At 34.1% G+C, this 72,089-nt stretch overlaps 3 protein-coding genes and 1 non-coding gene across 4 annotated transcripts in view; 2 read left to right on the forward strand and 2 right to left on the reverse strand.

Moving 5' to 3' along the window:
* The window catches only part of LOC145102666 (signal recognition particle-related / SRP-like protein), a 4,279-nt gene extending 834 nt beyond the window's left edge, over positions 1 to 3,445 (reverse strand). Inside the window, exons 1-12 of the mRNA XM_079040120.1 lie at positions 3,281 to 3,445; positions 3,074 to 3,140; positions 2,869 to 2,979; positions 2,232 to 2,427; positions 2,059 to 2,144; positions 1,756 to 1,951; positions 1,561 to 1,672; positions 1,342 to 1,469; positions 1,059 to 1,265; positions 867 to 976; positions 523 to 652; positions 277 to 432 (exon numbers count right to left, since the gene is read on the reverse strand). Of these exons, the coding sequence (XP_078896246.1) occupies positions 277 to 432; positions 523 to 652; positions 867 to 976; positions 1,059 to 1,265; positions 1,342 to 1,469; positions 1,561 to 1,672; positions 1,756 to 1,951; positions 2,059 to 2,144; positions 2,232 to 2,427; positions 2,869 to 2,979; positions 3,074 to 3,140; positions 3,281 to 3,359 (1,578 nt within the window). The 5' untranslated portion in view covers positions 3,360 to 3,445. The remainder of the gene's footprint in view (positions 1 to 276; positions 433 to 522; positions 653 to 866; positions 977 to 1,058; positions 1,266 to 1,341; positions 1,470 to 1,560; positions 1,673 to 1,755; positions 1,952 to 2,058; positions 2,145 to 2,231; positions 2,428 to 2,868; positions 2,980 to 3,073; positions 3,141 to 3,280) is intronic.
* Positions 3,446 to 14,272: 10,827 nt separating this feature from the next.
* On the reverse strand, positions 14,273 to 21,611 carry LOC145102667 (putative alpha-mannosidase At5g13980). The gene is made up of 30 exons (XM_079040121.1): positions 21,056 to 21,611; positions 20,834 to 20,917; positions 20,651 to 20,739; positions 20,332 to 20,506; positions 19,272 to 19,391; positions 19,104 to 19,187; positions 18,940 to 19,011; positions 18,726 to 18,839; positions 18,549 to 18,649; positions 18,375 to 18,468; positions 18,134 to 18,301; positions 17,941 to 18,024; positions 17,779 to 17,844; positions 17,629 to 17,685; positions 17,306 to 17,525; positions 17,073 to 17,212; positions 16,919 to 16,984; positions 16,760 to 16,819; positions 16,600 to 16,671; positions 16,428 to 16,475; positions 16,238 to 16,357; positions 16,072 to 16,137; positions 15,818 to 15,930; positions 15,630 to 15,714; positions 15,424 to 15,534; positions 15,242 to 15,337; positions 15,094 to 15,141; positions 14,907 to 14,975; positions 14,624 to 14,822; positions 14,273 to 14,451 (listed from the first exon to the last, which is right to left on the reverse strand). The coding sequence occupies exons 1-30, from the start codon at positions 21,257 to 21,259 to the stop codon at positions 14,402 to 14,404; spliced, it is 3,075 nt and encodes a 1,024-aa protein (XP_078896247.1). The 5' UTR covers positions 21,260 to 21,611; the 3' UTR covers positions 14,273 to 14,401.
* Positions 21,612 to 35,399: 13,788 nt separating this feature from the next.
* Positions 35,400 to 35,502, forward strand: LOC145103359 (U6 spliceosomal RNA). Its single transcript, XR_013706453.1, has one exon. It is a non-coding gene; the product is annotated as a U6 spliceosomal RNA (small nuclear RNA).
* Positions 35,503 to 36,660: 1,158 nt separating this feature from the next.
* CHLM (magnesium-protoporphyrin IX methyltransferase) lies at positions 36,661 to 38,004 on the forward strand. Its single transcript, XM_079040122.1, has 2 exons — positions 36,661 to 37,286; positions 37,369 to 38,004. Exons 1-2 carry the CDS (start codon positions 36,744 to 36,746, stop codon positions 37,759 to 37,761), a joined length of 936 nt encoding a protein of 311 aa, XP_078896248.1. The 5' UTR covers positions 36,661 to 36,743; the 3' UTR covers positions 37,762 to 38,004.
* The last annotated feature ends 34,085 nt before the right edge of the window (positions 38,005 to 72,089 follow it).

Below are 72,089 nucleotides of genomic sequence, written 5' to 3' on the forward strand. Positions count from 1 at the left end.
TTCTGATTTTAAGACCAAACTTTGCCAAAGTTACTAAAATGCCCCTAATCGGATTTTGTAAGTTTAGACTGAAAATTTGCCAAATTACTATAACGCCCCTAATAATAATTTGTGATTTCAGACTAAAACTTTGCCATATTACTAAAATGCCCCTAACTGCATTTTGCAAACTTAGACTGTATCTTCTTTTAAAACGACTAAAATGCCCCTAATCATATTTTGTAATTTTAGACCGAAACTCTGCCAAAAAAAAAACAAAGAAAAGGTGTTTCATACCTTCTTATCATTCCCATTTGCAGATATTGAAACAGCAGAAATCTTTTTTGAAAGATCATTAGGAGCCTTCTCATGTTCCATAATCCCCATTGCATGTTCAATACAGCTGTTGGATCTGCAATCTTTATATAATGTCTCCAATTCTTTCACCATTGCCTATTATTATTTTAAAAAAAAATAGATATATATCATTTTATTAATAAATTTTATTTTTATTTAGTTAGAAGCCTGAAAAAGGGTAAACACCTGATCATGTGTAGCCACACTTTGAACTTTCTTTAGGGCTTTTTCAGAGAGAGAACGCGCAAGAGAAAACAAAGAATATGCTTCTGTCCTCTTCCCAGCTGAACTATAAGATTTACCCAAGAAAAAACACCTGCAAAAAAAAAAAAATATATATATATATATATATATATATATATATATATATATATATATATATATATATATATAAAGAGGTGTTTGGTTTGCCCGGAATTGGAATTCATGATTCCATTCCATGGCGTGTTTGTGTTTGGTTGCAATTCCTTTGACAGATTCCATTCCTTCCAAAAACATTATAATATTACAAAATCAAATGTTATGCAAACCTTTCTGCTCGGAAGATCAAACTTTTGAGTTCACATTCTTCAGATAATGCAACTTCTTCCTCTTTTCTATCTCTTCCAGAACTCAACAAGTCAGAAAGATCTGCTGTATTCTGAAATTAACAACAAAATAAAACATATATCAGCAGCAGCAACAAAACAATTATCATTTAAAGACATTAAATGAATGATTACCTGTAAAAGAAGATCATACAACCTCACAAGTTCTTCAGGTTTTGTAACTTTTTCATTTTTTTCATCACGTGTCTTGCTTAGTTTACTCTTGGCAATACTAACCAACAGCTGATTGCGTTCAATGGTACGTTGCCCTAATACAGCACCTATAGCTTTATCAAGACCACTCAAATCATCCTTCATGTTTTCAGAATTACCAGCATTCGCCTAAAAAAATAATAAAAAAACCCCATCAGAAAACATATATATATTTATGGATATATAAAAAAATCTCATTAAATACCAAGTCACTACGAATGGAGCTTCGGGCTTCATGATATGCAGCAAAGATTTTGTCAAAAACAGCAAGTCTTTTCTCAGATGGAAGAGCACCTTCCTTTCGATCATTAAGCTCTTTCTCCAATTCCTGAGCTGAAAGGGTAAATCCGGAAACTGATTAAATATAGACATACCCCCAAAGCACTGAAGACAGATAAGTGATAACTGATAAATGATAACTAACCTTTCAAAATGGAAACGCGAGTTTTGGCATTTGATATTGGAAATCTATGCCCTAGCCAATGAAATTCTGTCATGGATGCAGCTTGTTGAGATCTTGCTTCATCCATAACAGCCTGGATTTATCAAAAAAAATGAAAACAATGGAAGAAATAAGATTTGTGGGAAGTTAAAAAGGTATTCAAATTAATAGCATTACCTCCAATTTAGCTTTAAAAAGGTCAAGTGCAGGTCCTTCAATTTCTCCAATGTGTACAAGTTCAGAAGCTTGTAAATTTGACTCTCCAATTTTGTGCAAACAGTATCGTATACTTGGTTCTAGTTCCTCAACACGCTCACGACACAAAACTTGGTTCTCTAAATCTCCATATTTTCCAAGTTCCTCATACACAACCCTATTTCATATCAGTTTTGTTTTAGTATCTTTAAAGATAACAAACTGTTACAGATGTATAATGATAAAAGAGAAAAAGTTAGGTATGTAAAAGATAAAATGACTTGCCTAGCACTCTTGAAACTCTTCAATGCAATATCCCAATTCTGGTCTTGTTCAAATAATAAATTCCCTTTCATATATGAGGCATAAGCCTGCAAATTGAAATCAACTTGCTTAGTGGAAAGGGTGAAAGATAGTGAATGAATTCCTGTTATATAAATATGTCAAAAACTTAATACCTCAGCTTCTAGTGATGTTCTAGAATCTCCCTTGATAGAACATAATTCTGCAAAAAGTGTGGCCCACTTTACTGCTTTACGCAACCGACCAATCAGGTAGCTTCTTTGACGTGCATTTGGTCCATCAGGGAGTTGTCTTTTCTCCATGGCGTGACTCCATGCTCTTTCTGCTGTGTAGAGAACTAGATGGAGAAACCTGTTGAAGGTCCAAAAAAGGTGTTAGTTTCAAATTAGACAACTTATTGAATAATGACCTTTATCTTCAATCCATGCATCAGTGTCTAAGTTACTTCTAAAATAATTTGGATGAAATAACTTAATTCTTAGAGGAACCTATGATTAATAGTTGCAGATGATGCTAGGTTCAGTAACAACATGCCCTACTGCTCAATCCTGAACCTCTAGAGATCCCAAACTTTCTGTTTCTTTGGATCAGTAAATGGGGAAATGGGATCCAAAACTGCAACCTTGAAGGCATTACCACATCCCATGCAATTTATACCATCCCTATTAAGTTCGACTACCAATAATCTCATTGAATCATTCCTCATTGCAGTTCATCATCATCACAAGAAAAAAGAAATCCAATCCAACAACCAAAACTCAGGCCATAAACACGAACCACACATTAACATACCTAACTTCAGTAACAGTAGATGCTGTGATGGACTTTTTGGTATATTTTCCACGCCCATGTGTGAACTTCAACGATTTGTACAGTCTCCTTAACCGAGCAGTGCAATATCTCCTGTAATTGCAAATCCAGATAAGATTCGTAAATGCCCATGCGTATCTCTTTAGAAAAAGCTAAAACCTAGAATCAATACATATATCGACATTACCGATAGCGAGTGTAGTCCCCAAAACGTAATCCATGCTGCATCTGCGATGATTTTAGAAGCTGCAGCACTGCAAAAGCACCGATTATCTCAATTCACATAAGATTTCTACTTCAATTAAATCATCGACACAAGTAGACAAGTTTTGTTCACAAGTAATTGCGTATGGTGCGTGTGAATACATGTGTTTGTGCGTAATTAGGGACAGACCGTTGATTGAGAACTTGGGATTGGTACTGATCTGATCATCGACTTCCATTGAAGACACATCGCTCTTCTCCTTCGCCATTAGAAATTCTTCTCAGATGGATTTAGAAGCGTCCGGCGGCGGGTTCCGAGTTTTGTGACGGTATGTTGTTGTCACTCTCTAAAATGCGCCTAGTACGCACATGGACATAGTTAATGAGAACGGGTCGGGTCAAATCAGCAAAACGCCGGATCACAGTCGAAACTCTTTTAACATTTTTTTTTTTTCATTTTTAACATTTTGACCAATATTGACTCGTTTCTATATGAATTCCATTGCAATTTTCCTATTCGAGTCCGACCACCTTATTCACATATTGAAGTAGCGGCCATGTAGTATGTACGTACGTTGCAAATTGTAATGAGTATCTCAATCTCATATTTTAAACATTATTTTTGAGGTTAAATTCATACAAACCCTACAAACTATTGATTATAATTTAAAAGGTTCAGATGTAACAATCCAAAAACAATCATAAAATTTTTCGTTTTAAAAACCAATAGTTTCATTCACCAGGTATCACAAAGTGAATCACAAAATAAATTGTCAACAAAACATCAAAGTACAAATGAAAACAAATGAGGAATCAAGAGGGTAATGTTGTCTCATCACATCGGATTCTTCCATTTCGTACCGGAAGTACCTGAAATCATAACATAAACTGTAAGCACAAAGCTTAGTGAGTTCCCCAAAGTACCTGTGACAACTCGAAATTTCTATCTTATAACAAACCTTGCATTCAATCAAAGTCAAACCTACTGTTGCTAATTTTTAGCAGTTTTGGAGTCAGTTTGGGTGTTTTGATCTTAAATACATCAGAGGTAATCATAGGAAGTATACTCTAGAGTTAATTGCACAACACTTAAGTCTCAAAACTCCAAGAGTTTGGAGTTTACGGCCATAACATGGAGTTTAAGGCCGTAAACTCTAAGGTATAAATATGACACTTAGTCATTTTTACCATTTTCAAGCCTGGAACTCATTCTCTCTCAAGTATCATCCGAATTTCTCACTAGATCTTCAACTTTGTAAATGATTCCTTCCTTGATTAGTTGATATTCTTCAATATCTAGTGTTTTTCATGATTTCATCCATGAAATCTCTTTCATTTGATAGATCTTCAAGTGTTCTTCATTTCACCAAGAACACATACTAGTGTTCTTGAGCCTTAAGCACCTTTACAAGCTTCTATATTGTAAGTACTATTGTCTTAGCTTGTTATATACTTGAATCATCTAGTTTACACCTAGAAAACATCAAAAGAATACTTCGTTACATTTGTGGTATGGTAGATCATGACTTAACACTCACCGGCTCCAACACTACATCGCTTATAGCCTACACCAGTTGGGCGAGTTGTCCCGACACTCGTTGTTCGATATCTGGGTACTACATCTTTATGGGAAACAATCTCTTTTCTAGGTCCTTTAAACGGTATACCACTATTTCCAGATCGAGTGTCGAAGCCAAGTACCAAGGGGTTGCAAACGTCGTCTCTGAATCTTGTTAGCTACAAAACCTTATATGTGTATTACATTACCCCCCTCGCAAAGCAACCATTGTCTACTGTGATAATGTGAGCGTTGTTTATTTGTCAACCAATCTGGTTCAACATCAACGCACTAAACACATAGAAATCGACATCTATTTCGTTCACGAAAAAGTAGCTAAGTGTGAAGATTGTGTCTTTCATGTGCCATCACGGTTTCAAATTGCCGACATCTTCACAAAGGGACTCCCATGTGCTCTATTCGACAACTTTAGATTCCCAACATCCGGCCACCTATCGTTTCGACTACGGGGGCGTATTAGCCATAATGATGAAATTATATTGTAAGTATGTTCTTAACTTAGATTAAGTCAAACATTTGTGTATTATAAAGACCACTGAGATTGGTGGAATATATACGGAATATTTTATCCACTTTCAAAAATAAAAATGTTTGACTATTCCGGAACGCTTGTTCGGAATCCTACTCTGGTATCCAAGAGTTCGCTCCGAAATGAACTATTCCGAACAAAATGATTATATATATATATATATATATATATATATATATATATATATGTTGGAATTTATATATAAAGGAATTGCAAGTTGGCAATTTCCTTTGTATCCCACATTGGTGGGGGGAAGAAACTTTTGAGGGTTTATAAGCCTATTCCCTTGGTAAGCCTTCAAAGGCTTTAGTGGATCAAAGGAATGGGCCAAGCCCACGCGCGCGTGCCTAGCCTAGCACTAGCCGACGCCGCGAGTGCGCGATTTAGGCGCACGACGCATCGGTTGCTGGGAGCTGAGGAGCTTTTGTTTTTTGGTGAGTTCGGGTCAAGCCGGTTTGACCGACCCGGTCAAATGGTTGACCGACATTGACTTCGTGAAGGATAAGTCATCGGGGCATTCTAGAAGGATCAGGAAATGGCTTGCTTAGAGAGCAAGTCGTCGCCCTAGGGTTTCTGGGGCCGGCCTATGGGGGCCCGTTTTATGCCTTCTAGGGTTTCGATACCTATAAATATAGCCCCCTAGGAGCCATTCAGAACACACACGAATTCTCAAAGCTCTCTCCCTCTCTCTGCGTTTTTTCTTCTAGTTTCCGAGTAGTCGCTTTGTGTTTGTTGATTTCCAGTGTTGTTGGAATATCAATCTAGCTGCATTAAATCCTGGGGTTTTACTCTGTTGCTTACAGCCTATACAAGCGAAGTAAAAAACTTTAAGGATAGGAATCTGATCCGTGCAGTTGCTTCAAGATCAAGTCAGCAATCAACAGGTCGGTTTTACTTTTCTGTCTTGTGTTTAATTCGTCCAATAACAGGACAGTCTTCTTCTACCTTTCTTATAATCAGATCTAAGCGAGAAGGATAGATCTGGTTTCTGGACGAAACTTGGTAAATTTAATAATAATAATTGAATTTATTATTCGCAACTAATCGACATATAATTCACAATATTATTTGTTGGTTTCCTTGTGTGTCTTTTAGTTTGATTAACAATACTCTTAAAGGTTTTTTACTGTGATAAAATCATCAGACTAATGGACACTACTGCTAGCCTCCACTTCATGAACCAAGAGTTTGCCAAACTTGACCAATTCGATGGTCAAAACTACACTCGTTGGGCCGAAAAGGTCAAGTTCATGCTTCATGTCTTGAAGCTCTCCTTTGTGTTGGACCCAAAACTGCCACCGATTCCAGATAATCCAATTCCCAAGGAAGGGGAATCTGTGGACCCAGCGGTCATTGCAGAACTAGAAAAGCAAAGGATTCTGCGTAGAGAATCCGAGGAATTGTGTGTGGGTCACATCAAGAATTCCCTATCTGATCGGCTCTATGATCTTTACTCGCCGGTCAAAGATCCAAAAGAGCTATGGAATGCGTTGGAACTTAAGTACAAGGCACATGAGGAAGGTACTAACAAGTACCTTGTGTCCAAGTACTTTGAGTTTCAAATGGTTGATGACAAATCGATTATGGAGCAAGTGCATGAACTCCAAGTCATGGTCAACAAGTTGAATGCACTCACCATCTCTCTTCCAGAACTCTTTTAGGTTGGTGCGATCATCGCAAAACTGCCACCCTCGTGGAAAGATTTCTCTAAGAGAATGATGCACAAGTCTGAGGACTACTCCTTGGATGATCTGATGAAACACCTCCGCATTGAGGAGGAAACTCGCATCAGGGACAAGAAAGGTAAAGTTAGACAAAGTGTGCATCAAGTGTCAGCTGGGAGTTCTAGCCACAAAGGCAAATCTGGGGGACAGAACAAGAAGAACTTTGGACCCAAGAAACAAAGCTTCAAGAAACCGGGTCATCAGAATCCTAACTCAAAGCCAAAAAGGGTCGGTCCTTTCCACGTCTGCGGAGAGATTGGGCACTATGCAAGAGAATGCAAAGATCGCAAATCAGTACCGGTTGCACACGCAGTCGAGAAGGTGACTGACATGGTGGCCAGTGTGAACCTTGGAGAAATTTTCATGATCTCCTCTCTTACTCGAGCAATCTGTGCTCGAGGTTGGTTCGTGGACACTGGAGCCACTGTGCATGTTTGTGGGCATCGAGAAAGCTTTAGCACCTACCACCCCATGCCACAAGGGACGGTTGTCGTCTGTGCTGACGGCCACAGAGCTGAAGTTCTAGGAAAGGGTGATGTTCGGTTGAAGTTCACACGTGGTGAATGGGTGACTCTTCGAGATGTTCTTCATGTTCCTACCATCTCGAAGGGTTTGGTTTCTGCGGACAAGTTTGACAAGGGTGGGTTCAAGATGGTGCTTGAGAGAGGCAAAATTGTGATCACTAAAGGTAGAAAACATGTTGGGAGGGCGAACAATACTTCGGGAATGTATCGCTTGTGTCTTATTGATGAGGGTAATGTGAGTGTTCCTAGTGTTGAGTGTGGTGTTTCTAGTGTTGCTAGTGTGCCGGGTGTTGGTAATGATGTAATTGATGGATTGGTTGCTAATGTGAATGAAGTGAACTTTTCTAGTTATATTGTTTGTTCAATTTCTTTATGGCACAAACGTTTAGCTCACACTAATGTTAAAAACATTGAAAAAATGCAATCTAAAGGTATGTTAAAATATGACACAAAAGATTTTGAAAAATGTGAAACATGTGTAAAATCAAAGTTCACTAAGAAACCATTTCCATCAGTTAAGAGAAACACATCTTTACTTGAGTTGATTCATTATGATATATGTGAGTTAAATGGAATCCTTACTCGAGGAGGAAAAAGGTATTTCATCACATTTTGTGATGACTTCAGTAGATATCTACATGTTTATTTGCTAAGATCAAAAGATGAAGCTTTTGATGCATTTAAACGATATAAGGCTGAGGTCAAAAATCAGCTTGAAAGACACATCAAAATTCTTCGCTCGGACAGAGGCGGAGAATATTTCAACCAAGAGTTTGACACATTCTGCAAAGAGAATGGAATCAAACATGAGAGAACATCACCATACACCCCTCAACAGAATGGTTTAGCTGAAAGAAAGAACCGAACTCTTTGTGAGATGGTCAACTGTATGTTGAACCAATCGGGTCAACCAAAGAATCTGTGGGGGGAAGCACTATTAACTACTTGTTATGTTCATAACAGGATCACTAGTCGTGTGATTCCTAAAAGCCCTTATGAGTTGTGGAAAGGTAGAAAGCCTAACCTATACTATTTGAAAGTGTGGGGGTGTGTTGCTTATTATCGGACTCCCGATCCTAAGCGAACCAAATTGGGAGCACGAGCTAATAAGAGTATATTTATTGGATATGCTCAAAATAGCAAGGCTTACCGATTACTAGATATTGATTCTGGTGTTTTTGTGGAATCCAGAGATGTGGAATTCTTTGAGGACAAGTTTTCTAAGGATGAAGAAAACTCTAGTCATACAACACCTCCAAGTACCTCTCGAGAAATACTCCCACCTCCTCCCATTGTGGAGGAACCAAGGAGAAGTACTAGGGCTAGAATTGAGAAAACCTTTGGAGGTGATTTCTATTCTTATTTGGTCTAAGGAACACAAAAGAAAGTGACGAGAGAGGTCATCTTTTCAATTAATTTGGATGATGATCCTAAGACCTTTACTGAAGCCATGACGTCTCGGGATGCTCCTCTGTGGAAGGAAGCAATCAATGACGAAATGGATTCAATTATGGGTAATGGAACTTGGGAGTTAGCTGATCTACCCAAGGGGAGAAGACCCATAGGATCCAAATGGATATTCAAGAAGAAATATCATCCTGATGGATCCATATCTGCTTATAAAGCAAGGTTGGTTGCAAAGGGCTATAGGCAGCGAGAAGGGATCGATTATTTTGATACATATGCCCTAGTTGCTAGAATTAGTTCAATTAGAACTCTCATAGCAATATCAGCTTTGAAAGGGATTGTACATTCATCAAATGGATGTGAAGACAGCCTTTCTGAATGGTTATCTCAAAGAGGAGATTTACCTAGAGCAACCTGAAGGTTTCGTAATACCTGGACAAGAAAACAAAGTATGTAGACTTGTTAAGTCTTTGTACGGGTTGAAACAAGCTCCTAAACAGTGGCATGAGAGATTTGACACCACTGTGACTGCCTTTGGTTTTCAGCACAATAGTGCTGACAGATGTATTTACTCTAAACATACATCTGATTACATAGTAGTTATATGTCTTTATGTTGATGATATGTTGATCATTGGCACTCACCTAGAAGGTATTCTTGAGACGAAGAAATACCTATCCTCGAACTTTAATATGAAAGATCTTGGAGAAGTAGATACTATTCTTGGTATCAAGGTGAAGAGGACAGGTGGTCAGATTTCTCTGAGTCAATCTCATTACATAGAGAAAATTCTGACAAAGTTTCAACATTTGAACATTAAGGAATTTAACACTCCTTTTGATTCAAGTGTGAAACTTAAGTTGAATTCTGGTCGAGCTGTGGCCCAACTAGAATATGCTAGTGCAGTTGGGAGCATGATGTATGCTACTCACTGCACGTGACCTGACATCGCATTCGCTGTATGCAAGTTGAGTCAGTATACAGTTAATCCAGGAACGGAGCACTGGAAAGCAGTGGGTAGAGTACTAGGATACCTGAAAAGGACAAGTACTTTTGAATTGACATATTCGTCATCTAATGGAATACTTGAAGGTTATTCTGATGCCAGCTGGATTGATCACACCAGTGATTCAAAATCCACAAGTGGTTGGATTTATACTTTAGCTGGTGGTGTTATTTCTTGGGCGAGCAAGAAACAGACATGCATAGCTCATTCAACGATGGAAGCTGAGCTAATTGCCTTAGCAGCAGCAGGCAAAGAGGCAGAGTGGATTCGAGATCTACTTATGGATATACTTTTGTGGGATATTCCGATGCCTTCAATACCCATGTACTGTGACAGTGAGGCCACACTGTCTAAAGTATATAATGCGGTATATAATGGGAAGTCAAGACATGTAGGTTTGCGTCACAATTTTGTGAGACAACTAATTGAAAGTGGTACCATCAAGGTTGTCTATGTCAAGACAAGTAGGAACTTGGCATATCCATTTACCAAACCTCTGACGAGAGATTTGGTTACATCTACCACGAGAGTCATGGGTCTAAAACCACAATAGAATCGTTTAGTGATGGAAACCCAACTTGACATTAGTGCTCCTAATTTTCAAGTTTAAAGGGTAACAACGAAATCACTAACGATAGAAGGTACTATCATTCATGATAGATCCATGTGAGGTAGGATAGTGCGTCGTTGCCGAGAATGAGGTTGAGTTACGACTCTTAACGTAGTTTTGGAGACATCTAAGCAACGAAGATGTTGTAAAACTATGCCTATATGATCTAGAGGTGGTGCCGCCTCAAGTGAAGATTAGTGGTTTATCTTCTAAAGGGTCATGAAAAGGATTTATAGCGCATGGCCATAATAGCGCTCAGGGAGAACACAAATATGACTTGTGGTGTGTGGGGGTAAACCGGAGAGGTCATTGAGGTTCATGGTTTAAACCTATAAGGATACCATTGAATCGGTCTCTTCTTGTTTGTTCTCATTAAACTAGGGTTTAATCTTTGTGACACCCAAGTGACATCATCTGTCTGAGTGAAAGGAAACTTACCAACTTGGTGGGGGATTGTTGGAATTTATATATAAAGGAATTGCAAGTTGGCAATTTCCTTTATATCTCACATTGGTGGGGGGAAGAAACTTTTGAGGGTTTATAAGCCTATTCCCTTGGTAAGCCTTCAAAGGCTTTAGTGGATCAAAGGAATGGGCCAAGCCCACGCGCGCGCCTAGCCTAGCCTAGCACTAGCCGACGCCGCGAGTGCGCGATTTAGGCGCACTTTGCACGACGCATCGGTCGCTGGGAGCTGAGGAGCTTTTGTTTTTTGGTGAGTTCGGGTCAAGCCGGTTTGACCGACCCAGTCAAATGGTTGACCGATGTTGACTTCGTGAAGGATAAGTCAACGGGGCATTCTAGAAGGATCAGGAAATGGCTTGCTTAGAGAGCAAGTCGTCGCCCTAGGGTTTCTGGGGCCGGCCTATGGGGGCCCGTTTTATGCCTTCTAGGGTTTCGATACCTATAAATATAGCCCCCTAGGAGCCATTCAGAACACACACGAATTCTCAAAGCTCTCTCCCTCTCTCTGCGTTTTTTCTTCTAGTTTCCGAGTAGTCGCTTTGTGTTTGTCGATTTCCAGTGTTGTTGGAATATTGATCTAGCTGCATTAAATCCTGGGGCTTTACTCTGTTGCTTACAGCCTATACAAGCGAAGTAAAAACCTTTAAGGACAGGAATCTGATCCGTGCAGTTGCTTCAAGATCAAGTCAGCAATCAACATGTCGGTTTTACTTTTCTGTCTTGTGTTTAATTCGTCCAATAACAGGACAGTCTTCTTCTACCTTTTTTATAATCAGATCTAAGCGAGAAGGATAGATCTGGTTTCTGGACGAAACTTGGTAAATTTAATAATAATAATTGAATTTATTATTCGCAACTAATCGACATATAATTCACAATATTATTTGTCGGTTTCCTTGCGTGTCTTTTAGTTTGATTAACAATATATATATATATATATATATATATATATATATATATATATATATATATATATATATATATAGTTATTTTTTCAAACTTCATTTCATTTGTATGAGTTAGATTATTCAATTTCCGTAAATATTATAAACACTTTTAATTTTGAACTAATATATGGAGTTTAGATATGTGTAAGAGCTACTCCAATGGGCCACTAAAATAGTGGAATGCTAGCATTTATTCCTCCAATCGATCGCTAAATGGGCCGGTATTTTTGTGTCTTCAAATTTTGGCCTGTAAATATAGAGGTCATTTCATATAACACAAAATTGTTTTTTCAATATATATCAATATTATATTCATTGGACTTGTTTCAGATTATCACATATATACATATATTATCAAATATATTGTATTATAAAAATGAACCATCTTAAACTATCAAAATAATTTATACAAACGGCTGATTTTTATAATTAAAGTATTGCATTATATTTTATAAGTATTAAGGTATTGTTTAATTAAAAAGTCTAAAGATAATTCAATCTTGTTGTAATAAATTTAAACACATATTAAAAATCGAAACTTCATAAATATAACATAGATAATTAACAAAAAAACATAAAATAAGATACAAATCTAGAAATTGTTCAAATCATTTTCCGCTCCGCCAAAATACTGAAAGTATTGACTATAATTTTGGGGTCGTTCTTGTTCTTGAACTTCTTCTTCTTGTTCTTGGGATCCTTGGTACTCACATGGTTCGTTTTGAGATTCTGGATGTTGAAGTGGTTGATATTAAGAGGCTCGATATTGAGATCATTGATAATGAGACCCTTGTCCCTGTCCCTCTGAGATTCTTCTGTTCTTTTTCTTATTATTCGTTTCTTTTCATTTTGAATTTACTCAAGAAACTCGGGATCGGAGATAGTGTTTAAATCGGTAAACAAAATTTTGTTTTCTTCTGTAATGTTAGCCAAACTATTTGTTTCATTTGCCACCCGATTCTTTTCATTTTGAGCTTCAAGTTTTTTTAAACCAATTTCATTGCCGATTTTTAAAGCTTCACACATTTGTTTATTGGTGTCTAATATACCGAGCATATTTTTTTTCATTTTGTAGGTTTTTTTTTTTTTTTTTTTTTTTTGCTTTTTTCACACCAATAGGTCTTTCAGTAAATTTAATGTCTGCCTCCTCGTTGATATCAAACGAGGGTTCAACGGATGTAGTCGACGATGTTTGAGAGTCTACCTTTTCGTTGAGATCTAGGCATTGGATTGGCATTCGTAAATTTCTCAACAACTTTAAGGATGTTCCCCACATGCCCAAATATAAACCCTTTCTTGTAGTTTGGATCTTGTGCTAATAAAATTTTTGCTTGATCAATCTACAAAATACATTACATGCTTACAAAATTTGGATAAATAAATAAAGAAATATTACATGATATAATGACTTCATTTATCATTATACACAACATATCATTGAAGACGAACGTGATGTTAATGCAACAATCGAAGAGCAAGGTGAAATGCCAAATGTAGAAGTTGAAATGGTGGTTAATGATGATATTCACTTTCAAGAATTGCTTGCTCGACATAAAAAGATCAAAGATAAAGACGCTCACTATGAACTTCGAAATGCGTTTATTGAACATTTATGGGATGAGTATACTAACTCGGAAAATTAGTTTAAATTTGGGTTATGTTCGAAGTTGAATTAAATGTAATGTTTTTTTAGTAATGTAATATTGTTGATTTAAATTTAAATTTATCTTTCATATAATGTTTTTTTCAGTTAGTTAATTATTTAACGTTCTTGTTGTCGTTGTTATTATTTAAATTTATTTTTCATATAATGTTTTTTCAATTAGTTAATTATTTAACGTTCTTGTTGTTGTTGTTACTATTATTATTATTATTAACGTTCTTCTTGTTGTTGTCGTTATTATTATTATTATTATTATTATTATTATTATTATTATTATTATTGATAATTTAGATATTATAAATAAGTTAAATTGAATTATATAATAATAATGAAATTGCTTTCTAATATAATATTATTAAAATAAGTTTTTTGTGTAAAGTTTTAATACGTGGGTGGAATGAAAACTCTATTTTTGTGCTAAAAAGTCACCATTTTAGTGTTGTTTTTTAGTGTTTCAGATGACCTAAATGACTAAATTAGAAAATTTGGAGTAGTTAGATTAACCATTAGCAACATTATCCGATATGTAAATGATAAATTTTTTAATATTTAAGTTGAGACGACAATAAATATGCGAAATTGGTGGTAAATATGACCATCAATTGTCGCCTACAAAAAAAATCATGATTGTTAGAACATAAAGAAACTAATTTATTCTCTTTCAAAAAAAAAAAAAAAAAAAAAAAAAAAAAAAAAAAAAAAAAAACCTAATTTATTGAAGGATAGACCAATGATAACATCTCTAAAAGATGAATTTATTTATTTAAATAGTCATAACCACTACTAGATCAAATGTAGATACACATTACAACCATCAAAATGCATGTATTGAATCTACTTAGGCCGATTCACAAAGCAGATTATTGTGGAATAAGATCCGAGCTCACCAATCTCCGGGGTATTGTCTTACCTACATACACATTCCAAAACCCCATTTATTGATTGACTCAAGCATTAATATACCAAAAATTGCAATTTTGTCCCACCCAAAAAGATAGGTTCTCTTGTGTGTGCAAAAGACGAGAATGCCCTCCTCATCTCATCACATCACCAAAAATAGCCCTAGAGAAGGGTAAGTTTACCTTGTAAAGTGACTATGAAGGTTCGAATTTCCATAGGGGCAAGCTCAACAACCAATTTTTGAGGATCAATAGGTGCACCCCTTTGGGTTGTAGGTGATTTATCCTCCTTTGACCCTTCTACTTTCCACACCAATCTTTTCTTTTCCATTTCTTCTCTTCCTTGGTTAGCCGATAAGCTCATTTCAGATACATTTGTTATCTTCATATCAAGCACCCAAAAAAAAAAAAGTTAAAAAGTTGTTATTTAGTGTGTTCAAGAAACTTGCATGTTGTATTGTCTTACCTTCCTCTTTGCAAATAGTTTCTTTAACTCGACACTTGTCATAACCGAAAGATCTTTGTCCTCTCCAATCTAGAACCAGAAGAAAAAAAATATATAAATATACAGATATATTTTTATCGTGTTTCAAAACACAATTAAAAGAATTTATGTAATAATAATATTAATAAGAAGAAGAAAGATCAACCACCTCATATAAGTGTGCTAATCGGAGAAGAATTTTTCCATCTTCCAGCTCCTGAATTAAGAAAATAAAGTTTTTTTTCACAAGCTTTGTAGGCTATTATCAAAGATTCGAATGAAGAGGGAGGGCATTTACGTCTTTTTGCATGGTTTACCTGGAGTGTTAACAATGCTACGTTATCAGGAAGACTGTAGGAGGAATCCATTCCTGAAAATGTGGACACTTGGAAATTTGTCCCTGTTTTTTCGTCCTGTAAAATATAATAAAATTAATTGATAAGTAACAACTTTTTATGGATTTTTAAAGAAACATTTAACACAAAAAAAATTCAATCACCTGCTCAGTGAAGGCCAAAAGAAGTGGAGAATATATTTCTTGACCATAGGATCGGCGCCACTTGGCACCCACTCCAACCGGATCGATCCTAAGATAGTATTTACCTTGAACCTATAAAAAGTTTAAGACTTAATGAGGGGAAGACTCGTTGCTTTGACTTTTTTTTTATCAAAGTCAAAATTAAATTCCCAAATTGAAGGACTTACAGTTAATCCTCTACAATCGTTACCAACGCAAACTGTTTCATTTAGTGCCTCTGCAACACCTTTTCCATCATCATAAAGCAATCTCCTAAAAAAGAGATTATTCGTGTTTATATATATTATGGCTGATTTAATTTTTTTTTTTATTGTTGATTTTGATGAAAATGTGAATGGAAAGTCAAAGGACATACCTATGAAGCATCAACTCCAATTGCCCATCAACAATGCTGGATCCACCTACGGATCTATCCACTAAAAGTGAGAGCTCACTTGTTTCGTCTTTTAGGTAAATTCCAAGATTGACCTTTAGAAATAACACAGGTCTGTGAAAAGTTTCTTTAAAAATTTTCCATTAATGGAGCATTGAATATAAATAGCAAAGGGCATGTTGATTCAAAATGACAGTTATCTTGATAATGGATATTGAAAGAAAAAAAAAACATACAGGATAATAATTTCCAGCAATAGGTTGATTCACTTCAAGATCCCAATCCTCTCTATAGTCTCGAATCTGCCAAAAGAAAAAAATATATATAATTTTGATCACATTTTCTTTAAATACCTATTTGTTTCTTGAAGAAACAGATGTTTAATGGGAGTAATACTAATACCCTTTGAAGAAAATCTCTCCCATTAGAGTCTGTGTAAAATGTTTTATTGCTCTTCATGGTGGTTGTGATCTGAGTTACAATCTCTTTCCCAACTCCATCATCAACAGGTATGGGACCCACCTGAAAAAGTTGCGATTATCAGTAATGAGCAATGAACAATAAGACAAAAAGTAAAGAAAAATGAACTTACTGTAAATTCAACTTCAGCATGCTCCTTATTCTTGAACACTCTAGTGATCTGGACAGAAGGGTAAAATGATCATTTTAGAAGGTTCAATCAATCCAACAAATAAACAATATACGTGCCCTATATTTTGTTCAAAAGGTAATCAAGAAAAGATGATGATTTAATAATTCATTACCTGGTAAATCCATGGATTTATTTTCTGATGTACTTCATCATATATTGGCCCATTCAAAACCTTTATGGGAGTCTGTAATTTCAAAGAACACTATTAAAATTTAAATCTGACTATAAAATATAAACTATAAGATTATATATCAGAAGAAATTATTATATACCTGCTCCTGTGTACCAATAGTATATGTACCATTTGGACGGAAAATATACGCTCCAGATGCCTAAATTAAACAACTTAGGAGCTCCATTGTTAACAAAAAAAAACTTATTCACAAAATAAAAAACAATATTAATAAATGATATAAGGAAAATAAAGTTACCTGTTCTCCAATAGTTCCATCAAATCCAGCATAAAAGCTATATGATTGCTTCATAGAGGCAGTGATCTTTCATAAACCAAAATAACACAGGTTAATGCACATTAAAAGAATAAAAAAATGTTAGTTTTAGTGACTTAATAATAAATATACTTACAGAGCTTCGACTGTTAACATATTGAGAAAGCTTTCCTTCACTTCCAGAATAGATTAACTTCAAATTTCCTGTCCCTACTTCTATCCAATCTTTTCCTGTTTCAGTATGCTTGTAAAATGCTTCATTTACAGAATTCGAAGCTGCAAAAAAATAAATTATATCACTAGATAAATTCTGTTCAAAATTCGAAAATCAATGTATATTATGTAAAATATAGTTAATTTTATTGTTACCTGGCTTTTTTGTGGTTGAAATGACGTATGTGGTAAATCCCAGAGGTGGAACAGATGCTGTAAATGCAAGTGAATACTTGGGAGTTGAGCTTGGTGATTTGCCTGTATATGCAGTGGTGTAGTAGTTTCTAAGGGCAATAGCGTCATTTACTATGGGGAGAAGTTGATACTCGATTTCTTTTCCATTGGAGTCATAGACAGCAATATTCTCGCTCACAACCTGTTAGATATTCACATATAATATGTATTTAATATTATCCCAAAAAAAAAGTGATTTAGATTTAGATGCAATCAAATGTTCAAAAACCTAAAATGATACTCACTGGAAGTCTTATAACATCAGATCTCTTCCACCCCAGGGAATTGTAGACAACCACCACCTTACAACAAAAACAACAATATTCCATTCAAATTTATGTAAATATATTGTTGACTTTCATGGAGAAGATACAAATATTAAGCATCTGACTTACCAATTTTTTACCAGATGATAGATCCGTTTCAGTTGGAGGGCAATAGCTTATGTTCAGAAGTGGACACTGAAAATTGATGAAGAAAAAAAAAGAAATTATCAACCCCATTTAATCGTGTTGTGTGTGTGTAAAGACACATACTTGAGTTACATATATATATACCTGTTGAAAGTTGGTTGCTAAACTTCCACATCCAGGTGTCGATGACACCATACAAGCTATAGACTCTGCAACTACCACTTCAGTCTGCAAGAAATTAATACAATTTTATTTTTCATATATAACCAAATTAAAAAAACTCAAAACTTCTGATAAAATAAAAAAACACAAATAGTTTTCAGTTTTCAGTTTTCACCTCTTTTTGACCTATTGCCAAACGTTTTGAATAATCATTAGCCACATGTTGTTGTTCAGTTCCACTAACTCCATCATGATGTTGTGCAATCCCTAAAGCATCACCCAAAGAATCCGTAGTGGGCCCCGCTTTGTTCCTTCCCTTCATCACTTCCAATTGCCTTGCTGCCTAAATATTTATTTAAAAAAAAAATGAGACTTAAAAAACTTTAATGACTAGATTAAATCTCAAATTCACATACCAAGTAATAGCCACTTAACATTCTGACATACCCCTTCACACCTGGCCTACTAGTAAAATATCCTGTCCAGTAGGTATTTATATCGCTTGCATATCTAATAAAAAACATATACTCGTTGATTATTAAGAATTGAGATTATATTATAGAATGTAAGATTTTAAAAGTTATACTTACGGAAAATAATCATTTTCTTTAAGAGGCCATGAGTCTGTTTCAGCATATTTAGCATCGGTGTATATTGATGGAGTGGAATACAGAGCATTGACACGACCATCCTATAAGTCAAACCATAAAAATTATATAAATTTATTAAAGAAAATAATAATATTAAATTGATAAAGAGTAACTAACTTGATTCACATAATGAATTAATTTGTCCATATTTCGAAACCATGACTCTGCGTATTGATACTTGAAATCGGTCCCCATTGTCCACATTACGTGATTTGTACGTGTAATATTTGCCTGAAATTAATTATAACATAAATTTAATCTTAAAACTCAAACAGTTTGGAATTTCCTTGTAAAAAAAATTAATCAAATATAGAAGGGTTTCAAGTTCCACCTGAAACAAGGCTGCAGCCACAAAGTCATTAACACGCTCTTGGACGTTGTAGTCAAACAAGTTGATGTCATCCTTCAGTATTTAAAAATAAAAAATAAAGAAGCAATTATGTTATTTGTGTTAATAAAGATTCAAGAACCTTGAATGTTATTTTAGAAAGTTACCTGGACAATTGGGGAATCATCATTGACTTCAAAGTAGAAACCACTTGGAGGTTCATAATTTTCGGGAAAAGCACCTGCAAAAATCTGAAAACATTCATCATGTTAGAGGATAATTCTTTTTTTTTTTTTGGTGAAAAAAGAAAAAAGAATAAAGAGTTTAAAAGTCACCTGTGAAGATGAACCAAGACTTTTAGAGGCCCTCCATATAACTTCAAGTTGTTTATCACCTTTTCGTTTAGCTCTATCTTGGTAATCAATTCGGCCAAAGAAAACAGAATCAAATCCAACCTAAATGACCATTTTACCCTTCTGTTTAGAAATGATGCTAAATAACAAATGACTCTTGATATTATGTAAATAACTAGGCGAATGCCCGCGCGTTGCGCAGAAACACCTATATAATTGAAGTCTTTACAAATATATGTTTTTTTTAATATAGCAATAACGTTGTTGTTAAATTTGATATAATAATTCATATACTAAATTGATATAATGTATTGATTATTTTGAATTATATGATAATATATACATCTATTATAACTGCATAATCTCAATCATTTGAATGACTTCTACCCGTGAGTTACACATGAATAAAATTAAATATAATATATGGTTTAATGTTATTTATAGTTGTTGTTATTGTTGATTAATTTTTTAAAATTTATTTGCTTAATATTTTAATTTCTATCATTATAATTATTTAAAACATTAAACATTGTTTTTTATTTTATTTTAAAGGTAACAATATAATCATTTATATAGACTTATTTTTAAACTAAAATTTATATTTAAGTTGACCTTATAATGTTATATTCAAATTAATAATTTAAGTATTTTATACAAATTGTTCCAAAAATGTATCTTTAAAATGATAATGGTTTACTCCCAACAATATATTAAAACTAATAAATTAAGTATAATATGTTAAAAGTTAAAAAAAATCACTTAATAAGTAGATATAAATATATTATTTTAATATTGAAATTTAGTTTATATATGATTACACTTTAGGTTTGATATTTATTTAACCTTATTAACTAACATATAATTATTATTAGAAAGAAATTGAAAAGTCATAAGAGTTTCAAATGAATGTGGTGAAAGGAAAAATGTTTCCTTTATAATATAGTATGATATGATATGATGATACAATCATATAAATGCAGTTATACTTCATCATAACATGATTGGTAGCTTAAATTCAACACAAAAGTTTTTAAAAAAATACCTCTGCCCCCAAAAGGTAAGCTTGAACTGCAGAATGTCCAAAAGGGTCAATTTGCCACCCAATTCTTGGTGTTACATTGAATTGTTGTTTGATAAATTTATGCCCAAGTGTAGTCTGATCTATCATGTCAATATAATGAGGTGCTGCTTCATCATGCATGCACCACCCCCCATTTCTGCCAAACAAAAAGCAAATTACTTATATACCCTCGTTACATCAGCCTCATAAATCCTTCACACAATATCATAAACATAAACAGACAACATGAAACACGAAACATATTCCTAGTATTAACAAAGAGTCGGCTTTTTCTGCTTACATCAACTCAAGTTGTCCTGAACTAACAAGGCGTTTCACTGTCTCTTGGATTGCCTCACTTTGGTCCCTCCACCACCGCTGGAAAAATGCCTGCAACATTCATATCAAACTCATTAATGGAAGCATATTTCTATGGTGTCTGTTTGACCTGAAAAGTCAAAATGCACAGTTTCGAATTCTTAACCTGTTCAACATAGATGAATTTCCGATTCTTGTCAACCAACAGAGATTGAACCATGGAATCAAGAACGTTTTGGACGCATGCCCCCTGTAGGATTGATAATTATACATACGAAAAAACACTTCAGATATCAAAAAATGAAACGTAATAGAAATTTGTGCGATTTCAGAAGATTAAATCAATGAAACATGATAGAAATTTGTGTGATTTGAAATGAATTGAGACCTGAATGGAGTTATTGGATCCAACATAGTATTGGTCAACGGTTTTCAACCAACCAACATCGTCGTGGGTATGGGGTACCATATGAACATTAAGCTTCCCCTTCACGACCCCCTGTGCAGTATCGTAAACCATATACTTCGATTCCACGCTCACAGCAATCGCACACAGTAGACTTAACACCACACACACTCGAAAATCCGCCATTGTCGAGGGCGAACTCAATCGCTCACAAGTCACAAACAACCCTCTTAATATATTCAATCAACAAACAAAAAACGGAATGTTTTGGATAGAAAATGCAATTAAAGGAGACCAAAATTATCCTTGTTTGACATTTAGTCGATTAAATAACATTGTAAGGTAAATGTGACAAACAAAGGTCGCTTTCATCAAAGTAGTGATACCGAAGAAGGGTTTATCATTTATGCGACGAACTTTTCGAAACGAAAGTGGGTTTTGGCTTTGTGTGTTGGAATAAAAAGATGAGGAAGAAGACGAAGACAACGTGCTTGACTCGATGGCAGTGACTGGACGGATCCTTTGCTTATCCAATAATGGAGCCTTTGGTACACCGATGCTTTTTATATACACACACTCACCTGTATATTTGCCACGTTTAAAAGACCAGATACGATGGGTGTTTAAAGACCTGGATATTCACCAAAGTGACAATAACTTTAAGATAAAGTGATGTAACAAAATATTTTTTTATATATATTTTTATTCAATGATCTTTGAGTTCAATTAAATAGAGTACTTCAAATCAATTTTCCTGTCAAAAGATATTTGAAATCTCGAACTATGTGCTGGCTTTAGATTTTTTTTATGTTATGTCGATTATTTAAAAAAGAATCCTCCTATACGCACTTGGTATTTGTGCCACGAAGTTTGAATATACAATATGACCCAATCTTATTATGTAAAGATCTCATTATATAAATTTTCGTTAAATCTTTTATATGATAATATGAATACACAATATTCATATTTAGGGTTGGGCTTTAGAAAGAACCAAACCGGATCGGAATCGAAATCTGAACCGGATTTTGCTATATTATAGGAACCGGTAATGAGAATAACAAACCCAATGATTTACTTATGAATCACCTCTGTAACCTTTCAAATCTTCACTTCATATCAGTTTAACGGCCTTCGACCACCTTCTATGTGTAATGACCTGAATTTCCCTTCATTAATGACGTTAGCTTCTGCTACTCAAATATTAATGGTTGTAAAGTTATTTTGATTCTAAATGTGTTAATTAAAATAAATTAAAAAGGATATATAAATTAATATCTAGAAGTAATTGATATTTAACAAGTATATAATTGAATTAACTGATTTTGTGGGTAAATTCGAGTAAATATAATTCAATAAAAGGTTAAAATGGAAATAAAGGGTTGAATTATCAATAAAGGAAACTTAATATGCTAATTTACCAAATGGTTAGGGTTGAAGGTGTTTAAGGCTGAAAGTAGAGGGACCAAAAATCAATTTTCGTCCATAACCCTAATAAGAAACTGATGGACGGGTTTTTCTTATTCCCATGTGTTTCTGTTGTTCAATGTTTCTTATTACGTGCGAACTATGATTCATGCTCTTCGACTGGGCTGCAACATCAACGACTGGAAGGACAAAAAAAAAGATACCATCGAGCAAGGGATGGGCGACGTGAAGCACCAAGGCAGAAGACGTGAGGAACGTAGTCGATTCCTTAGGAGATTTAAGTCCATTCAAGGTGAAGCCTTGAGAACTTTAAGTACGTTCAATACTTAAAGTGGAAAGAGTGTCTCATCAAGGCTAAATGTGAGTTCATAGTCTTAACTCACTAAGGTGCATAATTGAAAAATGAAATATGTAAATGGTGATTTGATTCACAATAAGGTGGCCTTGTCATTACTTGTGCTTGATGATGATATTATGTTTGTGATGCAACCGTATGATATGTGTTATTACCATTTTATGAGTTATGCCCTGGAATCGGTTACTATGGCGTTATGCATGTTATGTGTTAGTTGTAATTACACGCAGTTATGATATTTAAAGAATTGGTAGTCACATGCTAATATATGTTGATAATATGATTATTTTTATTGCATGCTTCATTACTCGTTATGGTTGTATAAGTAATAGGTCTATGTTGATGTATGCTTGTTTTTGTAGGGTATAATGGTGGTATGGGTAGAACCTTGCAGGTCTAATCGGTTGAAAGAGCTTAATCCATATTGGTTGTGAGTTACACGGTCTTTCTAGATGGTCGTGTGGCACATGGTTCGCGTGCACCCCAGTGTACGAGAATTAGAGTGGTGCTAGCTTTATGGTGTGGTCGGATCAAGCATCATGTAGGACACGATAGGTGTATTGGTAGAATTGGCACTATTTGTATTGATCTTGAATGACACCATGACGTAGTTTTACTTTGCATGTCGGAGTAGCAAAATTGGAAGTCTTGGGGTTGGTGAACTCGAGTGGAAGTCATAAGCCACTTAGAGCACTAAACTGACTAAGCACACAAGTAGTAAACGAGGTTAAGTTGTTGGGTAGGTTGTCACTAAGACTCCCCGAAGTAGATAATCGGTTGAATTAAACAATATGTAATAATCGGTTGAATAAAGTTGGTGACTATGATTGGTTGAATATATAACAAAAGGTTGTTTATATAATTAAAGTTTGAATATATAATAAAAAGTTGGTTATATAATAAAAGGTTGGACATATAAAAAATGTTGGTAATTTAAATAAAGGTTGAACAAATAATGGAATGTTGTTTATAGGAAATGTGAATACTTATATGTTATGCGGTTGTGTATGTGGTAGAATTTTGGTTAAACACTTATGCATGTATGTGTTTGAACATGTTATTGAATGATTATGATATATGTTTGTTTTCTAAGTGGTATATGCTTCTTATTTTTATGCTTTATCGTAAAATGAATAATCGAGCCATTTGAGGTGTGTATGTTTTATATGCAACCTTTATGAACTCACTCATCGAGGCTGACACTTGTGTCTTTTCCCTTTTGTGCCTTATGATTGGTGCAGACAACTTAGGAGTTTAGCCTTGTTGAGAAGGGTTACTTATAGGGTAGTTGGCCTAATTAAATGATACCATTTTGGACACGTTTGATGTTTTATCAAATTCAACATTTACTTTTGTACAATTTCCAGTCTCTCAAAACATGAACTGTATCTATTGAATGTTACTGTTTGTCAGATCATTAAATAAATGATGATTCATGGTAATGAGAGTGGGTTATATATATCTACGAAACTTTAACATAATTCATTTAGTATTTTTTATATTTAATTATTAATAAATAATACCCTTTTAGTTTCTAAAATCATTGATCATTAAAGTATATGATCCAAGTTGTAGAACAAATAAATGGTGACCTTTATCACATCGATTTGAATCCAAGTAGGTAAATATCGATTATTAATTATATTCCGTTATATAATTCATAGTTTTATGAGATTGCTAATAACAAAATTTAATGGACATGTTTGATCTCATCTATGCCACAGATATCTCTTGCTTAGGTGACCTTTATCACATAAGATTTCCGATCAAATCATCAAATTTGAAAAACTTCTCTAATCTGCCTATAACTTGATTATAAAAATCGTGAAAATACATCAGTCATCAAAAGATAACACCAACCAGTCAGGTGAGCTTTATCACACTAGTGCATTCAAGAGACGTGTAGGTGTTCTTTAAAACGGAATGCATATATTTGAGGTTTATAAGGGCTCTTTTATGTTTTTATAACTCTAGCTTAAAAATCATATTATATCATGATTATTACATACATCCAATAAGCCAGAGTGTACTTTCAAAAAATCTTATTTGATGTAAAATTACATTTTAACAATGTTCTTTTATAAAACTCAGTTTTATATAATTGACGCGATCAAATTATAAAATTAATATATGTTATTAAGTTTTACTGCTTGAGCGCTTTAGAATATTTGTAAACCTATTAATAAAATTTCCTTTTATAAAATAAGGTTTTGAGTTTGATAAGTTTATAAAATCTCAATTTTAAACTAATATTATTTTAACGACAAAATTTACCGTTTGCTAGTTTTAAGAAATATTTTTTTTTTTATTTTAAAACTATTTTACCATCTTATGTTAAAAGGTAGATTCCATTAAAACCAAGCTCCTTTATGATGTTATTTGTGTTCAAATATTATTTATCATTGAAAACTAATTTATCAACCATAACATAATAATATCAACATAAATTAAACAACACATACATGCTAAACATATGTGCATAAACCAACCATTTAGTGACAATTTTATGAATCATCACAAAAATGTCAAGTCCATTCCTAAAGAGACATTAAGGGACCAAAAAAACTTCTAGTGATATTGTTGTTGAAATTCTCACTTGCGAAAATATTCAATGTTTGCAAAAAAAAATATTGAAAACTTATTTGAAGGGTATTATTTCAGCAACATGCAATATTCCCCATAAAAGGTTCCTTAGGACCTACACCTTGTGGAATCTGATACAATACTTCCCAACAACAACACTTAACGGTGTCCCCATAGGGGTTTCGAGACGGTGAGGCCTACTCCCGCCCCGCCCCCGAAATTAAAACGGGGGTTAACCTTGCCCCCACCCCCGTCCCCACCCCCGATTTTTTTAAAAAAAATTCCCCCAAACGGGACGGGGTCCCACGAGACTTTTTGGCATCCCTACTTCACTGGTTCATGTGAAAGGGGTGAAGGTTTGTTGGATCTCATACACACCAATGTGTGTGGACCCTTCAGATCCGCCACAAGGGATGCTAATCGCTTCTATGTGACTATCACCGATGATTACATAGGATATGGGTATATCTACTTAATCAAACATAAGTCAGAAACCTTTGAAAGGTTCAAAGAGTTTAAACAATAAGTGGAGAATCAGTTGGCAGGAAGATAAAGATGCTCTGATCCGATCGAGGTGGATAGTATCCTAGTATTGAGTTCCACGACTATCTTAAGGAATGTGGAATTATTTCACAATTGACGCCACCTAGGACACCGCAGCTTAATGGTGTGGCTAAGAGGCGCAATCGAACCTTGTTGGACATGGTTCGTTCGATGATGAGTCAAGTTTCATTACCTATCTCATTATGGGGGTATGCCTTAGATACTGCCACCCATATCCTTAATATAGTCTCAACTAAAAAGGTTGCCAAAACACCTAACGGGATGTGGAAATGGAAGGTTCCCTCGTTAGCACATATCAAGGTTTGGGGTTGCGAGACTTTCGTAAGACGAGGGACTCACGACAAGCTCGAACCTCGAAGTGAGCGTTGTATTTTCATCGACTATCTACAAAAATCCTTTGGATGTCTCTTTTATAGATCGAGTGACAATGTTGTCTTCGTTGCGAGGAGAGGGGTTTTCCGGGAGAGAGGGAACTCATATTCTAAGAGGATAGCGAGAGGCAAATTGACCTTGAAGAGCTTTAAGAGTTAAGTAATGAATGAACCTCAAACACTAGTGTAACGCCCGTAGATCCGAGCTAGTCAATTTAGAGACGATAACCATCAAAAATGACTTTTTGATGGAAGATTATTTAGAAGGATTAATCTTAACCAAGTTGTAGTATATGTCACAAGGTTTCCGTGCATATAAAGAACGCCAAAATCCGAGTTATAACGAAGAAGTTATCACCTGTCGAAGTTTCGCGACAGAACCGACACGACCCAGCGCGACGTAAATAGTGAATTTACGTTAGAGCGATATTTATCCAAAACAATCTAAATGAGAATTGAAGATCTCATTGATAGTAGTGCAACGACGGAAAGACAGACGAAAACGGAGTTCAGATGAAGGAGTTATTTCGAACGGAGTTTTCCTGTCCCGGCCTACTAAAGGTAATATATAAGTAGTATATTTATAATATATTAAAAATAAAGTCAAAATTAGCCAATGGAGCCTAAACGATAGTTGCAGAGCATAATCTCACCTACGTGTCGATATAAAGAACGTCGAAAACGGAGTTCGTATGCGAAAGTTATGAATTTCTGAAGTTCGGGGCGCGAAACCCCTAAACTGTCAGATACCACGACGTGGCAAGTCTTCTGACACCTCCGGGAGTCCCCCAGATGCAATTTGCGATGACGAATGCAGTGAGGACCAAGCCCACAACGTGGGAAAAGGTGCCACGACGTGGCAAGGGCCAGTTTTGCCCTATAAATAGATTTGAAGGGCCAACCGTTTAGGGTTGCTATTTTCTCTTCTCTCTCTCCCGTTTTACCTCGATTTACGTGCAAGAAATATCCCGAAGCCCCGGTATCAACCCCGAGACCCGAAGCGAGTCCCGAAGCCCCGAAGATCCCAAAGAGCGTTATTCCCGAGCCGAAGCTCTGCCCGCGAGGAGCCCGGTTTTTGTGAAGATCTTCCAGATCTACTGAAGAATACTACTTCTGCAAGTCATAGTGATGTCCGATCATCTTTTGATCAAGTGAGTGTATAGTCCCTTTCATAACATGATTTTAATACAAGTATTGTGTGAATGTATTAAGTATATGTTTTGGGTGAGTATGTGATCAATTTCTTCTAACATATATATATTAAGTATTTGCTATGAAATACGTGCTATGTGTTTATATATTGTTGTTTATTTGAGATGAGTGTGGAATGGATGTTTTATATAGGTGTTAAATGAGTTAATCTGTATATGTATTTATATCTACAAATATGTTGGGTAGAACATGGGTAGATGAATTAGATGAGGTGAGATGATAATTAAGTGATGAGAAATAGGTGATGAGAGATAGGTGATGATAGAAAGGTGATGATAACTAGGTGATGATAGATAGATGATGATAAATAGGTGATGTGAGATGAAAGGAGATACCATAACCTTGACCGGCGATGTGGCAATTTGGCGATGTAGTCATCTACCAGAGTATAGATGGCGACCACGAACTATTCTAGATGACCCCGTGGAAACACCAGCAGGCTCATAACCTGTAAGTGATGAATTACGAGTTCAGGCGATGTTGTAACTACGTATTCATGCGATGATACTATAACCCTTACTATGAATTACGAGTCCAGGCAATGTTGTGGTTGCGTATTCATGCGATGATAGTCTAACCCTTACTATGAATTACTAGTCCAGACGATGTTATGACTACGTATTCATGCGATGATCCTTAGGAAAAAGTCCTTAGGAACAAACATATAAGGAAATGTGATGTAAGGATATGAGAGGTAAATACGATGTAGGAGATGACCCTTAGGATAATTCATTAGGGAAGGTACTTAAGAATAAACAAAGATAATGGGGATGGGTAAATGGGTTGATTGTTTGATGATTATATATATATATATATATATATATATATATATATATATATATATATATATATATATATATATTATGGGTTGAAAACCCTATATGCTCACCAGGCTCCCAAGTCTGACCCACTCAGTTTTCTTTGCATTACAGGTAATGACACAAAAGTATAAGTTGGTGGACTTGACGAGAGATTTTGGAATATAGATCAGTAGTTATAAATAACTGTTGTAAGGTCTATTTTATACTGTTTATGCTTTTGGTCTGTATCGGAACATGACATCCTGAGGTTTTATTATTTAATGAAAATACGTTCTCTTTGAGAAACGTTTTGATAATTTTTTATCATATCTTGTTTTGGGAACAAATTCCGCAACCGTTTTCTTTAAACGAATACTCTGATTTATAAAACAAAGCATAAACAAATCGGTCTTTTCTGGCTGTGAAATCGGGGATGTCACAACTAGCGCTCAACCCGAGGAGGAGACTCCTGTTGAACCAGTTGACGAGTCCTTACCTCTGAGACGTTCTAATAGAGTTAGAATGACACCTGAGTTTTATGGTTTCCATATTATTACAGATGATGATACATTTATCAATGATAGCACACTGGTAATTTTGGATGAACCTAACAACTACAAGGAAGCCATGGCAGGCCCTGAGTCTACAAAATGGAAAAATGTGATAGACAACGAGATTCAGTCCATGTATGGCAATCAAGTTTGGAACTTGGTTGACAATATACCTGGTTGTAAGATGGTCGGGTGCAAATGGATCTTCAAGAAGAAGACCGACATGGATGGGAAAGTAGACATATATAAGGCGTGATTGGTTGCGAAGGGCTTTACTCAAACTCATGGAGTTGACTATGACAATACCTTCTCACAGTAGCGAAGATTAAATCTATAAGGGTTATGCTAGCCATAGTTGCATTTCATGATTATGAAATATGGAAAATAGATGTCAAAACCGCTTTCCTTAATGGGAAGTTGGCTGAAGATGTTTACATGAGTCGGCCAGAGGGTTTTGTTGATGCAAAGTACCCCAATAGAGTGTGTAAGCTTGAGAAATCCATTTATGGATTGAAACAAGCATCTCGCATATGGAATCTTTGTTTCGATGAGAAAGTCAAAGATTTTGGATTTTTGAGAAACGAGGATGAGTCATGTGTGTATGTCAAGGCTAGTGGGAGTATAGTTAGCTTTCCAGTGTTGTATTTAGATGTCATACTTCTCATAGGAAATGACATTCTAACCTTGCAGGAGGTTAAGTTCTGGCTTGGAAAGTGTTTCGCTATGAAGGACCTCAGAGAAGATGCTTACATTCTAGGGATAAGGATATTGACAGATAGGAGTAAAAGACTAATATGACGTGTTTGCTAGCCAAAACGGCGTGTTGGTTGGGGTTTTCCCGTCTGTGAGAATAAAGGAGAAACACGACATGGAAAAGGAGACACACGACGTGTTGGGTTAACATTGCTAGATTAGGTGTCTAAGCCCATAACTATAATTGGTATGTACTTGATCCGATAGTAGCATGGTCCTTTTAGGTTGCCTTCACCGGAGCAACTTGATAGGATGGATATTTGAGAAAGAGGTTATTTGTGATTTATTAATATATTATAAGTATAATATATTAATTGAAACATATTATTTAATTAGTATTGATCAATAATTAATTTGGAATTAATTTAGTGATCAAAAGAGACTGATTAAATTTGCGGGGACTGATTAAGAAAATCAGTAACACTTATAGTTTGGGCTAATAATCCATGTTGATTAGGGATGTACTAAACCTATATGAGAGTCCATGAAGGTTTAATCCAAAGGGCCTAAGAAATATGAAGATTCATGGTGAATTAGGGTTTGCATGGAAGAAACCCTAACAATGTCACACTATAAAAGTGGCCCTTTAACACCTAAAATCGGCTAAGGCATCCTAAAGGAGAACCATAACCGATTTTGTGCTTCCTAGCCTCTCTCTCATAAGCCTCGTCTTGCTTTTGGTGTTTGTGACACATTAGAGACATCACATTTAAGGTGCTAAGCTTTTGAAAGGCCAAGAACTACAAGCTACAAATAAGAGGTATTCTTCTAACTAGTTTTTATGTTGTATAACTCCAATTGCATGCTAGTTAGGGTATATGCTTTGGAAAATGAAATTGCCTGTATAATTAGAGAAAATTTAGATCCAAAGCATCTAGGGTTGTATGCGCACCATATGAGTGTTATAGTACTTAAAACCCAACAAACATAAACCGTTGACCTTGACTTTTGACCCTTTCTGTTGACCAAGTTTGACCTAAAATGAGGTGTTGAGGTATTTTGAGTTGCATCTAAGGATTTGTTCTTATTAGGTGGCGGGTAGAGTTGATATTCGGAGTCGGGACCTATCTAACTATCGTACATATTCAGAGGTGAGTTTCATCACTGGGTTTAGTGGGTCTAAGGCACCAAAACTGACCCCTATTGATTATGATATGATGCTAGGAGTATGTGTGACCCTTTCAAGTGTTATGTGCTGCTATGTATACCGAGCGGGGCTCAATGTCGGGCGAGGCTCGATGACTGGTACATATGCTAGTGTTTATGATCATTATATGTGTTAGTATGATTACGTGATATATATATATATATATATATATATATAGTTAGGTTATTTTGTTTTTACTAACTATTGTGTGCCAGAATGCACAGATCTGGACCATCGGATGGAATATAATCAAAGGTCATGATTTGAGGGTCTATGATAGTAGAATAGGATGACATGTACCATATAATCACACAAATTTCAGCATAAGGGCATTTTAGTCAATTAACCTATATTAAAAAAGGAAATTTTCGGATTTTTAGGGATGATTAATTCTTTTATTTTTTAAAAATCTGAATATTTTAAATTAATTCAAATTTAAAAATCCGATTTTATTCTGTCAGAATGATAGAATGCCAACCATAAACTAGTAAATATATTTTTTGATTTTATTATGTCATAATGATAGAATGTCAAACATAAACTAGTAAATACATTATGAAGAATACACAAATCAATTCTTGAACTAAATAATATAACAAATAATTACATTGTATGATTGTGATTCATTGAATAATAACAACATTCTGAAAAAAAAAACAAAAAAAAAACATCAAAATCTAACAAAAACACTAATCTATTCTGAAAGAATATTATTTTTAAGCAACACTTTATACATTATAGCATAACACATTATGGTATAATACACTCTTGTTCTATATGTTTTCTTCATTCTCAACGTCAATGTTAGCCTCTTTAAAACCTGAATCCACAAAGAAAAGATAATCAAGTTTCAAAATTTAAACAATTCAATGCATTCTAATAGAATACAACAATAAAAATTCTTATAGATTAAACTATTCTTGCAGAATGGTTTTGAATATTCTTTACCTTCTTCATTCTGAAAGAATAGTAGCCTTCTTCAAACTAAAGCCCTCTTTATTCTAAAAGAATATTGCTCTCATTCTGAAAGAATTTTAGGTTAACATTCATTTGGTAAAGCAAACAAGTTATATTACTATAGGTGAAAATAAAAAATTATAAAGTTTGAAAACATTTAAAGCTAACGTTTGCAAACCTTTAAATATTATTCAATTAACTAAAACATTAAAAAAAAGCATGGAAGGGATTTGCTGCCATATCAGCCAAGCTAATGATGATATTCACATGCAAACAAACAATAAATCATCACAAATCAAGGAATGTGAATGGAAATATGGAATGGAGTCAGTCATTACCTTGAGAAGGTGCAGTAACATAATAAGCAAGACCACCAATTGGAACAGATTGACCAGAGTATTCAGATTCCTTCCATTTTCCCAACATAATAACCAAGAAATTCCCATTGTACTTTCTGTGCAACAACTAAAAAAGAACAACAACAACAATATAAGTAATTATTCAATTCAACAAGTAAAAAAATATATAGAGAGAGAGAGAGCTATTGTGTGCATGATGATCATTAAATCAATGATGATCAATATCATTTGACATTACATATTTTCCCATTTAGATTCTATCATTTAATAATCTCGTATACCAAAAATTAAGAATGTTACATGTGTAAATCAAAAGGGAGGTGTGGGTGGCTTACTCGTGATACCTAATTAAAGATCTTTTAACAGCAAATACCTAGTATTCCTTTTGTGCACACAACAAAACTCAAATAAATTTATATCACATATATTGGAACTGGTAGATGAGGGTGTACGTGCGTATTTGGAGAAAACGGTGGTTATGAGGACTTTCGTGATTTAGGGTTTGATTCTTGATTGATCGATTGTAGAAGAAGAAGCAAAATCGGTGGATTAGAAAGGATGGTGAGTTCTATTTGGGGCTAATGTTCTAAATTTATCTTCGCAAGAATCAGGAATATTAATTATCTACCATAATTAACTATGCAAAGATTACAATAATACCCTTAAATGATTTATTTAATGATTTATTTTCTCCTAAATTCCTATATTCATGCACACAATAGTTGTTAGAAATATTTGAACCTATCTCTCTCTCTCTCTCTCTCTCTATATATATATATATATATATATATATATATATATATATATATATATATATATATTGTATATGTGTAGTGGGCGAGGCCCAGTGACAGGCGAGGCCTGAGGATAATAGATCTGTAAACCAGACGGGGCTCGATGTCGGACAGGGCCCGATGCCGTGCGAGGCCCGATGTAGGGAGGGGGCCCAATATGTGATTTTTTTTATGTATGGTATGGGGTAATTTGGGGAACTCACTAAGCTTTACGCTTACGGTTTTCAGTTTATGTTTCAGGTACCTCCGATCCCAAGGGGAAGAGCTCGGGATGACTGCATTGCATACACCACATGGATTCCGCACTTGATATTTCACTCTGATTTTATTATATCTGATACACTTGTTTTATTTAAGATGTATGGTTGATGATTGGAATATTGTTTTACTTAAATTAAAAATGAAATTTTTGGACAATATTTCTGGGACGTTACAACACATGCAACAACACAAAGGTTCATGACTAGTTATGCAGACTAAAATGATGTATGTAAACTTCTAGTCATAAAAATAACAACTACAAAATATTTTAAAGTTTTCATAGAAAAAATGTATAAATTTTCTTGCAAAAAGAAAACCATAAATGTTTTCCAAAAACAAAGATAATATCAACTTATCAAATAATCTAACCAAGTTTGCAAAAATGGTCCTGATACCAATTGTTGGATTTTTTTTTTCAAAAATAGTCTAATTATGGTGACAAATTCGATGTAATTAGCAATGAGAACATTTTCAAATTTGAACAAATTAAAACCATTTTAACCCACCAATGATCATTTTGCAAAGCTTAGAAAGATTAAAACACAACCATAAGAAGGAAAAAATTTACAACCTTTGAAGACTTTGATTCTCATAGGTGATTGAAAGTTGACGAAGAATGTATAATAGAAATCCACGTTGGTTAGAAACACCAACAGTTCTTCAACTTGACAAGATACTAGTCTTCTTCTTGTAATAAAATAATCTCTTAATCTCTTAAGACAAAGAAACTAATTTGCCTTAAAAGAGAGTATTCAAGTATAATCTTCATAGTCATGTTCTTAACACTTTAAGAGGTAAAAACTAGAGAGAATATAAAGATGGGAAGCACCAAATTCCGTGGTTTTGTCTTATTAAAGGAAGGAAGAGATATAACTAGTTTATGTGCTCTTAACTTTATGTGATAGTTTTAACCTTTGAGACTCATGCTTTATCAAATCAACTAGTCATGCTTTCTAAGAGCATGGCGTGTTGAATAAATTAATCAAAAGCAAGTCTTCATTATCCTCCATGCATGCTAGGCTTTAATGAATAAAAGAAATATATTTTTTATAAAAAATCTCTCATGCTTTTATAGGTTAAAATCCTTATCTAATTAGCTGAAAAACAAAAGTCATTTTAGTAAAAAAAAAAAAGATGTACATGGCATAATGAATCATACCTTATGATATATTATGATACTTAACATTGAAAATTGATATTTACATGAAATAAATAATTTCCAATTAACTATAAGACATATATTTATTTATCAAGAATCAAATACCTATAAATAATATATTTGTATCAAGTTGTTGTTAGTGTGACCCTTTAGGATCATATATTATCCAATAATATCATTCTCTAATTTCTCTTGGGCATAACTTTTTTTTTTCAATTTTCACATCTATTTATAGACTCCAGTAGAAAATGCGTCAAGATAAGATATAATTCACGTCGTGACTAAATGGTTTGTTACGTGCCCTACGAGTCATTCTCGTCAGGGACAGTCACATTTAGTAATGAAGCATACTCGCTTTTTAGTTTTCAGCATGCTCTTGTATCTTTTCATTCCAACTTCGTTTTTCCACCTTTTTGCTTCCTTTCGCTCCAACAACTTACAGTATCTGTAAAATCTCAAACCGTTCATCTTCAATTTGTAATCTTAATGACAAATTATAATCCATTTGATATAATTGTATTTTTTGTTTGATTTATGAAGTTTTCACATGTAAAATCACAAACTGATCATCTTCAATTTGTAATCTTAATGACAAATTATTAATGACCACTATTTAGTGCATCCTACTTATACTTTGGTCCCCAAGTTTACGATATTGTTCACGAGATAATGACTTAGGAGGGTAATAAGGTTTCCAGCTTGTCCGTATTAGGTCACTAAGGTTTTTTTATGCGTATTAGACCAATATGGTTGCTATTACCGTTTAGAAATAGTCCTTTTACCGGTTTTAACCGGTAAAAAGGACTATTTTTAAACGGTAATAACAACCATATTGGTCTAATACACACAAAAAAAACCTTAGTGACCTAATACGGACAAACTGGAAACCTTATTACCCTCCTAAGTCATTAACCCTAATTTTAAAGACATTGAGAATATATGACCATCAACAGTAAACTACTTCGTTTAGAACTCACGTCGTCTGATATAACCTGCTACTCCTCTATATGGTGAAGCTCTTCATCTATAGTCGTCCATTTGGGGACATCCGATAAAATTGGAACGATACAGAGAAGATTAGCATGGCCCTTGCGCAAGGATGACACACACAAATCGAGAAATGGTCCAAATTTTTTTTAACCCTTCGTTGTCTTCTCTGGAACCCTAATTCCCTTTTCAAACGCTAATAGAGTTCAATTGCAATTCTTACGTTTCAGTAGTTCATCTACTGAAGTCATAATCAAACAACATGTGGATTCTATGGTCAGATTGATCTTCTTGTTGATGTTTTCAACCATTTGTGGCAAGTAAGGGTGATCTTTCTTTCTATAAAGTCTCCTTTAAGTTTTTTACTTTTCATGTCATTAAGTTTCATGCGTTATAAACTTATGTTTATGTGTTGTATATAGTCTGTATGTGTTTGTTTATGTGCTGATTTTTTTATTCATTTTGCAACTTTAGTTTCTTAGTTCATGTTGTGGTTTTGCTTTTTATAAAATAATTGATAATAGACATCCTCTGCAACTCCCTGTTGGATTTACATTTCCATTCGTTATCAAATGTAGACAATGATGAGAGGTATCAAAGTGAGATTGTTTTTATACATATGGATGTGTTCATGTAAACATTTAAATGACAAAAAAGAAGTTATTGATAAAATGTTGCATATTTATATAATGAAGATCATCAATCATATGAGTTTTTGGACTTAGAAATTCTGGAAGGGTTGTGAGATAAGTTTAAATGGAAGCAATTATTTTCAGTCAAACAAATCAGTCACATTGATTAGTAAGCATGTTTTCTAAATAATTAGGGTTATGATTTAGGAGGGTAATAAGGTTTCTAATTTGTCCGTATTAGGTCACTAAGATTTTTTTTTGTGCGTATTAGACCAATATGGTTGTTATTACCGTTTAGAAATAGTCCTTTTTACCGGTTAAACCGGTAAAAATGACTATTTCTAAACGGTAATAACAACCATATTGGTCTAATATGCACAAAAAAAAACCTTAATGACCTAATACAAACAAACTGAAAACCTAATTACCCTCCTAAGTCATTATCCCTATTGTTCACACCCATTACGGTTTGATTAAATAAAAAAAAATTGTACGTAAACACATCAAACCAATAAATGTCAATTTACAAAAATAAAAATATTTTTTTAGAGATAAATAAGAACTTAAAAATAAAATACATATTTCACCAAATATTACACGTTAACATTTTTATTTTTCGACAAATCAAGGAGTCCACGTCACCAAGTGGCCTATCCTATCCTTTGTTTATGGATTGCGTTATCAACTCACCCACACATCCAACACTTCAGTCTTCACGTTGACTCAATTCTCCCGCCGGTCTATCGGAGTTACAAAAATGGCGTACTCCTCCGCCCTTTTCTCCCACAATGTCTCTTTCACCACCACCCAATTCTCCAATCCTAATCCTAAATCCTACAAACTAAACAATCGAAGAACCCTAACTGTATCCGCACTAGGAGCCGATACATTTGACGGAACAACACTGGCCGTCATCGGAGGCGGCTCAGTCGCAGCAATCGCCGCCGCAATTTCACTCGCAGACCCCGAGAAGCGCCGGCAGTTACAGGCGGAGGAGGTTGGCGGTGGTGATAAGGAAGTCGTGAGGGAGTATTTCACTAACGACGGGTTTCAGAGGTGGAAGAAGATATACGGAGACACCGATGATGTGAATAAGGTTCAATTAGATATACGAATTGGACACGCGAAGACGGTGGAAAATGTGATGAAAATGTTGACAGATGAAGGTTCGCTACGAGGCGTTTCTGTCTGCGATGCAGGATGTGGCACTGGATTGCTCTCTATTCCCTTGGCCAAAGAAGGCGCCATTGTTTCAGCTAGTGATATTTCATCTTCCATGGTTTCAGAAGCTCAGAAAAAGGTTAATTGCACTTCATCCTACTCAAACAACGAACTAATCTCTTAACTCCATGATTGATAATTGATACTAAATCATCCTCTAGGCAAAAGAAGAATTACAGGGGAAAGATGATCTACAGATGCCCAAATTTGAAGTGAGTGATTTGGAAAGCTTAAATGGGAAGTATGATACAGTAGTGTGTCTGGATGTATTAATCCATTACCCACAAAACAAGGCAGATGGGATGATTGCACACCTTGCATCACTTGCAGAAAACCGATTAATCCTCAGTTTTGCACCAAAAACATTGTATTATGATCTTCTGAAGAGAATTGGAGAGCTTTTTCCAGGACCTTCAAAGGCAACAAGAGCATATCTTCATTCAGAAGCTGATATAGAGCGTGCATTGCAAAAAGTTGGGTGGAAAATAAGAAAGAGGGGCCTCACTACCACACAGTTTTATTTTTCAAGGATTGTTGAAGCTGTTCCTGCTTAGTATGGAAAGAGGTACTCAGTTATGATTATGAACTCAACCTTGAAAATTGAAAATGAAATTCCAAGTTATTTTGTAATCTGCTCTCGTTTTGTTCATGTATTGTTTAACACAATGTACATTAGTGTAGATGATTGAGGAATGAGGATATCCTTATGCAACAACTCTAGAATTTGCAGTGAAAAGAGCATATGAATCTTTATGTTTATATTCATTCATAGTGAGATTTTATGTTATTTCATTTTACTAATTGCCCGCAAAATTGACGATGGATGTGTTGTAGAAATGCTATCTTTTACTTTATTTTCATGTTTTGCAAAAGATGGAACTAAGATGGACAAAACCACCTCTTGATCCCTTGCTTATGAAAAAGACATAAATGCCCTTTACATTCTTATCATCAAAAATAGTTGTAAAAACTTGTAATTTTTTTAATCTATGGTTGATCATGATCATAAAAAACAAGGTTTGATGACCTAAATCAAACTTGTTTGTGCAAAAGACCTAAATGCTATCAATATTCCATTTAAATGATACTAACTTGGGTTATCAGTGACTATGTATGTTAAAAGTTGATCTTGAGTTTTTGACAAGCATACGTAATAATCTTGTAGTTTGTTTGTAGAAATAATTCTTTTATTTATTATTATTGTTTATATTTTAATTTCAAATATATGCTTACAAATAAGATATAAAAGAGAAAAAGAAGTATTTATTTTAATAGTTTATGATTTGCCACAAAAGACAAAACTGCAAATTTGGTCCCTGTGGTATTCAAAAAACTTTGGATAGGGTCCAAAAAATTTTCAACTTGCATGGGCCGTCCAAAATCAAGAATTTACTGTGATTTTGGTCCAAAATAATTTGAAAAGACGGTTTTGCCCTTTTATTTTCATTTTTGTATTTTTTATAATCATTCTAAGACTTTTTTATTTTAAAAATAAAGAGAAAAAAAGAATTACCCCCACCCCCACCGTTCTCTCTCTCTGCCCTCTCTCTCTCTCTTTCCCATCTTCCTCACCTCACTTCACCTGCAAATCGGAAATATCGACACCTCCTTCTTCGTCTTTTTTCTCTTCTCCCTTTCCCTCCGCCTTTTATTTGAAAAAACCCAGATTCTAGATATGAACACATAACTTTCTCAAAGTAACCTTCAAACGAATATGTAAAGTAAACACACACACACACACGTTGGGGGACAAAGACAGTAAGGAATCCGGAGGGAAAAGGGCATAAATTTGATCGAGAGGAAGCAGTTTATGGAGTAATGGACATCGATCTATGATTTGAAACACCTAGATTAGAGTAAATTGCAAAAGAGAGAAGGCCACCAAAACCCTGGAAGTAACCACCGCCAAATTCGCCAGATAAAATCACCCAATCTGGTTCACACTCGCCGGCGACCAGAAGAAATAAGCTCCAAGTGTTGATTTCACTCTTACGGTTTCTAACTAGAAATCATCAATTTCTTCTCTATCATTTTTACATGAGTTTTCCAAAATTTGATTTTATTTTCAACAAAAATCGATATTCCTTCAGCGGAATCAATAATCTGAAATCTGTGAAACTAGAAAAATGGTGATGGAGGTGGCATCCAAAATTCGATCATACTACCGCCGCCACCATCTGAATAACCTTAACCCAAGTGCAGATCTGGGAAACTCGTCTGATTTAAAACCCTATCACCAGGTGGCGTTCGATGATTTCTAGGTGGAGATGGAGGTGGTTGCAGGTGGTGATGGCGGACAATGGTGGAACTCGGAAGACTCCTAGTGCAGATATATAAAATTCCTCCTTTGATGTGTGTTATTCTTGAATATGTATGTTCATAATTTTGTGTGTGTGTGTGTGTTTTGAAGAAGAAGCCCAAAAATTCTGATGTATGAATGTGTTTTCAGAAATGCCTAGAAAATATGATGTATGTATGTGTTCTTAAAGATATGGATGTTCTTGATAATGTGTTTGTGTTCATAAGATGATCTCAAGTTCATGAAAGACCAACCGAGAGAGAGAGAGAGAGAGAGAGAGAGAGAGAGAGAGAGAGAGAGAGAGAGAGAGAGAGAGAGAGAGAGGAGTGGGGATATTTTTTTCTTTTTTCTTTATTTTTTAATTAAAACAACATTAGAATAGTTATAAAAAATATAAAAAAGAAAATAAAAGGGCATAATCGTCTTTTTAAGTTTTTTTGGACCAAAAACACAGAAAAACCTTGATTTTGGACCTTCCATGCAAGTTGGAAACTTTTTGGACCCCATCCAAAGGTTTTTGAAAACCACAAGGACCAAATTTGCAGTTTTGTCGCCACAAAATAACTATTTATTTTAAACAAATGATCACCAATTTCACAATGACCTAGGTACTGCGAAATTAACTTTTTGAATTGCTCTACCAATAAAAATATTAAAAAACTACATTTTGGTATTTTGGTATTGTTCATATTGTTGCAAAACTCATTTATATATATATATATATATATATATATATATATATATATATATATATATATATATATATATATATATATTTTATTTCAAAAAATCACTTACCATCCCTATGGTACGACTTTTTTGCATTTTTGTCCCTAATCGACTAGTCGACTTTTTTGCATTTTTGTCCCTAAAATACTTTTATTGATTATTTTAATTGTTTTCTTTATTCAAAAGTTATTAAAAAGAAAATGTCTAATTATATGTGGGTCACACCCAACATTTTCTACCTCATATGACCTTATTCATCTCTTTCACCAAACTCCCCCCTCCTTCCTCTCCTTCCTCTTGTCCGAAACCTCCACTCACAATCTGTGATATCTTCTATGTAGTGATGTTGATTATGATGACAAATGTGAAATATGAAATGATTTAGTGAATCATACAAGAATCATGAACATGAAGAACACAAGAGTAAATAAATCTGGGTTTAGCTCTAATTAGTTTCTTAGAAAGAGTACAAGTGAGTTGCAATATTTCTCTCTCTAAACTAATGCTCTTAAAGTTCTTCCTTAGATAAAATGAGTGTCACTCACTTCCTTATCAAGGAAAGACAACACATACAAAGGAGTAAGCACACATGACATCCAAGAGTGACTTTGCACCCTAACATTCCCCCCCCCCCCCCTTAAGAGTTAGGATTCGATGTACCGGCTTCAATATCCAACGAGCCCACGCGATCAAGGCCAACCCCCCTCGAAGTAATACTCGTCTTCAAATCCGCAAATGAATACCCAAGAAGCTTCGAATACTCATTCTTCATTCTCCCCTTTTTATAATCAAAAAATGATTATAAAACCCAATGAGGTTGAGAAGCGTCCGAGGAATAATCTTCACAAAACACCCCTTGATGTGTGCAAAAATGAAACCACGAAAAACTTGCATGGAAAAACAATCACGAAAAAGCCACGAAAAATTTCCAAATTTATGAAAATTTTCGACTTTAGGGTGAGAGTTGCAAGAATTTCAAAAATCCGGGCAAAAACTGCCAATATCAGAATTTTGTAGGGACCGTTGCGCCAAAACCACTGTCATATGCAAAACACTCCCCCTATTGCGAAATTGGGTATAAAGTGTTAGTTCGCATAAACTGCAGGGACTGAACTTCAAATGCTTGCACGACTTCATGTGTACTCTCGAGCGCACATTGAGGTTGATGTTGTTGATCTCCGTTGCCATTTCCTAGTCCGCAATGTGTTCTTACCATGATGTTCTGTACCCAGAACAATCATTTAATGTACCAGAATCTCGAGTATATTATTATAATGAAGGTTTTAGTTACGTTTAGACATATTATTCTCCTTATCACTCTGACAAATTACATGCTAGTTCCAAGGTCAACATTAGACCTACATTCTTTCAATGATTAGCATTCTAGGCGGGCAACATAAAACATGTTATAATGTATAACTTTTAGCACATAAGTCATTAATCCTAAAGTATGCTAGTGCTCCTAATAGCTGGTAAGGTATATAACCTAAGGCATGCTACAACTTAAAATTTTATTAGCACATAATATTAGTTAAGGCTTATAACCTAAAATATTCTAGTGTTTGTGTCTTTATTATTAATTTAGGTATATTACCTAACATATTCTAGACATAACTCTCACCATTCTCACTTAAACTCTAAGTTTAAGCCTAGAAATCCTCATAATTCCTAGTTCGCTTAAACTAATCTTCTGATACCAACTGTGACATACTCTAATTTTCAGAACCAAAAAGAACTTTCTTTACACTTTAAAAATCATGACACTTCATTTGTGGAAAATCTTAGTATATAAAAATCTTTCGGGTATAAGATTGCTTCAAATAAAATCCTAAGGATGTCATAATCAATACAGACACATAAGTTACAACATAAAAACCTAATGGTCCTGAACACCATTGCAAGATTTCTCTTAATTACTCAACATCTTAATCGAGTTCTAGTAGCTTAAGTCTTGATACCTGTGATGCATAAAAAATAAGTGAGTCGGGTTGGGAAACATGGTGAGATACATAGGGATTTCAATCCCATAATGTTATAATATATATATATATATATATATATATATATATATATATGTGTGTGTGTGTGTGTGTATATATATATATATAATTTAATGGATTAAGATGTTATGAGGCTTTCTGGGAAGATTGGATGAATGGCTTAATATGTTTAGAGCTTAATCCATTAAGTCGGGATAACTAGTTTTCAGGATGTGACGATGCTCCCTTCACATCGTGACCCCCTTCAAAATTCATATTTTACTTCAAATTTTGTACCTAGAGGATTCACATGTTACAACTCTTCCCCACCTGAAATCAGACTTTGTACTCGAAGTCCGCTGCCACTAAAAATTCGGGGTAACGCTCCATCATCTCCTCCTCGGGTTCCCAAGTCCACTCGGAACCCTTTTGGTTTTGCCATTGCACCTTCATCAGGCCCATAACCTCATTGCGCAAGGTCTTCGTCTTCCCATCGACTATCACAATCAGGTTCTCTACATAATTCAAGCGCTCATCGACTTGAATATCGTCCAAGTGAACCACTGTGGAATCACCATCCAAACACTTCCGCAACTGAGAAACATGGAAAATGTTGTGGATTTGTCTAAGATCATCAGGCAGATACTGTTGGATTAGTGTCTAAGTCCATAACTATTTTGGTATGTACTTGACCCGATGGTGCATGGTCCTTTTGGGTTGCCTTCACCAAAGCAACTTGATTGGAGAAATAAATAGAGAGAGAGGTTATTATGATTTATTAATATGTTATAAGAATAATATATTAAAGGAGAAATCATATTTGTTTAATTAATATTGGTCAATAATTAATTAAGAATTAATTTTGTGATCAAGTGTAATTAATTAAACTAGAGGGGCTGAATTGTAATTATGTGATAGGTACAAAATAAGGTAAGGATTATCTTATATATATGGTGAACGAATTTGAGGTGTAAATCCCTTAGAATTCGACTAGGATAAGGATTTCTAGGACTTATCTTATGGTTGCTTGGTGGACAAGCAACTAGATAAGGATAAGGACTAAAACCTTAATCTTTACACTTATATAAACCCCCTAGGGCTTAGGAATTCGGCCAACCCTTCCCAAGAGATCCTAAGGACGAATTCTAATCTCCCTCCTCTCTCTTTATACCTTCTCCACTTGCTTATGGTGTTTGTAAGCCATTAGAGGAGTGACACTTGTGACTCTAAGCCTTCCAAAGTCAATTCAAGGAGGAATTGGGATTGTTATTACTACATAACAATCAAGGTAATATCATAAACCTAATTATATGTTAATATTGATTTCCATATGTTAGAATTAGGGTTTATAGTCTTGGATTCAAAGCATGTACAATAGAGAAACCTAGATCCAAGCATTAGGGTTTGTATGAGCACATAGGATGTCTTATGACCAAAACCCATCAGTGGTATCAGAGCCAGGTTGGTTTCTATTGTATTGATGCTTGATGTAACTGAAAATCGTGTTTTGGCCTCACTGTTCGACCTGACTCGGCGAGTCACTCTTGGACTCGGCGAGTTCCAGAGGGTGACTCGGCGAGTCGGTGCGTCAGACAGTGCTTATCTCGGGATTTCTTGCTGTTTTTGCATTGGGATAATTACCTTATCATGTTAGATTAATATTAATCCGATTATATGATATATTTGACTACAATTTTAATCTAATTGAAGATATTTATCAATTAACAGGATAATTGTTTCCTTATAAGATAATTGATTAATTATTTTAAGTAAATTGATAAATTATTTTGCAAGAAATCATCAAATATGGATAATTATGTGATTAAATGTTAATTTGAATTATTTGTTATTTGATCCTTGTTGTTGTGAAAAGTTTCATATATTTTCCCCTTAGGTTTTATAGTTTAAATTTGAACCCAAAAGTTTTGTTGTTTTGAAATTTAAATAGTTGAAACCCTAATGTTTTGAAAAAGGTTTCAAAACTTGCCCTCAAGTTTTGGAATTTAAATTTTGATTAAATGGTTTAATTTTGATGTATATTTAAATTCTAAACCCTAATGTGTTGAAATGTTTCAAAACTTGCCCTCAAGTTTTGGAATTTAAAAGTTGATTAAAAGTTTAATTAGGAATGTTAAATTCTAAAACTCTAATATAGTTTTGAAAAGGTTCAAATCACACCCTTATGGTTTTATTAATTAATTAAGGTGTATAATTAAAAGAGGTTTAATAAATCCATAAAAGTTTAGGTTTACAATTTAACTGAATTAAAAGTATAATTGTTAAATTAGACCACCTAGTATTTTGAAAGTATAAAATACACCCTATACTATATATAACATTAAAAGTCTAACATTATATATATATGTATGAGTAAAAGTCAGTCTTACCGTTAGTAGGCCTCATTCACGAAGCTGGTCTATAAGGGGTGTTTAAGGAAATTGCCTATAAAATGGCGATTGAATGGGTATCCACTCTTACCCACCGCACTCTTGACTAGTGGAGGGTCGTTAGCCGAACGGGTAGGATAGGACGAAACCTTCCATTATGAATTATTAAAGTAACTAAATGTTTTATAAAATTCCCAATCTTAGTTACTTAGGCAAAAGTGAATTGATGCAATTCCATGAAATTACACTTTGTGCCCTTGTGAAGACGTTAGTGGAGCGTGTGTGGTTTACCGGCACACTAAATGGTTCTAAGCAAAGGTAGCAAAGGGTGACTCAATGTTTGTCATAGTTCAGTGGATCGTGTGTGGTTTACCGGCACATCGAATAGGTGACTGTAACATGTGAGGGCACCATGTAAGTTTGCATGGTTATTCACACCCGCTTTGTGATCCTCGGCATCCCAGTCACAAACAAGAGGGGCATATCGAGATTTAAACATGCCATTGAAAGTTCAATGAATCTCAAAGGATCTAGGAGTTTTCATAGATTTAAACCTTAATTTTCTTTTTCGTTTTTCGTGGTGGAAATTAGTGAATCGTCATTCACTTACCTTCAAATATTCTGCAATTAGGGTTACGGAATCCCTCTCCCGAGTTGTAGAATATTGTATTGGGTCCTAGCCTTAGTATTTCATTTGGGTGATTTACTAAGGACTCAATCTATCAACTAACTTGAATTCGTTTTCTCCCGTATTGTAGATGTCAAAGTTTGACAACTATGGTCTTCTCAAATCCCGTGGAACAAGCATTCCACATGAAGATGATATTCCACGATTCGATCGAGGAACAAGAGATCATACTTCACTTCCTCCTCCTCCTCAAATTATTCTCCCTAACCCACAAGTTCAAAGGCTTGAAAAGTTCAAGATCACTCAAGCCCTTTTGGCAAGTAAACATAAAGAAGGAAAGTCGGTGTGTGCACACGTCCTAGGGATGAAGTCACACATTGATAGGTTAAGAATGTTGGGATCCGTTGTCTGTGAGGAAATGGATGTTGATTGGGTTCTCCAGTCACTTCTTAACTCATATAGTGAGATCGTAAGAGAGTACTATATGATGAAATACGACGTGACCCTTATAGATCTCACCTACATGCTTATTGCTGCTGAATCAGCAATGATTTGGCGCAATAGAAAAGCAAAGTTGATTGGTGAATCTGCCTTCGAGACCTCTATGGATATAGACAATGGCAACGAAAGACATGCTATGATCGAAAAGTTTGATCATAAGAGAATGGCAATGTCTGAAGTGGTTCCATGTCCTGTTCCAAAAGAGTCAATTTGCTTTTATTGCCAGGAGAAGGGGCATTGGAGACGAAGCTGCCCTATTTACCTAAGAGATCTAAGAGATGGGAGAGTCAAAACGTATGGCTTTGCTTTAGGTAAAATCCATTGACTATCTCTTTTAAGCTTCTATTCTAGATTCTTAATACATAATGTGATAAGATTACAATTGATGTTTTGTAAGATCGAAGAATAGAAAGGAGGCTTAAAGGAAGAAGTGAGCAGAATCTAACCGTGAAGGAATGGATTTTGATCGTATTTCTCGAAGATTAGATTCTTAAGCTACTACTTAGAGTTAGAGTTAAATTGCTAAGAAAGATGTATTAGCATAAGTTTTTCAATGAATTGCATTGTAAGGAAAAATTTTTCCGCAATAAAATAAATTTAGATTTTAAATTTTATTTATTATCCTTACAATGGCGTGTATGAAAAATTGATGTTAAAATGTTTCTATTATTAGCAATAATGGATTTGGTTCTTATTATGTTATTTATGGAAAGTCGAGAATTTACCAAATAGGGAGAGTTTCTCATCGCCCAAGTTTCAATTGGACAGAAACTTGGAATCACGCAACTTGGTTGCACGATGAATGAGAATTTTCATATTTGAAAAAAAAAATAGACTAATTCATTGACAAAGTGTCAAGTGAAGGACTAGGAGATCGAGTACACAATGGTTATGTGTTGATCAAGTCTACCATAAGAGTAACAAAGAAATTCGTCATGATTTACTAAAGGTTTAGTAAATGTGTTTATACTTACAAGATTAAGTGTAATTCTAGATTGATTGAAAAAGGTTTAAATCAATAGTAGAACGAATAAGAAGAATCAAGTAGGCAGAAAGATAAAAGTTTCTCCATTCTAAGAAGAAGGGAGAGTAGCTTTTATGCTTTATGATAGGTCTTAATGATTAAGAACCATATCTCAATTGATCCTCTAAGTGAGTCTTAGCACAATTGTATGTCTAAGAAGAGGAATCAAGAATTGAAGAAATGGTTAAATCAAGAAGTCAATCATACTTCGTTCCAAAACAAGTCTTAAAGTTAAGATTGTGACATTGAGTGAAAAAGTATTAAGAAGGTTTATGACATTCATTAAATGTGGTAAGTTGTGATGTCTTGGATAAGACAAAGACCAACTAGGACCAATTTATGAAATGTTTTGATAAAAAGTACACTAACTCTTGAATATTTGTTTGTCAAGAAATGGTTAATGACAAGAGAATCTTATATGTCAAGGAGTAAGTGGGAGTCTTAATGGTCTTGAAAGGTTTCAAGAACAAATCAAATAAACCTTATTGATCATCACTAGCACACAAGTTGAGGTTTACAACCTATCGTGTTGACATTATTTTGATTATGTGCCAATCCAATCGAGTTAATTATGCATGTGAGTTCTATGAGTTCTCATTTTGAACGCATAAAAGGCAAAGCACCTTAATCAATGAAAGGTACATTGATAGGAAAGGGTGAGCTGCTTAACTACTTGGAAGACATGGTGGGCAGCTGTGCTACCATAAAGGCAAGAAATCGAGATCAAGAAAGTTCGATCCATAAGAGTTTGAATTTGTCGTAAACTTTGGTTTCGACAAATTCACATGGATAGGAACAAATACACTGTTTAAATCTAAGTGTCATAAGATTTCCTCCTTCATGAAAATGATTGTGAGGAAATGTTTTCACTAAGACAGATTTTAAGAAGATAGTGATTGTAAAATTGCATTCTCGAATTCAATTATGGTTACGGCATCCCTTTCCATAATTTGAATTGTGAGGTTTGGCAATTAGTCTTAATTGTTTAGACACACATATGAACTATCGAAGGCAAATGTGTATAAGTTCAAGAAACCTTGATAAAAGATTATCAAAGCACTAAGTATTAGAAACATGAACTTAAGAAATTCAATAAGCATTGTTTTTCTGAAAGTTAAGATGTTTATGAATACATGTCGAAGCTAGTGGGAGCATAAGTGTTATGTTTTATAATAATCATCAAGATAGTGGGAGCATAAAAGTTATGATTGTATGATTATTAAGGAAAGTATTGCAAGGTTAGCAATATTAATTATAGAAAACAAAGAGTCATACTTTGCAAAGTCGCAATAGTTGAAGAGTTGTTTTGCTATAATTAAGGGAGAGAATATTATGCTTCATTTCAAATCTAAAGGTTTAGTTTGAGAAATGTTAATAAAATTTAGTCAAAGGTACAAAGTGTGTTCTTAAAATTTCGATTATGATTACGGCATCCCTCTTCACTATTCAAATTTTGAGAACATAGCAAATAAAACATTATGCGTCGTGTCCCATACGCTTCGGGTATAGGATCGATTGCAAATGCTTTAATGTTTGACCATTCTAAAATTTTCCAAATGTCGAGCACATTTAGAGGGAAAAAGGACTAGAATCGATTTAGACTAAAATAATTAAACAACTATCAAAGGACAATCCAAGTTCGACGAGGATTGGTCGCTTGTGAGTAGTTGGAAGTATAGTATTGGAAAATATGGAAATGTTTCCATATTGGATGGACCATATCGACATCATTACAAATAGATAAGATTCTATTAAGAATGAGTTGTCATATGGAACATATGGAAGTATGTCCATATTGGGAGTTGAATATTGAGAAATCTATGACTAGATTAGAAACTTCTATGCAAAAGGATGTTCAAAGAAAGTACTTTGAGTGAGAGACATCACATCTATGGAATTGTCTTGTAACAATCTCCGATAGAAGACTTTGTAATATCATTGGCAATAGTATTTGTGACTTTGGTGCAGTGACATTACAAAAGAAATCATTGCATAAAATGTTAGAATCTAGCATATTCTATAAGTAGCAAGAATTTGATATTCTTTCACTTATGAAAAGGATTTGGAGTTGTGAAATGAGAATGATTGGAAATGTGTTCAATGTGATCTATTTCACAAAGTAAGAACCATAGGTAAACATTGTGTGCACGCTAGGAGCATGGGACAAGTGTAATAATTCAAGTAAAAGGTTGATTACCCGAAAAAACAAACAATAAGTAATCGATATGGTGATAAATAAAAGGTGTTTTATTTATACTCAAAGGTTTGAGGCCACATGGGATTAGTATTATTCTTGTGTTTCACATTTGCATGTTTTGACTTCCAAAATAATTGAGTTTATTAAAAATAATCGAATTATTCGAACGAGCCACAGTCATTCATATGTTGGAAGTAGATATGAATGAAGACTGTCGTGAATTGGTGTGTGGATTGTCTAAAGAGCATTAGACATAAGCAAATGTTTGCTGCAACATTCATGAGTGCTTATGAATATGAATTTGAGCATTGGATTAAGCCCACGCTCACTTGGATCGCTCCATGAATTGTATCACGAGTGAATGGTGAGACGATAACATCTTATATTCTTGAAACCGAGATGTGTGAGTTGTATCTTGCGAATCGGTTGCACATTGATAATATGTAAACGCACTAGTAACTTGGTGTTATAAAACATATTGTTGTGTGTGATTTGGTTAGTGAGTGCAAGCGAGCATTGTATCAAAGTTTATCCATTCCTTTTATTCAAAGTAGGATAAAAGCGATATCTTTGGGCCCCTCGATGATTTAGTGATGACAAACGTAAATGCTCGATCGGGCTAGGGCTAATTTGATTTGTTCAATTAGTCAGTCGTCATAAATCAGAAATCGAGAAGAAGTACAAAGAGAATGATTTGAAATCATATCTCATATGATATCTAGAATGGAGGAATATATGATCCCTTATCTAAGGACACGCGTATTTGATATGATCAGAGTTGACAGCGGCTTTGGAAAGCTATGATTGCAGATCAGGATCCGAAGTCATACGCAGAATAGTTGTTAGACTTATCCAAGTGGGAGACTGTTGGATTAGTGTCTAAGTCCATAACTATTTTGGTATGTACTTGACCCGATGGTGCATGGTCCTTTTGGGTTGCCTTCACCAAAGCAACTTGATTGGAGAAATAAATAGAGAGAGAGGTTATTATGATTTATTAATATGTTATAAGAATAATATATTAAAGGAGAAATCATATTTGTTTAATTAATATTGGTCAATAATTAATTAAGAATTAATTTTGTGATCAAGTGTAATTAATTAAACTAGAGGGGCTGAATTGTAATTATGTGATAGGTACAAAATAAGGTAAGGATTATCTTATATATATGGTGAACGAATTTGAGGTGTAAATCCCTTAGAATTCGACTAGGATAAGGATTTCTAGGACTTATCTTATGGTTGCTTGGTGGACAAGCAACTAGGTAAGGATAAGGACTAAAACCTTAATCTTTACACCTATATAAACCCCCTATGGCTTAGGAATTCGGCCAACCCTTCCCAAGAGGTCCTAAGGACGAATTCTAATCTCCCTCCTCTCTCTCTTTATACCTTCTCCACTTGCTTATGGTGTTTGTAAGCCATTAGAGGAGTGACACTTGTGACTCTAAGCCTTCCAAAGTCAATTCAAGGAGGAATTGGGATTGTTATTACTACATAACAATCAAGGTAATATCATAAACCTAATTATATGTTAATATTGATTTCCATATGTTAGAATTAGGGTTTATAGTCTTGGATTCAAATCATGTACAATAGAGAAACCTAGATCCAAGCATTAGGGTTTGTATGAGCACATAGGATGTCTTATGACCAAAACCCATCAGATACAACCGATATGCTACTTTGCCCACTCGAGTGATAATCCTGAAAAGACCAATGAATCTAGGACCCAACTTGCTCCGCTTCCGGAACTGGATGACACCTTCAGAAGTACAAAATCTCCGACTTGAAACTCAAGGTCTGAACGTCACTGGTCAGTATAATTCTTCTGGAGACTCTACGCCGTCTGCAGCCAATTGTGCACCTGCTAAGTATGATCTCAGTACTCCCCATAACTCGATGCTCGACCTCGGCCCAACAAACTGGGGTCCGACGTTTCCTCTCGTAAAGTATCTCGAAGGGTGGATGATCGATACTGGCATGGTAACTATTGTTGTAGGAGAACTCGACCAATGGAAGATAAGTATCCTAACTCCCTCCAAAATCTAGCACACATGCCCTGAGCATATCCTCGAGAGTCTGAATAATCCACTCATTCTGTCCGTCCGTCTAAGGGTGGTAAGTTGTACGAAAGTGTTACTGAGTACCCAACTCCTCATGGAATTTCCTCCAAAACTTGGAGGTGAAGTGGACATCACGATCAGAAACCACTGAAACCGGTACCTTGTGCTGAACCACTACCTCCCTGATGTAGACTTCAACCAACTTCTCAACAGATATACTCTTAGCGATACGGATGGAATGAGCATTATTGGTCAGCCTATCAACAATGACCCAGATAGAATCAACCACATGCGTTATCCTTGACAGCTTTGTTATTAAATACATGGTGATCTCCTCCCACTTCCACATGGGAATAGTGTGACAACCCAAAAACTTTTGTCTTATAAAGTCCAGCAAAACAATTGAGAGTCAGACTCGTTTCTACTATCTTTTAGCATTGTTAAGGATCGTTTTATGAGTTCTAATCCTAGTACGCTTAAGGATTGGGTGTAGGGTTGTGTTATCTTCAGTCCATCGAGTTGTTTTCAAGCTATACACTCCTTCAAGAGGAGTGTACGGCCGTACACCCAAGGTGGCCGTGAACTATCCCCCATAAGTATAGATCTCCTTCATTTCTCTTCATTCTTACACTTTCACCTCAAAGAACTTCCATTCTCTCTCAACTATCATCAAGATCACTTCGATTTCCCGTAAAAAACGTAAGTGATTCTTCCATCTATTAGTTGTTATCTTTCTTAAATCTAGTATCACCCTTTGATTCATCCATGAAAACAACTCTTTATGATAGAACCTCAAATCTTCATCCCATTTCACCAAGAACACCAAGAACACACACTTGTTCTTGGGCCGTGAACCCCCTAAAGACCCTCAAAAGTGTGAGTATTCCCTCTATCATCTAGTTAGACATGTTAAACACTTGATTCATAGCCTTAAAACATCATCAAACTCGAGATCATCAAGGGTGTACGGTCATACACACTTGGTGTGGCCGTACACACCTCAAGTCCCTCAAAAAATGAAAGCCTTGTCCATCCACTTGTTATGTACTTGACACACTAGTTTCCCCACGGATCAAACACCCCCTTTTGCATGTTTTACATGAGTGTACGACCGTACACTCATTTGGCCATACACCCTTTGGCCGTACACTCCCTTAAGTGGTCGTACACCCCTTGTAAACAATCGCATGTGATTGTAACACTTTCTAGCAAGTGTTTCCTAGTCCATAAGGGTGTTTCCTTGCATGTTGGTTGTGTAAAACACTAATTACATGCCTATATATGCCATTATATGTCATTTAGGACTCGTTTGTGTCTCGGGAATTCATTTGTGGAACTTCTCATACTTACACGAATCTGCAATTGAATCACCCACATAAGGTGAGTTCATACCCCTATAATCAATCTTTTAAATGTTTTAAATGCTTTTAAGGGGGGAATACAAGTTGAACACAATGACAATTGTGTAAATTTTATTTGTGACAACTATCATATTCAACAGATTTCTTATGCCTTATAAGTGATCAAAACCAGTTCAAAAACTTGTTTAAAGTTATGTTACTATATTGTTTATAAAACACTATTTTTAAAGTACAATCATAACTCATTAGATAAATGAGTCTTTTATTCAAGTCAGTATTAGTTCAAGTAAACATGCTAGTAAACTATAATAGGTATAGTTTAGGGGTTCAGTACATACTATAACGAGAAACAGAATGAACATAATATAAAGAGAAATAGGGAGGAACATACTATACACTAGAACAGAATGAACATACTATAAGAAGAACAAGATATCAATAATGTGAAACCACTACTTCACGACTTAGCAATATACTTGCTACGTTGCGTTTTGTAGTTAGAGTCTCGTGGAGCGAGAGCATGAATTTGTGTATAGATCTATACGGGATTGACACCCTACGCCTTGCTGCTAGCTACAGTGGGACTTGCAAGTCTACGGGTAACAAATGTCACAACAGTTTCGGCGCCATTAGGTCGTCGTGTTAAACACGTGTTACTGAATACTTTCATTTTCCCATTACATTCATATGGTGATCGTCTCCCATAAAAAGTAATGCAAACTATTTTCTAATAAAGATAGTCCTAAACTTGGGAAAACTTACAAAAGACAAACAATACAGTTGAGTCTTAGTACATCCACTTAGAAAGGGGCCTATAATGTTAACTTTATGATTCCTTAGTGCATACATCAGCGATATATGTTAATCGGGTCTGATAGACAGTAGAGTGTTTGCTTTTCGCTTCATTTCCTATTCCTTGTCCGGTTGTGGGATTAGAGCAGATGCACTCAGTCTACTATCTATCCGATCTCAGTTTTATATATATATATATATATATATATATATATATATATATATATATATATATATATATGGTTAGGTTATTTTGTTTTTAGTAACTATTGTGTGCCAGAATGCACAGATCTGGACCATCGGATGGAATATAATCAAAGGTCATGATATGAGGGTCTATGATATGACAATAGGGTAACATGTACCATATAATCACACAAAATTCAGCATAAGGACATTTTAGTCAATTCAGACGAATTTAAAAAAGGAAAAGTCGAGATTTATGGGATAATTAATTATTTTGATTTAAAAAATCTGATTTTTTTTTCAAATTAATTCAATTTAAACGTAATTTGTAAGAATAAACAGATTTTATTCTATCAGAATGTTATTTTGTTAGAATGATATTTTGTAATTCCGTCAGAATTATATACAACTATGAACATAATATTATAAACACACATAAGACCCATAATTTTTAATGAATATAAATTTTATATAAGACGAAGTTTAATAGTTTAGAATAAGTAATTAAATTCATTATTAAAGAATACAACTATGAACATAAATTACATTTATTCTTGAAATCTCTTGCAAAAAAAATATCGGCGTTCTTGAAAGAATCCTCATTCACTTTCTTGTTTCGTTTCTAGATGTCTTGTGTATGTTTGACCTCTAAGCCACTTCAAAATATGCTAGCATTCTTTGAGATTGACATTTTGTGAGATTGACATTCTGTCAGAATTGTATTGCATGTGAATGATTCTATACGAGGAGCTACAAAAAGGAGATAAACTTGAGGATGGTAAGTGATCCCTAGGTAAAACTTGAAACATATGAAAAACATAAGAAACAAAAATCATGTTAAAACTTCAGCCAATTACAATACAACCCTTGCAAAACCATTCTTATGTGATTCTACAATAATCATTCTTATGTGATTATACCATAAATACAATTCTGGTAGAATCATTCTTATGTGATTCTCCAAGATTATTATACTCTCTACATATTATTCAAATAGAAGAATACATTAGATACAAATTATTCTTGAAGAATGAAATAACTATTCTTAAAGAATGAAACAATTGAAGATAAGAATAAACACCCAACGATGAGGAAAGAAAGTCATTCTCACAGAATTAGCTTAATTAGCTTAAACTGAAAACTAATTCATCAATTGATCAATAATTGGTCCATCTTTTGCTGCAATTAGAAGCTTGATTAGTGATATTTTAATTAAAGTAATACAACATACAATCGAATTAGTAGAATAATAGTGTATCTTTCATCATCTGTAGCAATTGAAGCTTGATTAGAATATATAGAATATTCAACACATAACATAAAACATAAGTAAAAGTAGTTAGAATAACTAGTATACAACATACATTAGAATAAGTAGAATAATTTGAAGTGAACATTTTATCAAACCAACATACATAGAATAAATAAACGCAAACCACAATGCTTAAAATATTTAAGGTATACATAACTTACAGTATCTAAAATAAATCAAAAGAAATCATTATCACATAAAAATATGTAGAATGTTTAAGGAAGAATGATGCAATGTTGGCATTATGTCGAACACTTGGTGGGTGGAAGTTACACTTTCACATTACACATAGCAAATTAACATGTCAAGATCGACATCAGATTCAACAACAAGGTAAACATCATGTGCAATTTCAGATACCAATTAGATTCAAGTTGCAAAATCATAAATCAATTTCAAAACCAATCAATCGATATATACTCAATCAGAATCATAAATCAATTTTGACTCAAAGTGAATAAGTCTCGATTCTTCAAAGATGAAACTTCCAACGAATCAGAAATTAAGGTAGAAGAAATCGATTAAGTTGAATAAGAAATAGAGGAAATATAACTAACCTTTGGGCGTCTTGAGAAATATAAGTTGTTTGAATTCGTTGCTACTGGTGGTGGTATTTTGATTATCATTCACTCCCTCAGTTTTGTAAAATTTGTTGGTTGTAGCACGGTTATGGTCGACATGTGCATCAAAACTCAACTGACGCAGCCGAAGGTCAATGGAAGGGGGAGGATATGATTTTGTTGTTGTCGATGGAAGAGGCAATAGGGAGGCAGAAGTAGAATACATATGATATGAGAGGCTAGGGTTTAATAGTTGGTCAAAGAGATTTTTATGGTAATTTCCATGAATTAAGGGATTTTATTTTAATTATCATGCTAAAGTTACATAATTACCCTTATTACATTTTTTAATTATTTAATTATTCCTAAATTCCTATTGGTGCATTCATGCACACAATAGTTGCTATAAACATTTGAACCTAGCTCTCTCTCTCTCTCTCTCTATATATATATATATATATATATATATATATATATATATATATATATTCTGTATACACCAAGTAATCATATGGATTACCAGGTATGGGTCAGGTCATAGTATACAAATTCAATACATCGTTTTTCTAGTACAAAAACATACTTTTTAGATAGAACATGTAGTAGACTAAACTAGAAATTATCAGTAAAAGGGTTTAATCCATTTTATTAAACCAGTTTAACTTAAAGGACCGTTAGTGGTTAATTCTAAAATACCTTAGTTTATACATCAGGGTTATATATAATTAATATCTAATAGGCAGTTAAATGTGTGCTTTCCGCCTCATTCCCTGTTCCTTGTTTGGTTGTGGGCTTAGGGCAGATTCAAACAATTAACTATCCGTTCGATATTAGATTATATATAGCTTGTACAAACTAAGAGATTGTAGAAGGAACTATTATGGTTACCATTTTTACTAAAGGAAATAAGGGTTTTTTCTTAAAGAATGTTTTCATCAAATAAAGTAATTATTACAGTTAACTCCGTAAGTACCAAATGAATATGCCAGGGTTGTATACAATGAAGATCTAACAAATAATGGGATGTGTGCTTTCTGGCCGCCTCATTCCCTGTTCCCTGTTTGGTTGTGGGCTTAGGGCAGATTCATACAATCGATTGTCTGTTTACTACTAGAAGGAATTGTATATAACTTGTATCCATTTAGTACTCATAGAAGGAATTGTAGAGTCATTTTTACTTTCATTCATCATATCACGAAATATAGGATTTTCTGGAGGAACATGCGAACTTTTCTAAAAGAACTTACAACATACTTTACATCACTAAAATACTTATGAACTCACCAGCTTAAATGTTGATCTACTCTTTCAAAATAACTTGTATTCTCAGGAAACTAGTAGACAGGTACATGCTCTAAGATTCAGAAGATGAAGTATAGTAGCTTCATGTCTTGTTTTGTTATTTACTTTTGGATTCAACCTTTTGTGAATCACTACTTTGTAAACACTATAATTAATACAATGGTTGTTTGTTACTATGATTACTATGATACATGTGTTGTGATACTAAAAATGACGTCCTCCTCCCCCGAATGTTTCCGCCGTTCCGGTTTGGGGGTGTGACAAATAGGTAACAATTGCATCTTGTCGTGGGGCCTCTGATGTTCGACCTTGACTTTTTTGGCAAGTCAAGCACCGTTCCATGAACCATGCTCTATCCCTACTCTTCATATAGGGTCGCCAATAATTAAATCATAGGTCTCTATAGATCTTCGTGACTCTCGGATGAATCAAAAACTTTGACTTGTGATCTTCCTCCAATAAGGTATGCCTAACCCCACCAGCAACTGGAACCCACACTCTGTCGCACCGAGTCAAAAACCCATGGTTATCCCTAATAAATAACATAATTTGACCCTTGATCCTCGCGTCCTTCTAATTCTCCTTCTTCAACCCCTCTACCTTAAGCCTTTTTGATTAAATCCAACAATGGTGAAATAACAATCATCCTCAAACACCGATCTACGATGTGTACTCACCGCCTTGCGACACAAGGCATCGACCACAACATTGGGCTTCCCAGGATGGTACAAAATCTCGCATTCATAATCTTTGTTGGGTTGGACCCATTCATATGTATGTTGGGTTGGGCCCATTTGTATGTATGTTGGGATGGGCCCATTTGTATGTATGTTGGGCGGGGCCTATATGTATGTTGGGGTGAGCCCATTTGTATGGTATGTGGTATCTTGGGAAACTCGCTAAGCTATCTTGCGTTATGCGGGAAATGTCATTTATGTGTCACGATGTGACATATGTGGGTCACAACGTGACACCTGATCAAATGGAAAACCCTAATTTCGGACTAGGACCCTATTTAAAGGAACTGAGGGGCTAGGGTTTCATTCACCCTCATCCTCCATCACCTCCAAACCTACAAAAGAAATCCTTAGTCCATCTGCTTCATTTTGGGCTCATTTTGGTGCTTGTGTTTGCTTTTGAAGGAATGAGGAGGCCTAGGAAGTGTTGTTAGTGTCTTGGCAAGCTTGGGGAATCATTTTGAGCAAGTTTGGACAATTGTAAGTGTCCAAGATTTAAACTTTCTTATGCTAGGTTGTTAGCTCTAAGGTTTTGTCCCATTTTCTTCAAATATGAGTTAGTTGAAATGGTAGGATTCCATAAAGTTAGCAACTTTTATGGATCCTTGAGGTCCTTTGTATATTATGTGGTTCAGATCTAGAAATTGAATGTATATTGGACCCATGCATGTGACCTTTGGTGATTTTTCTTCATGTTTGACCTAATTGAAGCCTTAGACTCACAATGAGCATGCATGGCTAAAAATCATCGACCTTTACGTGTTATTAAACGATGGGAGGCTTTATGGAAATATTGGATGAATGGCTTAATGGGCTAAGAGTTGAATCCATTAAGTTCGGATAACCAGTTTTCATGACGTGACACACTTGATAGTCACGAAGCGACTGTTGGGTTTTAAGCATTCTAACACTCCTAAGGTGTACATGCAACCCTAAATACCTTGGATCTATGTTTTTCTCTATTATACATGCAAACTTGAATATTCCAAGGTATTACCCTAGCTAGCATATAATCATATGTTACTTGCATAATAAAACTAGATTGAATTACATACCTTTTTTTCTTGTGGTTGATTCCTTGGAGCTTTAAGAGCCTATCACCAATAATGTGAATGCCTCAAGTGGAATCACAAATCACCAAAACAACTTGGAAGAACTTTGAGAGAATATGGAGCTCACTAAAACCGGCCACCTTTTCTTTCACACTCACTAGTGTCAATTTTGTGAGCCAAGGACCTCTTTATATATTATGGAGGATTAGGATTACATCCATGTAAACCCTAATACCCATGACCTTTCATTTACAAAGGATCCATGGGTTAAAAGCTCCATGGACTATCCATGGACTTCCATACACTCTTAGCCCATCCTAAATAAACCTTGGCCCATTCCATATATATATATATATATATATATATATATATATATATATATATATAAAAGAGTCCATATTTAATTAGCCTCTTTTGATCACTAAATTAGTTCCAAATTAATTCTTTGATCAATACTAATTAAATAATATGATTTCTTATTAATGTATTATAACTTATAATATATTAATAAATCATAAATATCATTTTCTAATAAGTCTATCCATACAAATTGTTCTGGTGAAGTGCAACCCAAATGGACCATGCCGGGTCGGGTCAAGTCATACCAATTATAGTTATGGACTAGAAACTAATCCAACAGCCTCCCACTTGGATAAGTCTAATAACTCTTATTGCAAGTACGACTTCATAACCCTACTAGCAATCGTAGCTCTTAAAGCCGCTGTCGAACTCTGAACAAATCAATGACGTGTCCATTAGATAAGTGATCATATATTCCTCCATTCTAGATATCATATGGAATGAGACATGGATTATAATCATTCTCTCTGTCCATTTGTTGTTCCCCGATTTTCGATTTATGACAACTGACTAATTAAACAAATCAAATTAGTCCAGGCTTGGCCAAGCACTTAGGGTTGTCATCACTAAATCATCGAGGGGCCCACAAATATTGCTTTTATCCTTATGAGGTAAAAGTAATGGATAAACTTCGACTCATATGCTTGTACTAACTACTTGTTCAATCATACACAAAGGCACGGTTTATAACATCAAGTTACTGATGTGTTTTCGTACAATCAATGTATAACCAACTCATAGTTAACAACTCATATCATAAGATATTATTGTCTCATGATTCACTTGTGATAAAGTCCATGAAGTGATTCAAATGAGCGTGGGTTTAATCCAATACTCGAATCTTATTCTAGGAGCACTCATGAACACTGCAGCTAAGTCTAGCCACCTAGACAAACTACAGACTCATTCATGACAATCTTGCCTCAATACCTACTTCCAATGTATGATCGACTGTGGATGGTTTGAATAACCTAGTTATTCAAGAAGTCAAAACATGCAAAGTGAAACACAAGAATAATACTAATCATATATGGCCCCAACACTTTGAGTGTAAATAAAAACCCTTTTATCTAAGCACCATATTGATTACTCATTATTCATCGTATAATGTTCAGATTTATCAACTTAATACTTGAATTAAAACAATAGTCATGCTGTGCTCCAAACATGCACGCTATGTTTACCTATGGTCCTTTCTTTTGTGAAATAGATCAATTGAACATGACTCCAATGATGCTCATTTCACAATCCCAATCCCTTTTGTAAATGTAAGAATACCAAACTCTTGTCATTTATTGTAATCTGTTAGATTCTAAACTTATATGCAATGATTCTCTTGTAATGACTATGCACAGAAGTAACAAATACTTGGCAACAGACATTACAAAGTATTCCAATGGAGATTAATTCCATGGAAACGAAGTCTCAAATTCAAAGTACATTCCTTTGAACATCCTTTTTTGCATTAAGTTTTCTGATCTTACACAAATTCAGAGAATGACTTCCACCTATGAAAACAATTCCATATTACCATTTTAACTATCACTTCTGAACAAGAGTTGTCTCTTTCCAGAATATGTCAATATGGTCTTTTCCAAAGTTTACACTATACTTACAATTTTCCATGAGCAACCAATCTTTGGTAAGCCTTAGATTATCCTCGACAATTGTTTAATCATTTTAGTCATATCCGCTTCTATTCCTTTTTCCCTCTTAATGCCCTAAGCATTTGGAAAATTTAGAATGGATGTAATCAATCCTATACTCGAAGCATATGTGACACTATTCATGCTATAAATTTTTTTATTTGACATGTTCTCACAATTCGAACTATGAAATGGGATGCCGTAATCATAATCGAATTTTGAGAACGCAACATATATAGAATTTCCTTATGTTGAACCATTCCAACATAACATTCATATATATATATATATATATATATATATATATATATATATATATATATATATATATAAATATATATATATATATATATATATATATATATAGAGAGAGAGAGAGAGAGAGATTTAGGTTTAAATGTTTTCAACAAATATTGTGTGCCTAAATGCACCAATGAGAATTCAAGAAATAATAAATAATTAAATAAATCAATAAAGGGTATTTTGGACCTTTTGTACTTTTAATTAAGGAAATCATTTAATTGAAATCCTACAATTATGGAAATAAAGTAAATATATTTGACCTAATCCTTCACCTTTGTTTCCTGCCTGGAACATAACCACTACAGAGAAGAAATCCAGCGACTTCCCACCGCCGATTGCAGCCCTTCCTTGCGATCGATTAAGAGTCATCGGCCATTTTCTGAATGTTTGTGTGTTTCTTTCTTCTCCGATCAACTGAGGATCGAATTCTTTCCCTCCCTGCGTGATTGTTGTCGGATAAAAGGAGCAGCCGTCGCTGCCACTTGACGGCAACACTGCTGCCTCCGTTCCATTCCTTTCCATGATTGGTGGCTGACGGAGACGGAGATAATCAACCAAGGTAAGCCTGCCGGAGATTAGATCTCCCTTCCTCACGATCTGTTCAATGCAACCCTAAATCACGTCTACATTCTTCATCTTCAATTGCCGGCTACGACTATATCTCCCTGGTGATTTTTGACGACATCCGCTCCATCTTCTATCGAATCTGGTCTCCATCTCCAAACAATTCGATTAAGAATTAACACATCAACAGTAAGTCTATTTTTCTATGTAAAAACCGAAATTAATTCAGAAAATATGTTTTTGTTATAAATTCTTCTCAAATTCATTTTTTTTGTATGTGGGTATAAGAATGTAATTTGTTAGGTATATATTAATATGCGATTTTGATTTTACCATTAGTATAGGAATTTTAATTGTTTAATCCTCGTGATATGTAATTGGATTCTTATAATATAAAAATGATTTTGGTTTATATGATACATGAAGAAAGTGTCGATGCATATTCATCATTTTAGAAATAGTTCATACAATAAATGAAATTAACAATAATAGTTAATTTGTTTTCAACAGCGTATCAATTTAATATCAATTGTTTCAAACAAACATTATAATTGTTTTTGTTTAACGTTATGTGGAGTTGCGAAAATGTATCCTATAAACAATTACTTTATCATGTTTGTATTCTATCTTGTAGAATTTGATATTTGAAAAAGACATTGGTGAAAAAATTATTTCTTATCTTCCTCATGAATATCAAGCACCAAAGGAATAATCTTCAATTAGTAGCAGTAGCAAAATCGTCTTAGTATCTAATATGATGAGGGTAATTCTGCCAGAATGGAATCACGAATTCCAATTTTGCTAGAATGAAATCTAATATGTTGGTTTGATAAAATGTTCACTTCAAATTATTCTACTTATTCTAATGTATGTTGTATAAAATCATGCTCATGTTTATCTCCTTTTTGCAGCTCCTTGTATATAATCATTCTCATGCAATACAATTTTGACAGAATGCCAATCGCACAAAATGTCAATCTCATAGAATGCTAGCATATTTTGAAGTGGCTTAGAGGTCAAACATACACAAAATGTCAATCTCACAACAAGTATATTTGTTTAACTGGTAATGAATTTGTGATACTTTATGGTTGACTTCATAGTCTCTACTACATTCTATCAGAATTTATAGTTTTTATTTTTCTACTATATTCTGTCAAACTTTATAGTCTTTAATACATTCTGTCAGAATATATAGTTTTTATTCTATTAGAATGCATTGAATTGTTTAATTTTTGAAACTTGATTATGTTTTCTTTGTGGATTTAGGTTTTGAAGAGGCTAACATTGATGTGGAGAAGGAAGAAAACATATAGAACAAGAGTGTATTATACCAGAATGTGTTATGCTACAATGTATAAAGTGTTGCTTAAAAATCATTTCTTTCATAATGTTGTTATTATTCAATGAATCACAATCATACAATGTAATTATTTGTTATATTATTAGTTCAAGAATTGATTTTGTGTATTCTTTAAGAATGTATTTACTAGTTTATGGTTGGCATTATGTCATTTTGACAGAATAAAATCGAAAAATATATTTACTAGTTTATGGTTGGCATTCTTCTGACAGAATAAAATCGGATTTTTAAATTTGAATTAATTTAAAATATTCATATTTTTAAAAAATAAAGGAATTAACTATCCCTAAAAATCCAAAAATTTCCTTTTTTAATATAGGTTAATTGACTAAAATGCCCTTATGCTGAAATTTGTGTGATTATATGGTATATGCTATCCTATTCTACTATCATAGACCCTCAAATCATGACCTTTGATTATATTCCATCCGATGGTCTAGATCTGTGCAGTCTGGCACACAATAATTAGTAAAAACAAAATAACCTAACCCTATATATATATATATATATATATATATATATATATATATATATCCTTGACTAAAGTTGATTAAAATCTCAATCTAAGCTTGTAGAATTGGAATGAAGTATAAAATTCTCTCCCTTAATTATAGCAAAACAACTTTTCAAACCCGAATTGAAACTTTGTTCTCTATAATTAACATTGCTAACTTGCAATACTTAACATAATAGTCATGTTTCCACTAACATGATGATTATTAGCATAACACTTATGCTCCCACTAGCTTTGACATGTATCCAGAAATCAGCTGGACTTCTTGAAATCAATACTTTATTGACTTTCTTACCAAAGTTCAGATTTCTGATACAAGATTCTTGATAAGACTTTATCAAAATCATACATCTTTCCTAGACCTGACAAATGTGTCGTGTCGTGTCGGTTTCGTGTCGTGTCAAGACATTAAACGGGTTGAGAGTGTTTGACCCTAACCCGACCCGTTTAATTATTGTGCCGTGTCAACCTGTTTATTTTCGTGTCGATTTCGTGTCAGGTTTCACGTTAAGGTTTAAACCTTGTAAATCTATTGTATCATGTCGGGTTGAAACATTTTAAAGGTTAAAAAGTAAAAGTCATGGAGGAAAAAAATGAAAATGTGAAATGCTGGAGTTAGGAGGTGGAACCGAATATACCCCCCCCCCCCCCCCCCGGTCTCATATTATCCACTTTTGACTTTTGAAGTTTCTACTTTGACCTTAAATAGTTTTTTTTGTGTTATAAATTACTTGATAAAATTTATAACAATGAAAAAACATTTAAAACACAATCCATTGATATATTTTGCATTAAGTGTTATATATCAAAAACAAAAATATTTAAGGTCAAATCTGAAGAATAAAGAGTTTAAACAGTCAAAGTTAGACAATAAATATGGGATAGAGGTAGTAGTAAGTTTAGAAAGCAAAATGGAAAGAGTTAAGAGTTAGGAAGCAAAATGAGATAGGTAGTGAGGAGGAGTAAAATTAAGTCACTTTGAAATTTTGAGTTTTACTTTCAATTCTTGAATTTGGGCCACTACAAATGTATAATATTGAAAATATTTATAAAAATATGATATATATATATATATATATATATATATATATATATATAATATTAAACGGGTCATCTTCGAGTTAAAAGTCTTGACCCTAACCTTACCCGTTTAATTATCGTGTCGTGTCGTGTCAACCCGTGTACATAAACGGGTCGAAATCTCTGACCCTAACCCGCTAACTTCGTGTCGGGTTGTCGTGTTGTGCCAAATTTTGCCAGGTCTAATATTTCCTTGGATAGCTCACATGTATGCCTAAACAATTATGAAGAGGGATGTCCATTCTTACAAGTCCATGTTAGTGTGTCGGTTAACCACACACGCTCCACTAATGACTTTGAGAATGCAAATGTCACACTTGCTATCTACTTAAAACCTACTTAGTGAAAGCGTTTCCTCATCATCATTTTCATGAATCGGAGAGAAACCTTATGACACTTAGATTTTTATGGTGTATGTGCTCCTATCCATGTAATTTATCATAACCTTTATCACAAGACAAGGTTAGCGACAAATCTAAACTCGTGGGCTAGTGATTAACAATACTCTTGATTAGTTGTTGAAACTATCTCAAGATCTTTTAAGACTCCCACTGACCTCTTGACATATAAAAATATAAGATACTCTTTGTCAAGAACCATTCCTCGACAAAACAAATATTCAAGGGTTAGTGCGGATTCTTATCAAGATAAACACTTCACACAATTGGTCTTAGTTGGTCTTTGTTTTATCCAAAACATCACAACTTACCAATTTCAAATGCACAAGAGTGAGAAAGCATTTTACTCCACATTTGAAAAGTGTTATAAACCTTCCTTAAGATTATGTCACTCAAGTTACAATCTTGGAGTATTACTCTAAGACTCAATTTTGGAACGAAGTATGATTTATCTTTTTGATTTAACCATTTCTACAATTCACGATTCCTCTTCTTAGCCAAACAAATGCAATAAGATGTCCTTAGAGAATAAATTGTGATATGGTTTCATAATCACTAAGATAATCATAAAACACGATACTAAAGTACTCTCCTATATTTTCAGATTGGAGAAACTATTATCTTTCTGCCTAATTTGATTCTACTCATTCGTCCTGTCATACATTGAAACTTTTCCAATGTTTTAGAATTACACTTAAACTTGTAAGCATAACCATATTTACTAAACTTTAGTAAATCATACGAATAACCTTATCATTTTTTGTGGTGGACCTAATGAGTGCACAACCAATTGTACCTGATCTCCTAGTCCTTCACTTGACTCACATATACATGTGAACAAAGAATTAGTCTTAATTACCAAAGACGAAAATTCTCATTCATCATACAATACAAGTTGCATGATTCCAAGTTTCTATCCAACTGAAACTTGGGTGATGAGAATCTTTCCTTATTTGGTAAATTATGACACTACCACAAACGGAAGAATCAAAACCATTTCCCAATGTTGCTATTAATGAAATCATATAAGCAATAATTTTTCACAAATGCCATCAAAAGGATACTTAAAATAAATAAAATAAAAACTTTTCTTTTATTTTAAAATTTGCGGAAAAACTTATCCTTACAATGCAAATACATATGAAAACATGTTGTTATCTATTCCTAAGCAATATATCATAACTCTTAAGCAGCAGCTCAAAATTCTGATCATCGAACCATGCGATCGAAATCCATCTATTGCGATCAAAATCAACTTACTTTTTCGTTAAGCTTCCTTACTTTTCTTTGATTCTACAAAACATCAAAATGTAATTACATTACATCATGTATTAAGAATCTCCAAATAAGAACTTAATAGAGTTAGATAGTGGACTTTACCTGAAGTAGAGTCAAACCTTTTTGACTTTACCATCCGTATGATCTTTCGGGTAAAATGGTCAGCTTCGCAACCAATGTCCCTTATCTTGGAAATAGAAACATACAGACTCTTTGGAAATGGTACACGAGACTATCTCAGACTTAGCATTTCTCTTTACCATTGGGTCAAATGACTTGACCATGGCCAATCCCTTTCCATTGGGAAAAGAAAGCTTTTCTGGACTTTCAATGTTACCATTACCAATGTCCATGGAAGCATGGGAAGTAGATCTTCCAATCAAATTTGCTTCACCAGTGCTCCAAATTATTGTTGATTTTAGCAGCAACAAGCAAATATGTAAGATCATTAAGGGTCAAGTCATGGTCTGTCACATAGTAGTCCTTAAAGAACTCACTATATGACTTTGGAAGTGATTGAAGAACCCAGTCACCAGTCAACTTCCTTAAGACTTTGACACCCAACTCTCACGGCTTGCCAAAATGTGACTTAATCTCTAAGATGTAAGCACATATAAACTTTGCTTGCCAAATAGGGATTAAGTGACCTTGTACTTGTGGGCCAGGGAGAATTATTGGAGGAGGTGGAGGAAGTGAAGTATGATGTCCAGTCCTATTAATTAACAACAAAGGGATTGATCTTTCACCTTGATTACCATTTGGGATATCATCTTCTTTAGGAAAGCTCTATCCAAAAGGATGAGGAAGACCATAGTTGTCTGAACTTAGACATCTATGAGGGAGTAATTCAAGTTTCAGTTGATTTAAGTCCTTAACATAATACCCAATATGAAATATTAAGGCTAGGACCCAACAAACTATTTTATAACTTGGAAGAGGGATGTCGTAATCCAAGCTACAGAATATTTGAAGGTAGGTAAATGACGACTTAACAATTTCCACCATGAAAAACAAAACAAATTATTAAGTTTTAATTGGATTTGAAACTCCTAAATCTTTTGAGATTCATTGAACTTTCAATGGCATGTTTAAATCTCGATTGTGCCCTCTCAAGTTTGTGACTAGGATGCCAAGGATCACAAACAAGGTGTGAATAACTATCCAAATTGACTTGGTACCCTTAATTTTACCACCCAATCGATGTGTTGTTTAACCACACGCGCTCCACCGATCTATGATAAAACTTAAGTTACCCTTTGCCACACATTGTCAGTACCATGTTAGTGTGTCGGTTAACCACACACGCTCCACTAACGACTTAACACGGGTGCAAAGTGTAATTTCATGGGTTAACATTAAATTCACATTTTACTAAGTAACTAAGATTGGGAATTTATAAGTATTTAGTTAGTTGGTATTTATCATTATACTTTTAATGAAGGGAGAATTATAGTCCTTTCCTACCCGTTCGGCTAACGACCCTCCACCAGTCAAGAAAGCGGTGGATGAGAGTGGACACCCATTAAACTGTCATTTTATAGGCAGTAACCTTATACCCCCCTTATAGACTGACTTCGTGAATGAGGCCTACTAACGGTAAGACTGACTTTGTTCTTATACATATATATAAGTATTAACTTTTAATATTATAATAGTATAAAGGTGTATTTTACGTATTTAAAATACTCGGTGGTTTAATCTTATTAATTAAACTATACTCTTAATTTAATTAAACTTAAACCATGTCATTATGGAACTATTAGCTCTTTTAATTAAACACTTTAATTAATTTAATGAAGTCCATAAAGTTTGAATTTTAACTTTTAAAATTCTAGGGTTTGGAATTAAAGCATTAATGTGTGTGAGACTTTACGAATTCCAAGACTTGAGGGCAAGTTTTGAAACTATTCAAAACCTTTCATATTCATAACATATGAGTTTAATGTTTCTTTAATGACAAGACTCTTGAAAATCCATAACTTGAGGACAAGTTATGGAGATCATAAAACAATTTATGGAAAAAAGATTCTTCAAGTTTTATAACTTATGACTTTTAATGAGTCATTTAAAAGAAAAACCTTTGGAATTCCAAAACTTGAGGACAAGTTATGGAGTCCATTAAAATCATCAAAAACTACAATTCAACCAAGAATTTTACAAGTTCTAGATTAAACTCATATGAACTAGGTAATTCAAGTCAAACAAATTTCATGCAATTAGACTTAATCATATAAACTAATAGAAAACATGAAATTTTGACAATCACCTTTCAAATGGATTAGCATGATCATCATCATATCTTAAAAAAATATTTTTATGATTCAAAACAGTTTGGAATAATGATCCTATCCATTTGGGGGGCCAAAAAACGTTTTCCTGCACTCTGCACAGCCAACTCGACGAGTCCATGAACATGACTCGTCGAGTAACACATTTTGTACATGGACTCGTCGAGTCCATCACCCAGAACGCAAAAACTTGATTTTTTCAACTTTAAACAGCAAGTAGCATCAAGTATAATTGAAAACAACCCTACTCTCTGATACCACTATTGGGTTTTGAGCATTCTAACAATCCTAAGGTGTACATGCAACCCTAAATACCTTAGATCTATCTTTTCTCTATTATACATGCAAACTTGAATATTCCAAGGTGTTACCCTAACCAACATATAATCATATGTTACTTGCATAATACAACTAGATAGAATTACATACCTTTTTTTTCTTGTGGTTGATTCCTTGGAGCTTTAAGACCCTAGCACCAATAATGTGAATGCCTCAAGTGGAACCACAAATCACCAAAACAACTTGGAAGAACATTGAGAGAATATGGAGCTCACTAAAATCGGTCACCTTTTCTTTCACACTCACTAGTGCCAATTTTGTGAGCCAAGGACCTCTTTATATATTATGGAGAATTAGGGTTACATCCATGTAAACCCTAATACTCATGACCTTTCATTTACATAGGATCCATGGGTTAAAAGCTTTATGGACTATCCATGGACTTCCATATACTCTTAGCCCATCCTAAATAAACCTTGGCCCATTCCATATATATATATATATATATATATATATATATATATATATATATATATATATATATATATATATATATAGGGAAGAGTTATTTGGAAAACAAAAAAAAACCCTAAAAATCATAAAAATGCATAAAAAAATACTTAGAGATCACAAAACTTTTTTTTGAATTTTTTTATGAAAAAATCGCAACTTTTTTAATAAAATCGCTGAAAAAAAAATAAATAATTTCTTTTTGTAAAAAAAAAGTTTTTTTTTTTCAAAAAAATTTCAGCGATTTTGTATTAAAAGCAGCGATTTTTTCATAAAAAAATTCAAATTTTTTTTTTGTGATCTCTAAGTATTTTTTTTATGCATTTTTATGATTTTTAGGGTTTTTTGTTTTCCATAGAACCTAAACCTATATATATATATATATATATATATATATATATATATATATATATATATATAAGAGTCCATATTTAATTAGCCTCTTTTGATCACTAAATTAATTCCAAATTAATTCTTTGATCAATACTAATTAAATAATATGATTTCATATTAGTGTATTATAACTTATAATATATTAATAAATCATAAATATCATTTTCTCATAAGTCTATCCATACAAATTGTTCCGGTGAAGTGCAACCTAAATGAACCATGTCGGGTCAGGTCAAGTCATACCAATTATAGTTATGGACTTAGACACTAATCCAATAGCGACGTGACAACTTGGGTTTTCCCCGATTAACTTGTACTAATTCCGTGACGACGTGATGACCTATACATCACGACGTGATGATGGTTTGGATCGAGACTAAGTTGAACTGAGACTGAGTTGAATCGTGAATGAGTTGGGACCGGGTTGAGTACGTTTCCCAGGACATGACTATGACTTGGTCACGGCGTGAGGGCCAGCTAATGGAAGTGCTGACCGTTGACTTTGACCTTGACCATTAACCTGTTGATCTGGTCCGACTTTTGGTTAAAATGACTAGTTTTGGAGGTAAGGCTAAGGCGGGACCTTGTTTGATTGTTAGGTGTGTTGTATCATCGGTTTCGTGGCAATTATTTGTGGTTATTTGACTTTGTGAGACATACGAGTCTTCTCATTATACTGTGTAGGATACTAGATGTCTTTATGACTATTGCATTTGTATGTATGTTGGGCTAGGCCTATTTATATGTATGTTGGGCTGGGACAATCTGCATGTTGAGTTGGGCCCATTTGTATGTATGTTAGGCTAGCCCCATTTGTATGTATGTTGGGCGGGGCCCATTTGTATGTTGCGGTTGGGCCCATTTGTATGGTATGTGGTTTTTTGAGAAACTCCTAAGCTTTATGCTTATAGTTTTATGGTTTAACATTTCCAGGTACTTCCAGTTCTAAAGGAAATAAAAGGGTCCAACATGACTGCACAACATTCCCCGATGATTTTCTGCATCGATGACTATTATTTTTACTCTGATATTGAAATACATTTTATCATGATTGGTTTTGATACACTTGATGTATGAATTGGACGATTTAGAAAAAAATATTAGTGATTTTGAGATGTTTCACAAATATAAAGATCATTGTGACGATATGATTTTTAAATATGTTTATATAAAATAATTAAACATAATATTTGCTAAATAATGAGAAATAAATTGGTTAATTTAATGAATAACATGTTTGAAGACGATGATTATTTTTTTGGTTAACTTCAATTAATTTGGTAATTTTATTAATTTTTTAATTTATGAATATTTGGTTATAGACAGTGTAACACAAAAAAATATTTATATGAAATTTACCAAATGGTTTTGAAATTATGTAAAATATACTCGAATTTTTTATAATATCCTTCATAATATTACTAGTTTATAACTCGTGGAAATCACAGTTATAAAATTAATTAAACTTTCATGATAAAAAACTCAAAATTATTAATTAATTATTTTTAAAAAATTATTAATTAAGAGATATTATTAGTTATATAAAATTATAATCGTTGATTTAAATAAATACGTGAAATTATATCACCTTATAATCTGTATTAGTTTTATTTTATTTTTTAATCGAATGTTATTATTTTAATGTAATTGGAGTGGAAAATTTAAAATTTGAAATGGAGAATCAATGAGTTGGAAAGTGACGTGACATTAATTAGGAAGTCTAATAGGGTGACACAAATGACAAAAAACATACTATTTTATTAGTATAAGGAGATTAAAATAATAAACATGTTGTTGAAAAAAATTAAAATAAATATATGTTGAATAATATAAGTTAAATTAAGATGAGAATTGGTTTGAAAATGATGGTCCAGTGTAGGGGTGTTGATCGGGTAATTTTTTCGGGTAATTCGGGTCGGATAATTTCGGGTTTTTCATGTTAGAAAAAATACCCGTTACCCTACCCAAACTGAATTCGGGTAATTCGGGTATCGGGTCGGGTTTGGGTAATTCGGGTATTACCCGAAATATATAATTTTTTTTTAATTTCACCTGAAAATAAATTTAATGAAATAAATACGTCATGCTTTATTAGTCTTGTTTATATAAACAAACGAGACATAAACGAAGTTACTCAAGCTTTGAACATTAAGATTTTTTAGTCAATAATACCTGAGATATAAAGTAATTTTTTAACAACTTAATCTAATCTAATAAGAGAAAATGAGTTTGTTAGTTGCAATAAAAACTATAATCTAGAAAACAGTTAAGTTGTAAAGAATATAATGATATATAAACAATTACTTTTAATATTGTTAGTGTCATATTGTCATAATAAATAGATTCATGTTTTACAATAATGATAATTAGTTTAAGCGTGATCAAATATCTGCTATATAGTACAAGCTCTAAAATAAAAAGAATTTTTAAAATAATTCGGGTAATTCGGGTATACCCGAAACCCAAACAATGTACCATTTACCCGACCCGAAAAAAATCGGGTTATCCGATTACCCGAAAAAATTTACCCGATATCCGAAAAAATCGGGCGGGTAATTCGGGTATCAGGTATTTTCGATAGGGCTAGTCCAGGCAACACACGCGGAAGTGTTGCGTGGCGCAGCCAAAAATTGTTTTTTCATAAAAAAACAAACGGCCCATAGGTCTTTCTGTTTGATTATGTAAACAATGTAACATGCAAATCCAACCTAGTCTATTGATGGAAAAAAATAAGTCTCAAAGGAATCTAATCCCTATTATAATAAAAGAATAGTTTTAATGTCCTTTTGACATG

This window comes from Lactuca serriola, chromosome 4, assembly GCF_051521515.1.
Source record: "Lactuca serriola cultivar US96UC23 chromosome 4, Lser_US96UC23_V15, whole genome shotgun sequence".
Classification (NCBI taxonomy): domain Eukaryota; kingdom Viridiplantae; phylum Streptophyta; class Magnoliopsida; order Asterales; family Asteraceae; genus Lactuca; species Lactuca serriola.

Coding starts and splice junctions, on each gene's coding strand:
- CHLM (XM_079040122.1), top strand. CDS start 36,744: ATGGCGTACTCCTCCGCCCTTTTCTCCCACAATGTCTCTTTCACCACC. Junction 37,287..37,368: donor TTTCAGAAGCTCAGAAAAAG/GTTAATTGCACT, acceptor ATCATCCTCTAG/GCAAAAGAAGAATTACAGGG.
- LOC145102667 (XM_079040121.1), bottom strand. CDS start 21,259: ATGGCGGATTTTCGAGTGTGTGTGGTGTTAAGTCTACTGTGTGCGATT. Junction 16,985..17,072: donor ATGTTAACAGTCGAAGCTCT/GTAAGTATATTT, acceptor GGTTTATGAAAG/ATCACTGCCTCTATGAAGCA. Junction 16,820..16,918: donor ATGGAACTATTGGAGAACAG/GTAACTTTATTT, acceptor TGTTTAATTTAG/GCATCTGGAGCGTATATTTT.